We start from the raw sequence: 60,948 nt of genomic DNA, 5'->3' as shown, positions 1-60,948 counted from the left end.
TGTCCCTGCTTCTTCCTCTTATAGCAAATTTCTATAATCAGGGCAAATGTTCACTAGAAGCTATGTGCACAATTCAAGTGTGTAAGATCTTGCATTTTCCTATCTGAAAATATGAGGTCATTATATCCTACATGCTTATGTCTGTCTGTTTCTTTCAGCAGTTCTGTTGTTGCTGACTTTCCTGATAGGCATATTTATTTGTGAAGAGTTATCTACTCTAATTACTGGAAACACAAATGGTTGGGGTGGTGGATGGCCCCGGATGGGAGCTGGAGGCTACAGACTTCCAATTTGTATGCTGAATAGGCTCATTAGATGCCAGGCCATGGTCAAAATAATTCCTAACCAGAATCAAACAAACAAAGTCACTGGATTTGTTAGCAGACCAGGCCACTCAGACTAAAGCAGTACTCTAGTATAGATTAGTATTAGACTACATGTTAGCTGAAGAAGATGAAGTTTGTTGGAAATTAAAATTGGTATTAATGGACAGGTAGTGAAGGAAATTGCCAAAGACATCAGAAAATTGATCCATATCTCATTCCAGACATGGTCCTCACCATTTAATACTTCTTGGTCTGGAGGTAGCTGGTGTAAACAGGTTCTTTGATTCCTGCCAGTAGCTTTAAATGGAGTCATACTATATTCTGTCTGCCTCCCTTGTGTGGCACAGCTTATCACAAGGTCATCACTGGTCAGGATGGTAAAGATTGAACAATCTGGAGGGAGAGGTCCAATCAGACTTGAAATTGTTGGAATTCACGGGAGCTGTTGTATACATGAGAGCCACCTGACAGTGGCTGCTGGAGATCCAACCCAGACCTGCAGAATGGATCTCCTCTTGTGAGATGATGATACAAGGAGGCTGAGAGATCGTTGCTGTTATCTGACTTCTCTCACTGAGAGGCCATTGCGTTGTCTGACCTCCCTCCTCTTCCCTCTGCCTCCATTTTATCTCATTCCCAGTCCACAACACCTGTGTCAGCAAAGTATGCCCTGCAACTCCTTTAGATGCAATGATCCACAACTGTGGAGGCTCTCAGAGAATTGACCTGTCCCCTTACATGAAATATTAAAAGAATGAAGATGAACCACAGTATAAAAAAAGGATAAACCAAGTCCAGAGGGATTGGAGACTGAGGACAAGATGGTTGAGGGAAATGTATCAAGAATGATGTGAGAGGTTTTCAATTGATTGAAGAGGGATTGAATGGTATAAACCGACTGAATCACCTGTCAGCTTGGCTAAAATGACAGGAAACAATAATGACTAATGTTGGAGTGGTTGTGGGAAAACTGGGACACTGATACATTGTTGGTGGAATTGTGAATGGATCCAACCATTCTGGAGAGCAGTTTGGAACTATGTTAAAGAAGTTATCAAACTGTGCATACCCTTTGATCCAGCAGTGATACTACTGGGCTTATACCCCAAAGAGATACTAAAGAAGGGAAAGGGACCTGTATGTGCCAAAATGTTTGTGGCAGCCCTGTTTGTGGTGGCTAGAAACTGGAAAATGAATGGATGCCCATCCATTGGAGAATGGCTGGGTAAATTGTGGTATATGAATATTATGGAATATTATTGTTCTGTAAGAAATGACCAGCAGGATGAATACAGAGAGGCCTGGAGAGACTGACAGGAACTGATAATGAGTGAATTGAGCAGGAACGATACTGTATGAGGATCAATTCTGATGAACGTGGTTCTCTTCAACAATGAGAGGATCCAAATCAGTTCCAATTGATCAGTGATGAAGAGAGTCATCTACACCCAGAGAGAGGATTGTGGGAACTGAGTGTGGAACACAACATAGCATTTTCACTTCGTATAGTTTATTATTTGTTTGCATTTTGTTTTCTTTCTCAGTTTTTTTTCCTTCCTTCTTGATCTGGTTTTTCTTATGTAGCAAGATAACTGTATAAATATGTATACATATATGGGATTTAACATGTATTTTAACATATTCAACATGCATGGGACTACCTGCCAGCTAGGGGAGGGAGTAGGGAGAAGGAGGGGAAAAGTTGGAACAAGTTTTGCAAGGGTCAATGTTGAAAAATTACCCATGCATATGTTTTGTAATAAAAATCTTTAATAAAAAAATAAAAATAAATAAACTGAGTGAAGACCTCTCATAAGAATGTAGCCTCACTCTATACCTTAATTGTTACTTGAGATTTTGCAATAACAAGTTGAGCTATAGCTAAAAGCTGCAATTGTTCCATTATATTAGATGAACAAACATTCCCTCCTGCTTCCCTCCACACCTTTTCATTAGCATTTTGGATTGATATTTAGTTTCTGGATAAATTATAACTCTCCAGCCAATGGGAAAAAAGGTCAGAAGGAGGGGTGGGGACTACTGTGTTAGGGTCTGTGTTATCTTGTGTTTTGCAGTTTGCACTTTGCACTCCTTTACAGAGACCTTGTCTGTTGGGAGTTGCCCTTTCTTGAAAGATTGTAATAAATGTCTTTTTGCTTTTTTCCTTGAGAATCTCTGATTTTAATTTGGGTAAGGGTTGATGTCCCACACTCTTTCCCCCTCCCTTCCTCCCTTTCTTCCTTTGTTGTAGACTGGACTCTCGAGGTCTCTCCTCCCTCCTGGCTTATTTTTCTCCCTTTTTTCTGTCTTTTTTTCTTTTTACAGATGAACTGTATCCTCAAAAACTATCTTCTCTCATGTAGTAAAAACATCCACATGCCCCTTTCCTGCCATCTGCTCTCAATGCCTGGAAGAGGGGACACAAAATTGAGCTCTCACATAAATCTGAGTTAAAGGTTTTCTCTCAGTGGAAGAGAACAAGAATCCCCCAGCCCTGTCCTGGACAAATGACTGAAGTCTCCGAGTCAGAGAAGCTGGTTTCTTTCTGCAGGGCAGGGTGAAGAGGAAGGACCCTTTCGTTTCTGTTCCCAGGCAGATTCCGGGCAAGGGTCTGACCAAAGGAATCACTTAAAGAGAGGTCCCCTCCCCAGCATTTTCCTGCCATCCTTGGCGTGACCAGTAGTTTGATGCTGAATGTCTCCCTTTTCTCCTCCCCAAGTTTCTGCTGGGCCATCGGGGAAGCCTTCGTGGGCTCTGGCCCCGGCCCCAAGGAAGGAGTTGTCAGAGTCCAACCTTGGGCCAGCTGGGCCTCAGGGACAGGCTGGGAGGGTGGCCCAGACCAGACAGGTCCACGGCCACGTGAGGAGCTCAGAACCTTTGGCACATAGCCCATGCCAGGCTCTTAGGCCTTTTCTTCCCTCAGACAGTGGGTGACATTTCTGCTGGCACATAGGAAGGGGTCCTGCTGTTTGCCCTGGGAGCTCCCTACTTAGCCTGCTGGAGCTCCCCATGGTCCCATCTAGAGCTGAGGGGTGGGACGTGGGGGTCACATGACATGGCCTAGGGGACCAATGGTCAATGGATAGGACATGGCTGCCCCGGGAGGAAAGGACTTGCTCTCCAGCGCTGGCTGGATGCCCACGAGGCCCAAGCATTGTGCAGGGGATGGCTGCTCGGGCCTGGGAGGGAGCCAGGCCTCTGTGGCCCCTCCGTCCCTGGGGGGGTCTGTGATGGGAAGACTCGCGCAACCAGGAACAGCAGCCCCGGTACCTGAAGCCCCTCCCTGCCCTGTCGGCCCCTCCCCCTCCCCCAGTGTCCCACGGCCCGGGCTGCCAGTCCCGGGATTCCCACTGGCTCCGCCCCTTCTGCCCCACAGACTTCAGCCTTTCCCCGGCTGCTCCCCTGCTGCTCCTGCCTGTGGCCCGGCCCTTCCCAGAGCCCCGCAGTGGGCTTTCCGCTCCCGGCCCCGCTGCCCAAGGAGGAGCTCTGTGGCGGCTCTGCCCGAGAGACTCCTCCCTCAGACAAGCTTCCCTGGGGACAGACTTTAGCATCTCGGACCCAGCCGCAGACACTGATCCCCTAAAACTGGCCTGGGGTTCTGCTGTCCACACTGAGGCCTTGAGGGCCCTAGAACCCTTCTTCCCTCCCCAAGAAAAAGACTGCAGCCCCACCCTCTTGTGTGTTTGGAGGCTTGTGAGGGGTGGATGAGCTTATACAATCAGAGGAAGAAAGACTCCGAGATTTCAGGGGTGGTAGGAACCTTAGAGATACTGAATCCAGCTTTCTTCTCCTTTTGCATATGAGGAATCTGGGCCACAGAAGGGTTATTTCCCCAGAGCCACACAGCTGTCACCTGTGTGGGGCAGGATTTGAACTCAGGCCTTCTTGAATTCAAATCCATCACTATAACCATTGTACCAGCCCCTTATTAGAATCTTTCTCCTATAGAAAAGCATTTTCCTCTATTCAGAGGGCACAACGGTGCCTTTAGCATTCACAGAGTATTGGGGTGAATGAGTTTCTCAGAGTCCTGACAATGGAGGGGGCTTTGGAGGATGAGAGACGTCCAGACTGTGGCTTCCAAACAGGTGTACCCTAGGCAACCTGGAGGCATCATGAGTGGATTGACTTGAGGAGAGGAGTATCAGGGAAAGGGGGCACATTTCAAGGACAGCTTGAAGCACACCAGAGGGAAACTTCAACAAATGAAAATTTTCTTCTAATCATAGAACAGACTACATTAGAGCTGAAAAGAACCTTGAAATGTATAATATTAGAGAAAGAATGGACTTTAGAGCAGAGAATATCTCAACCGAAAAAGCGGTAAGTATTCAAACGTGGAGTGTTAAACCTGGAAGGGAGATGACAATGTGGACGGATGGAAGAGATCTTAGAACAGAGTGAGTCAGAGCCAGAAACTTGCCTCCAATGCACAATATGTTATTGCTGAGAGAGAAAAAGATAGGAAAGCAAAGCTGGAAAGGACAGTAAAAGTTTGAATGGTAGAACTTGAAAGGATGTTAGAGGTCACTGAGTATAAACTGCTCATTTTATAGATGAGAATAATGAGGCAGTTCCAGCCACAAACAACTGGTGGACCAAAAATGAGATGCCGGGTCCTAAGGGCTACTCTGGGGTTCTTTAAGAAGAATTTTAGTCAGATATCACAAGAGCTTTCTCTAAAAGGGGTGAGGGATAAGGACCAAGAATAGCTGCAGCATTTCCTTGCCTGGACACCTTTCAAGAGAGATTAGCCCTAGTGTTTCTCTCTTAGTTATTTTTGTTTCTCGATTCCATCTTGTCCAAAATTTTCTTTTTTCTTTTTTTTTAACTTCTGGCCAATTGATGACCTTAATAGGGCCCCAGCCTCTGACTAGAAGACTCGGTGGAATTCTGGCATCTTATTGGTGGTCTTCCCAGGAGAATGATACCAGAATGGAGAATCTCCAGTAGTTTCCTGTATTATAATACCAGGAGTTGCCGAACTTCCAAGTCAGGTATGATGACCACTACGGATAGACCAACAGTCAAGTGCCAAGCCTCCACTGAGTCTTCTATTTGTCCACTTGGACTCCATGAAAGTGACCAATTAATTCCTAGTCCTCAATTGAGAACACCAGTTGTGTTCCAAGGCTCCATTAAGACCAACAGAGCCCTAGCCAGCCCATCCACTGGATCCTAGGTCCCCACCTGGGTACTAGAACTCCAGCCAAACCATCCATAAAGTCCCAGACCCCCAAAGAGAACACCAGTCAAGTCCAAGCCCCACTGTGAGACCACCAACTGATTAATAGGATCTCACCAAGTTAACCCACTACATTTTTCCCTCAAACACATCTCTCCCCAATTACCTGTATCCTTTGAGGAAACCTGCATTCTTTTGAAAATGTAACTTTTTTCATTTAAGCAGCATTCATTTTCTCTTCTTCCCACCTATCTCCTTTTCTTCCCTAGCTGCAAAAAAAAAAGAAAAGAAAAAAGAAAGAGAAAAAGAAAATCTTGTAACAAATATGCATAGTCAAGAAAAACAAATTACAGCAGTGATTGTATCCAAAAATCTATGTCTCCTTCTGCATCCCAAATCCATCATTTTTTGGTCAAGAAACATTTTTTATAGGTCCTCTAAAATCATAGATAATTACTGTATCAATCTGTTGAGGACCACACTTAAGTGTGGAACCCAGGCAGTGTCTAAAAAGGTCAGAGGGAACTGTACCATGGGGAGGAGGGAAGGGGGTCAATTCTCCAAAAACCCCGCCCCACCCACCCACCACAGGAATGTTTCATTCTTACAATCTCTTACTCTTTGAAGTAGAGCTAACAGGCCCAAGGAAAGACTGACATAACCCAAAGAGTCAGAAATATCTGTCTAAAGGTCATAAAACAAATTTACTGTCACTGATGTTGTTTGAAAAAGAATGTATGCTTTTTTTTGGACAATAATAACCTTGCCATGCTTAGAAAATATATATTCTGTGAAATAAATTGGAGCTAGAGGCAACCGGCAAAGAAGTAAAAGAATGCAACTGCCTCTCAGTCTCCTTTCATCATCATCATCGTCTCACATGACACGATCTATTCTGTTGGTGTGATCCCAGCAGTCACTAGCAGGTGGCTCCCGTGATATCAATCAAAGTTCTTAAGTCTTTCAATAGCATTTATCTTTATGATATTGTTATTGTCGAGATTGTACTGATTGTCTCACTTCTCTCTCTAACAATTCACGTCTTCTCAGTTTTCTCTGAATTGCTCCTTTTATCATATTCCATTACATTTATATTTGTTCTAGTATTCCATCTTCCACAAAGCTCTTCCTCTTTGAGCTAACTCAGTTTCAATTGATCAAAGATGGACAGAAGCAGCTACACCCAGAGAAAGAACACTGGGAAATGAATATAAACTGCTTGCATTTTTGTTTTTCTTCCCGGGTTATTTCTACCTTCTGAATCCAATTCTCCCTATGCAACCAGAGAACTGTTCGGTTCTGCACACGTATATTGTATCCAGGATATACTGTAACATATCTAACATATATAGGACTGCTTGCTATCTGGGGGAGGGGGTGGAGGAAGGGAGGGGAAAATCGGAACAGAAGCGAGTGCAAGGGATAATGTAAAAAAAATTACCCTGGCATGGGTTCTGTCAATAAAAAGTTATTAAAAAAAAAAAAAAAGCTCTTCCTCTTTCTTCTCCTTCAGTTCCCTTCCACATAATGAGGAAGCCATCCTCCTTACCAAAGGCAAATTCATCTACTTGCACAAGAGACCCCATTGCCTCACATACTCTCCAACATAGTGCCCCTTCAATTTTCCCTCTTCTTTCTCTTAGCTTCAATCTTTCCTTATCTATAGGCTAATTTCCTGTGGCCTACAAACATTCCCATGTCTCTCTCATCCTCAAAAACTCTCACTTGGTCCACCTATTCCTGTTAACTTTTATACCACATTTCTCCTCCTTTTTGTGACTAAACTTCAATGGCCCTTTACAGTGTGTTCCTCAGTTTCCCTTCCCATCACCATCTTCTTAACTCCCTAGTCTGGCATTTGAAATGAACAATTCAATCACAACTGTTCTCTCCAATGTTACTAAAATCTCTTGATTGCCAAATCTAATAGCATTTTCCCAATTCTTATACTTCTTGATATCTGCAGCCTTTGACACTGTTTACTCATGACATTGTTTTCTCCCACTTCTCCTTTGACCTTTCTGACTACCCCTCAGTTTCCTTTTTTGCATGTACATCCAGATCATACTTGCAATTGGATCATTCAAGACTCTGTCTTGAACCCTTTTGTCTTCTTCTATAACTATTTCACTGAATGATCTCAGGCTCCCAGAGATTCAATTACTTTTTTCATGCTGATGATTCTCAAATCTACTTATTTATTCCTAACTTCTCTACTGACTTCTAGTTTCAAATCCCCAATCACCTTTTGGGGATTTCAGACTGAATGATGCATAGATATCTTAAATCCAACATGGCCAAAACTGAAATCATTATCTTTGTCCCCAACCTTCCCTTCTTTTTAATTTCCCTATTTCTGTTTTTAAATTCTATTTTAATTTAGTTTCAATTTCCTAATTCTCTCCTCACTTTCCTCTTCCCCACTTATTGAAAAGGCAAGAAAAACAAAACCCATTATAAAAATGTATAGAGTGAAATATATATCAAGAGAATTCTGGCAAGATGATAGAATGGATCAGAAAAGTCCAAGTTCTCTAGTTTTCCCCATAATGAAGACAAAAGTGTGCCTTGGAGCAAACCAGAGAACATTAAAACAAATAAGAGTTGGGGCAGAACAGTGGTCTTCCTAAGACAATTGGAGATGCAAAGAAAGATATTAGGACTGAAGTTTGGCTCCTTTGAAGTATAAACACCTCCAAGTTAGTTTCCCCAAATAGTAAGCAGTGAGCCTAAGGCTAGCCAGGTTGGGAAGTAGCCTCAGTCCCAGCCCCAGTCGCAAGAATATTTACTTTTCAGGCAATATGGGGAGTCAGGTTTTGAGTCAGGTAAAAATGAGGGAACTTCTGCTGATAAACCCAGATATGCTGCTAAAATGCTACCCTAGGCTAGAAGGAACCAACACACACCCACCACAGGACTAGAGGTGATTATACTAACAAGCCTTTATTTTTAAAAATGACCAGATAAAGGAAAAAGAAAGAAACCAACGATAGAAAATTACTATAGGAATGGAGATCAGGGTTAGTCTTCAGAGGAGGATACTGAAGTAAAAAAAAAAGGCCTTTCTTACTAGTAGGAATACTTAGTAGTATCTTCAAGTTACATCAAATGGTCACCTGCCCAAAAAGAATTCATAGAAGAACTTTTAAAAAACTTTTAAAACCCAAATGAGAGAGATTGAAGAAAAACCATTACACACACACACACACACACACACACACACACACACACACACACACCATACACCACACACACACAATGCAAAAAAACCAAGAAGATTATGTCAAGAAAGTCAACCAATTAGAAAAGAGAACCAGAATCTTTTTTTTTTTTTTTTTGAGATCCAGAATCTTAAGGGAAAAAATGACTCCTTGAAAACTAGAATCAGGCAAGGGGAAGTCAGCAAAGTTATAAGAGACCAAGAAAAAATAAAACAGAATGAAAAATAGAAGAGAATGTGAGACCTCTCATAAGAAAAACAACAGATCTAGAGAACGTATTAAGAAGAAAAACCACAAAATAACTGGACTACCTGAAAGAATCTTAACATAGTAATACAAAAAAGAATATTTATATAACAATACAAGAAATATTAAAGAAAATGCCTGAATTGATAAAATAAGAGGGGAAAGTAGAAACAGAAAGAATCCACAGATTACCACCTGAAAGAGATCCTTCAAGAAAATTCTATAGGAACATCATAGCTAGTAGTAGTGAGAGATGTGAGAATTGAGGTGGGAATCCCCTCTGGTCGGCCCACAGGTCCAACACAAAAGAATTCACAAACCCCGAAATCTGTGGCAAAAAAGGATTTTTATTGTTCACTAAAATGAAGGTTTTCTTAGCGGGCAAAACTCTTCATTAGAAGTTTGGCAAGAGATGGATTGACAAGTCATGATTATATGGAATACATCTTGGCCTGGGGCTGCGAGATGTCTGGGCTAATCAATAAAGGATCATCAGACAGAGATCTCCAACTGAATAAAATAATTTTGAAGGCTTTTTCCCAGAATTTGGGAGTTCCCTGAAGGGAATCTGGACCACCCCCCAAAAGATCAATGGAGGGTGATTTGACTGAGATCTCCAACTGAATGAAGCTACTTAACTTTGTCTGGGAAGGTATGCTTTTTTCCCCAGAGAGGGCCTAAGCCTTTAATCTCCCTTCTTTTACAGATTAAAGGGAACCCAGTTTCACCCCCATCATTGGAACACTATATATCAAAGAGCAAAAGAACTAGGGTTGTGGCCAAAAATATCAAACCCAGAAAAATTTAACATAATCCTGAATGGAAAAAAGGACATTCAATGTATTGTCAGATTTTTAGAGCTTTGTTGCAAAAAGAGCTGAATTTAATTTTTAAAAAATTTAACATATAAGATCTGAGAGAAATGTCAGGTAAATATCAAAGATTAATTTCAAGGGACTTAACTGTTTATGTTTTATATATGTGAAAATGTCAACCATATCTAAGATTATCATTAGTAATTGGATAGTTCAAATGAAATATTGGGGTAGAGCTAAATATGATGTGATTAAAAAGCAAAATCATGTAGAAAAAGGTTAAAAGGAATAATTGGGTTGTACAAATGAGGAGTGAGAGCAAGATCTGACACACAGAAATTATTTGGGGAGGAAGGCTGGTAGTTCCAGAATTCTACTCACATCAGGAATATAGATATAGATATAGATACAGAGAGAGGTATAAAAATCTTCTAAATTTATTAATGAAGAGGTTAGGGTTCCTGATAGTCAGGGAGTTAAATGATGAGGTTAGTGGCAGGTTAGGGGTTCAGGGAATCAAATAAAGCTTTTGGGCTCCCCTAAATTCCCCTAGGATTTGGTGCAAAGTAGGGAGTTGTAAACTCCCTTCTGGTGGCGCAGAGGTCCTTCGTAAAGGAATTTACGAACAGGAAAAGCTAGACTGGTAAAAGAGCTGGCATTGGGAAGTCAGCTTTTGCTATGTGTGAATATATATGCATGCAATGTATAGTATTTATTATGTATGCTTTTGTGAAATGGAAATTTATTGTTTTGTATTTTGAATCTTCTTATGTTCTGCTGTGCACATAACAATTTTTTTCTTTTTCTATTTTGTATGTGTTTTAACTTGATTAATACATTAAAAATGAAAAAGTTAATTTCCCATTAATCATGTTCAAAAAAAAAGAAAAAATGAAGTGTTATGTCACAGTTCTCTTTTATTGTCCTGACTCGGTTTCCTTAATTATCCTGACTCAGTCCTGCCTCAGTTTCCCTGCTTCTAAGTTATACAAAACCTCCCTTCCCTCTTTATCAAAATACTTGATAAGGATAAAAGATCTTATGTTTTAGAATATCAGACCTAACTAAGCAAATGTCAGATATTGTCTTATCAAGATGCCTCTCCCCATGTCCGGGGTGCCTCCCCCTGACTGTCACCCCATTTCTGGAGGCTCACCCCGCCCTGTCAGAGTTCTGTTCCCACTCTCAGCACCCTGACTCCGCCCCTGCCTCAGTCTACCCACTGCCTCTGAGCCACGTGTATATAGGTCATTGAGAACTCTGATTGTTGGCTGGATTCTTGGAGAAGATAGTCTCATTCAGCCCTGGGACCAAACCATGGATCCATTGGTCCCAGTAAATCTCTCCATTTAATAAATTATTAAATACTCTCTAATCTCCATCTTGCTTTTTCTCCAGCATTTCATTTTGGAGGCTTCCATGAAGGTGTTAGAAAATGAACAGGATTAGAGATAAGAGACTTTCAGGTCTCTGCCCTTGGGCCTCAGAATGGCTGGGGGATCTGAATTCTTGGCCTGGAGAGGCCGGCCCTCTGGATTTTTTTTCCAGAGCCTTGAGGAAAGAGAGCAGTTTCCAGCCACAACAGCCTGATGGCAGACACCCTCATTTTGGCCAAAGGAGAGTAAGTCTGAGTACCTTTTGGGGTACTATCTGGTTAGTACCTTTTAGGGTACTATTCTGTTCTGTCTGTATGCTAGCATCCGGATTCCCAGAATTATGAAATGCTGAGGGGCATAAATTCTGGGAGTAGGGTCTTCTGGACACAGGGTCACTACCTGGGTGTCTAAGACACATCTGTGTGTCAGTTGGCACAACTCTGGGCATTCCAGAGTATAAATCTGGGTGTCTTTTTTAAAGACACCATCTGGCTAAAAAAAAAAAAAAAACCCAACTCTGTTTGCATTCTGGGAGGGAGCTGACAACTTCCCTCAGGTCAAGTCTAAAATTTCTAGATAGCCCCTGGTCTGTGTTAAATGTTTTGTTTTATGTCGTAACTGCTCAGTCAACGTCTGTGCTTTATGTGACTTGTTTCTGACTTTGGTTCAGAGCTCTGTTAAATTAAGGCATTTGGGAATTAGTTAAAATTTACTTGTGATTTTAAACTTTTAAAAAATTGGCACTTTAGGGTAGTTTAAATTTAGGGTAGCATGAATGGAGCTACTTTAGATAAGGAGTTTATGCTAATTGCTTTGAACTCAGGCTGGAGAAAACATCTGATTAGAATGATTTTTAAAATTGTGGAAAATAATTTTACTGTTGCCTTGGCAGGCCAGATTTGTTCTGAGTATTCTTTTGGGCAGTTTTAAAATGGCGAGAAATAATTTTACTGTTGTCTATGCAGGCTAGATTTGGTTATCTTTGAATGTTAGATCTTAAGAACTTGTTGGAGTGAAGTTCTGTTAATTTACTTGAAAGGGGTTGGCCAAGTGGAAATTAGGTCAAATCCATTGGGAAGGGTGGCCATGTGAAATTCTCCCCCACCACCAACCCACTAAATGTTGGGTGGAGTAGGGAAGATTAAATTTGCCACCACTGCTCTCTGCTACTTCAGCTACAGAGAACCTAGTTAGCCTAGTGGGCAGGTTAGCTCCCCTTCCCTACTCCCTGTCTCTTTGGAGGTAGAGTGGAGGGAAGGGCAGCGGCGTGGAGTTCCCACACACACACTAACTGTGTTCCAGCCTTTTTCTGCAGAGGCTTGGCTTTGGCAAAAGATTTCAAGAGATAGGCCCGCTTTTAAGTTAATTGATCTATAATTTGGTGAGGCTCTTTCTAAAGGTTTAAAGGATATTTTTCAGATTCTTTTCTGTAGAATTGGGTATTCTGTATAAGTTTAATTGATTGTATTCTGAGGTTATGCCCATAGTTTTTCCTTGTCCTTTTGAAAATGTTTCTGTTAAATATGAAAGCTGACTTGTGAACTTAATGAAACAAATTTATTACTGTTACCAATATGAGGTGATGGTATTTCTAAAAGTTTAATTTTTTAAGAACCTCTTGGATTCTTTTATGTGATATTAAGATGTTCTGCATAGGATATTCTAAGTTTTAATTGGTTGTATTAGGTCATCCTGAACCTCTGAACATTTTTGTCCTTTTGAAAATGTTTTTGTTATGGACAATATGTAATTTGGAATATTAATCTATTTTTTGGGTATTTTTAAAAGCAAACTGATTTGTATGTCTAATATTCACTTATGGGGTCCTCAAACTACGCCGTGGGGCCAGATGCAGCAGCTGAGGACGATTATCCCCCTCCCCCAGGGCTATGAAGTTTCTTTATTTAAAGGCCCACAAAACAAAGATTTTGTTTTGACTCTAGTCCGGCCCTCCAGCAGTCTGAGGGACAGTGAACTGGCCCCCTATTTAAAATGTTTGAGGACCCCTGACTTATGGGAACATCTGCTTGGATATGAAAAAAATGAACTTACTGAGACAAATTCTTACTATCATAAATATAAGGTTATGGTAAATATCTGTTTAGGATTTGTCTGAAATTTGGTTAATAGAATTTGTTATTAGAAGTAAAATTCCTTGGGCTTATAGTTAAGGCTATTTGGGAGTTTTAAAGCTCTACCTTCTGACAGTTAGTGGGACAATTAACTGGAGTAAAAATGAAGTAAAGCTATTTTATCCTGTTTTGCTAAAAGTTACGTTTTAACTGCTATGAGGATCAAATGAGACCGTTGTAAAGTGCTTGGTACAGTGTCTGACACATAATAAGTGTTGTATAAATGTTAGCCACTGTTATTGTTATAAAAACCAAAGAGGCCAAGAAAAATGAGAATTAATAACAGGCCGTTAGTCCTGACTTTGGTGACTTTAGAGAGAGAAGATTGAAAGAAAAGGAACCAAGAGTGTTTGTAGAGGGATTCACTTTGGTAAAAAGAAAAACCACATCTTCATGGGAGAAAGAGATAGAGGAGGAAATGGGGGGAGTGGGGAGGGTAGGAATGTGTGAGTAAAGTAACATGAGGAGGCAGTAAGAAGGAGCTCTCAGCAAATAACCTCATTTTTTTTCAGTGAAATGTGAGAAGAGATCCTTAACAAAACGTGAGGAAGGGTATCATGAGAGACTTAAGGACAGATGAAGAGATTTACAATGGCCGCTTTGGTAAGAGGAAGAACAAATTGATTGGGGAAATGTTAAAACATTGCCTGGCTGCAGTAAGGGTCCAGTTTACATTACATTATATAATGTAAATTTATAGTAGACTCAGATATCATGATTTAGTTTTCATTTTTGCTCGTAAAATACTATTTTGTTGATTCGTTTTATTTTACAACACGTAAATTTCTCCCAGTATCACTTCCCTTCCACTCTCCCAAGCAGCTGTCCCATATGTCCCAAAGCCTATTGATATTGACTGTCTTCTTAATGGTGGAGTTGGAAAGAGAGAAGAGTTCTCTCTTTCCCCAGTCTTCTTCCAGCCTTCTGGAGTCTTCTTCAAACTTAAGAAGCCTCTTCATATCCAGCAGTCACTTCAGGTACTTCTAGCTTCTAGCTTTAAGAGGGAAGGTGGAAGATACCCACTCCATCTCAGAATGCTGAAGAAAAGGACTTTGCGGAGATAGAAGAGGATCTAACAGTCTCCATCATGTCTCCATCCCCAAAGTGCTACACTGGAGACTTTAGGTAACTTCTCTCCAGTGAGAATTAGGACTTTTTCTCTTGAGTGAACTGAATCACTTTACTCTCAATGAGAGAGCTCCTTCACTCTATTATCTGGTATATATCCTCCTAGGTATACATTCTCTGAATTTTATTTCGCTGCTCATTTGAATAAACACATTTTCTTGGCTAAGTGTTATGTGTGTTCATTATGGAACTGGTATTTGGTGGGAAAGTGGTCAAATTTGGGGATATAAAGGATATAAAGCTTGTTTCCCCAATAATGAAACAGTGATTAGAAGTTAACTTGAACCTGAAACACATCCCCTAAGCTAATGACATTTAAGGGAATAAATAGATTCTTTCCATCATTCTCTCCAGCGTTTCTCTTCCTTTTCTGTTAATTCTATTCTTAACTCTGCCAATCTTTCTTTACAGCTACTCTACTATTGATGTGAAACTTATATAATATACATATATACATATACAAAAACATAAATAATTTGTCCATGTTTAAACAGTTTGTCCATGTTAAGTTCCTTAAAAATGATTTTATCGCGGCTCTATTATGTTAAATTTTCTGTTAAATTTGGGTTCCGTTGATAGAAAGTCCTGAAAATCTTTAAGTTCCTTGAATGTCCTTTTTTTTCCTCATCGAAAATTATAATTTTGCTAGAAATATTTTTGGCCACAGGCATCCTTCTTTTGATTAGATGAGATGGATTTTGATAGAATCCTGGATTCTAGGGTTTCCTTTAAATCATAGCTAAAGCCCAATCTTCTATAGCTAGTTTTGCCTTATCCCCCTTAATATTGGTACCTTTCCTCTGAAATTATCTATGATTTATTATATACCGTCTCTGACGGGGGTCCTCAAACTACAGCCTGCAGGCCGGATGCAGCAGCTGAGGACATTTATCCCCCTCCCCCAGGGCTATGAAGTTTATTTAAAGGCCCACAAAACAAAGGTTTTATTTTTACTCTAGTCCGGCCCTCCAACAGTCTGAGGGACAGTGAACTGGCCCCCTATTTAAAAAGTTTGAGGACCTCTGTGTAAGCAGATGACATTTATATGTGTAGCAGGTGGAACTCTGAAAGGATATACTTGAATCTAGGACAGCAGGGTGCTTGTAGTTAAGTGCCTACTGGGTGTGAGATGCTGGTTCTCTAAGAATATACTTGATGTAATGGTAATGATGGGTAATGTGGTGATGTGATGCCCAGTGTGGTGTGGTGATGTAGTAGAGCTAGGGGATTTAAGGGATCCCAGGGACTCAGTCACAGTTCTCAGCCACAGAAGACTTCAGACTCCATCTTGGACCAGCCACGTGGCAACTCTCCTGCCTCCTTCACTTTTCCAACCTAAGACCAAGGACTTTGCCTGATCCCGGGGTCCTCCCGACATTACATACATGTTCATATCTATTTCTCAGAGCACACACACACACATATCTTCTTTGTATACAGGTAGTGATATGTTGTCTCCCACAATAAACTGAGCTCTTTTGCTATTGTTCAGTGGAGCCTGACTTTTCATGACCCATAGCACACCAGTGCTGTTCATGGGGGTTGCTTGGCCAAGATACTGAATTATCTTACCATTTTCTTCTTTAGTGGATTAAGGGTGAAGTGACTTGCCCAGGGTCACACAGCTAATAAGTGTCTAAGGCTGGATAGGAACTCAGTTCTCCCTAATTCAGTGATCAGCATTCTAATCACTGAGCTACTCCTACCTGGTATATTGTAGGCCCTTAATACTTGTTGACTGAGTGGGAAAAAAAACACAAAGCTGACTTCAAAAACTTTAATGGAAGGGAAGGGGGAGGGGCAGGCTGAGTGAGGACCAGGATGTGCAAAGCCCTATATGAAAGTCAGCTGTTATTAAATTGAGTAGCAAGTAGAAAGCCTACTCATCATAAGAAATTTGAAGAGGAAAAATGGGTTCCTTTCTGCTTCCTGTTGTTGTACATTGCTGCCAGATACTCAAAAACCTGCCTGAGTTCAAGGCCTCTGGAAATCATAAAGTAAGGGTTGGAAGACATCTAAAAGCAGGGGGATTTGGAGGCTCAAATGAGATAGAAATGGAAAGTATTTTGCAAACCAGGTAAATGTTTAACAATCAGGTTCTCCATAGATGGGGGGCGAGGGGGGGGGAGAAAAAGAGGGGGAACAGGAAAGGGAGGGCAGGATGAGGAGAATATATGCACAAACTTTTATATTTAATTTGTGACACTGATGCTTTCTTTTGTTCTTTCTTTTCGTTTTGCTGAGACAATTTGTGTTAAGTGACTTGCCCAGGGTCATACAGCTAGGAAGCGTTAAGTGTCTGAGACCAGATTTGAACTCAGGTCCTCCCGACTTCAAGGCTGGTGCTCTATCCACTGCCCCACCTAGCTGCCCCTAACAATGATGTTTCTGAAGTTCAGACATCAAAAGAATAATCAAATCCTGATTTATCAGCTGCCAACTTCTGAGACTTAGAGGCTCCTGCTGAAAATTTAACAATTGGATCTCACAAGCTGAGATCATGGTATGTCAGAGTTGACGGGGTCCTCTAGGATCATGGAAAACCAGAGCTGGGAGCATCCTCAGAGCCTGAACGCCATTGCTGGAAGGATACTTAATACTTCCTAGCTTTGTGACTCTGGACAAGTCACTTAACCCCAATTGCCTTGGCAAAAAAAAGTCAAAAGATAGAGGAAAGCATATAAAAAAGTCCTGGACTGAGGCCCTCACTGTGACTTTTTAGTAATAAGTAAAATCAAAATGCATTTTTCCCTAACCAAGGACCACAAATGAACCCATGTAAGTCCAACAAAGCTTAGCTCCCTGCTATTGTATGAGCACTGCTAGCTGGCTTGGCTCAATCACTGTAAATGATTAAAGAAGGGAATCATTTAATCCATGCAAATGTGAAAGCATAAACAGGCATTGAAGCCTCTTCCCCCTCCAAAAGCCAACCACAGGCCCCAGGATGCTTCCCCTTGCTTGTCCAACAAACACAGGCACAGGGAGGCGGCAGGGGATGGTAAGTTTATTAAAGAAAAAATTTAGTGTCCAGCAAGGCGACTGTAGCTGAATCCAATCACTGGTTGCCATGGTGACTGGTTGTCGCCAAGACTACCTGAAATCCTGAGTTGATGGCATTCAGATTATCTCCTTACAGGCCTCCATTATGAGCCCTAGGTCAGTAGGAAGGAAAGGTTTCTTCCCAGCAATGCCAACTGGAAATACATGTAAGTTACCAAGGGCTATAAAATATCAGGAGATACCCACACAGGTATATGATATGTGTGTGTGTGTGTGTGTGTGTGTGTGTCTGTACACACACACACATAAAGACAAAGAACAAAACAAAGACAGGCATGGAGATTCAGAGTCAGAGAAAGAGAAACAGAGATGCCAATTGCAGAATAGTACATGTAAGACTTATAGAACAAGAAGCTGTTGCTATGAGACACGCACCAGAGAAGGGCACACACATCATACCAGGCACTCTGGTAACCTCACTGATTTCCTCGCGGGGGAGGGGAGAGGGAGAAACTTAGGTCCGACAAGGTCACATTGTTCCCCAGAATCCCACAGGTACTAGGCACTGACTCCATAGAAGCCAAAGTTCTTTTCAGAACACAATTCTGTCTTCCAGAGCAGTTTCTGCCACCAAACCGTGGTTTCCCCAGGGGATATAAGAATTTGACTTCTAAGTCTCCACAAAGAATAGGTATAAGATCTTTAGTGAGCAAAAGGGTTAAAACCAGCTGAAGATGGGAGGGCCTTACTTTTACCGGGTGGAAAATGCAAAGCACAAGGAATTTAGGACGTGGGCACAATGCCTGGCACATACACAGCAGGCACTTCAGAAATGCTTGTTCAATTGGCCGGGCCCATAAGAATCTGACAACTCTCTTCCCCCTCCAGTGGTCCTATCTCCCCAGGGTCCGTCCTCAGTTTGAGGTCTCCCGTCCACCAAGGAGGAAGACTTGGGGTCCCCAGAATCCACCGCTCTCCCTCTGCTGGGGCCACCTTCCCACGGGCTTAGATCTCCACAATGAAGGTCCTCCACCTCTATCTCCTCCCAATAATCCTTTCACTCCCCACCTCCCAGGGCTGTCGGGAAAGCCCTTTGCAAAGCTGGAAGCCTGGAGAGACAAGAGCTGTCGCCATCTCTTACTCTCCTGAGGTCTCTCTGCTGGCACGATGATGCTCGGGAGTGGCTCACTGACCGGGCTCCGGCCCCAGAAGCAAATTAAACAGGCTTCTTGTTTCTTGAGAAACTTCGGGCTTTGTCATTGGAGGGATCCTGACAGAGGAAGCAGGAAGCGGACCCAGGCTGCCCTTTGATGTGGGCAGAAGAGGCGGGATTTCAGGGATCAGTGTGATTTCAGGGGCACAAACAGTGCCGTCCCCTTTTCCCATCCCCAAGTGTCCTGGAAGTTCCACTCATTCACTGGGATGTCATGGGACATGGAGTCAGTATGTAGGCCCCTGCCCCGGTTATTCCCCTGGCTCCTCTTCTTTTCAGGTCGAATCAGAACCTCCCCCTTTTTCAGTGTAGGTGGGGTCACGTCTGGCTCAGTCCCAGCAACCTCAGGGGTCCCTAGGAAGTCTCCTTCCCAGGCAGAAGGGAGCATGCTTCCAGTCCCCCTCCTCATTTCTTTAGAGTATACTAGGTAAAATCAATGTCTGCTGCTTGTCCTAAGGAGGAAGTGGAAGATGTGATGGCAAAATCTCTGGAGCGATATGGATCCCAGGCAAAAACTTATTTGTCAGTTTGTGGGTCTCTGGTGGCAAATAGGAGCCTGGTGGGAATGAGTGTTGTAAGGATTATCATTCCCTTCAATGTTAATTCAACCATATTTTATCTTATCAAGATTCTCTCTGTTTTTTCTTATAGTCTAGGGTATAACTGTTCTACAGTTAGGACATAACTCCCATTTTCTGGAGGGTTTGAAAGCCTGGAGAAGACATTTAATCTGGCCCAACAATCTGGCCCTCAAACCCAGAAATCCTCCTGTATCTTTGGAATGAGCAATATTTCAATAATGAGTCCCGTCTCACCAAGTCAGTCAGATCGTGAGTTAATAAACATTTTTAAATATTTACTATGTGCCAGGTACCATACAAACTAAATGATATCAAAACACACAGACAATTGTGAAAGGAACCACGTTTTTATTTATTGTAGGCTTCTTTTTTGGCTATAAGCTTCATGTAGTAGATATTTCCCATTTTATCTGTTAAGAAAAAAAGAAATAAGAAAAGGGTAAATTCAGAGAAAACTGTGTAGTCTTTATATTCTTTCAGGTTCTTATCCCAACTCCCAATCACCCTAAGAAATTTGGCACTCAGAAGACACCTAGTGGAACACCTGAAGTGGTGGAGTCTTTCTAATGATTCTAATGCTATTAGTTTGACCCCCAATTCCAGTATATTCCCTCAATGTCTTCACCAGCTTTAGTCAGTGTCTCCTTTATATCACTATTTCCTTAATTATCAATTTGACCAGTTAAGACCAATTAGTTTTTACAAAAGAATATTAACTAAGGAGATATAGCAAGGACAGGGAGTAATTAAAAAAAAAACTTTCTAAAATGTAGAACACACTTTCCTCTTTTAACTATCAGAAAACTGGAGAATAGACTCTGTCTAGTTCCTTAACCACTGGAACCCTTCTAGACCTTTTGGAGGTCACAAAATGATAGACATTTTCCAACTTTTCCTCACCTAAGAGTAGGAAAGATCATAAACAATGAGGAAAAGTGACTCTATTGAGGCACTCGGTATTGATGACCGTGTTTGACCGTAGGTGAGAACAGCAAAGGTCTGGTATGGTTGCTTACAACTTTGTTTTGCTTGTCCAGTCATATTTGTTACAAGGCTGGAGGGGGCAAGTGCTTCTATTTCTCTAAGTTGATTAAGGGTGGGTATATTGGCAGAGATTTTCTTTTCTTTTGGGGGGATTTTAATACCCCAAACAGAAGGAAATATAGATAAGAAGGGTAGTTTTTAAATGATGTATAAATTTTATTATAATGTATATATATATGTTTAAAAACAAGTGGTGGAAATTGGAGATGCAGTGCTTTCTCTTTTTGTATTGTGTTTTGTGTATGAAATTTTCTTTTTGTATTTTAAGTTATGAATAAAAAAATTAAAATCTACCCCCCCCCAAAATCATAGCATATCAGAACTAAAAGGAACTTAAAATACAGGATTCAGAGCTGAAGAAGGCCATAAAACCATACTATGCATTAAGTACTCCCATGCACACCTGGCCCATAATCTATAGTAATCCACGCTTAGAATACAGAATGTCTGTGAACCAAGAACACAGTGTCAGAGATCTTAGAAAACAAAATGTCTGTGATGGAAAAGAGCTTAAAAATCATGGAGGCCAAAACTATTTACTTATTTTATGGCATAGGAAATTAAGACTTGGGAGGGGAGGGAGGGAAGGTCATTGCTTGAGCCATCATTTGAGGCAGGATTTGAACTTGCATCATCTGACAATTGAGCTCATACTATTCTGCCTCCTATGAATAAAGCAGAGGATAGCAGCAAGGGTGGGGAGTAGGAAATAATGATGCTAACAAAACATCTCACATCTCCAACTAATTACAAATTATTACAAATAATTACAAATGATAATTTGAATAAAATATAATATATATACAGATTACAAATAATAAAAACTTAAAGGGATGAGGCAAAAAATGTTTCATATAAGGTATAAATATTGCCTGATGAAATGTGAATAAAACATTCTCCATCAACTGCTGATGAATTATGAAACACTCTGAGTGTTATGAATCCTGTGTTCGGATTGATTAGCCAGTTGAATTGAAATGAATATTCTTGCAGCAGTTTTGGCAATCCTGGCTGGGACTGGCTGACCCAACCTTCACAGACCCCAATCTTGAAGAACTTTTCAATGGCACACCTGTGAGTTCACCAATTCAGAAAAATATAGAGAAGGAAAACTGAAAGGGATGATAAAGCTACACTCCAGCACTTTCCTCCAAATTGAGAAAGATAATTTAGTGTTTTCTGAATTTTTGTTCTGTATTATTTTATCTCTGTCTCTTGTTCCTGAATATCTTAGCTAATTTTGGCCGAATTCTCTAGGCCAAGATTAGGATTTTTTTTCCTGATCCTTATGCCCTTTCATCTTATTTCCCACAGGCAAACAAGAAAAAACATTTATCCATCTAATTATGTTTGTCATTAGTGATCACTGCACTGTCTTGCCCATTCTTCCTATTTAAATTCTTTAATTCTGTTAATCAAGTCTGGGGCAGTCAGTGTTATCTCAGACAAAATAATGATGTAGTCTTGACGGAATACTCAAACACTGACTCCCAATCTCAGTGATCAGATGCTGGCATAATTCTGAAATGTTAGTGATCGGTAGCTGATGTAATCCTCAGATATTATTAGTAATGGTCAGTAGTCATTATGGGAACTGATCAATCTGTTCTAGAGCATAATCCTCTTGGGATCCTGTTGGCAAATAGAGGAAAAAACATACCAGGAAGCGCTAGCTGGTCTAAGTGTGTAATTGTTGAGTTTTTCCGACGAAATGGCCACCCTCTACTCATTCTACTGAATTGTACCTTTAATTATGAAGGCTTACAAATTCTAAAGGTTAAACAGAAGTTATTAAAAGAGGTCAAATTCTCCAAACAAATGAGTTATTTGTTTATTTGAGTAGATCCTGAAGTATATAAATTTTACTAGCCAAATTGTGAAAAATTAATAAATCTTTCTCTTGAGGAAAAGAGAAAAATCACCTCCTTATGAGACTTTGTCAAGTGACAAGTAGTAGAATTCTCTGTCACATTTTCCAACAAGTACCCCCACAATGTGTTTCAAACACCCCCTTTTGGAGAATACCAGCGTTGTTATTACTACTATCATTTAAGGCACTGGCAGAAGAAATGCCCCTTTCATCCAGGTACCCAGTCAATTCTAATGTTAAATTCTCGTTCCTTATAAACTACTGAAATGTAATTTCTTCACTCTGATTTTCCAAATTGTAGTTTTAATTTTTTTTATAGATGCCAGAATAACCTAGTGAGTTTTGGGGTACTGTACTCTAGAATTTAAAAAAAAATTTTTCCTTTGTGAACCCTTTCCTGAAGAGTGCCAGATCTATTGTTTTAGAATATAATAATAATATGATTTTGCCAACTAGAGAATGCTAAGAAAGCCTTAAAATAAAAATAAAGAAACAAATGCCTTGGCAGTCTGCAGTTTCTAAACTTATCTGGTACTTAGGAACTACCTAGGAAAATTGACAGCAAGGAAGAAGTTTGTTTACATTAGAAAGCAAAATTTTCATTTTAAGAAAATACTTTTATTTTAACTTTCTGTTTTTCCATGAATGGTATAATACAACGTTATCGTTTAAGTCAATTAGAAGCAAAGTCATCTAAGATGAATTGGAATAGACTATGCATTTGTAAGTTCTTAAGGAACCATTGGAAAAATTTTACCTGACAATAACTACTTGTAAACCTTGAAGTTTCCATTTTGATCAATGAAAAATAAAGATTTTGCAATTAATTGATATTGTAGAGTAAAAAACTTGTGCCAATCTGCCAAAGGGAGATTACAGTGGAGGTAAAAAAAAATTACTTTTGTAGACAAATTAAGATATGATTGGGAAACAAAGACATGAATGAGAAAAGTAGTAATGAATGGAAAGAGTTTAATCAGAGTATAGACGTTTTAAAGAATTTTAATCAAAAGTTGTAGTAAGAAAGAAAGAAAATTAAAGGATTGGAGATTGATTTGATTAAAATTTAATTAAAAGGTATAGAAGAAACATAAAACTGGTGATTTTCTTTTCCCAAGTGACCATATTACAAGATCTTCATCTTTGCCAATTATCAAAATATTTTCAATGGCACACCTTATGTGCATAGGTCAAAAGAAAAGCCAAGAATTAAATAAATTATTACAGAAAAAACTAGGCCTTGTATCTTATTTAGATAAGAAGAGAATAACATTTCCATGCCTATAAAATTTTGAACTCTATTTGGAGAACTTGTTTCCTCCTCAGATAAAGTTAATTTTGAGATTTCTCATGTGTAAACTTTATTTCACCAATTTTGAGATTATTAATGTAAAAACGTATCTGGAATCATATAGCAAGATTTAAAATTGAGTAATTTTCTCAAGAAAGAAGTTATATGGAGTTACCTTAATTGTGTATAGTTAACGTACATTTTGGAGGAAGTTGTAAAAAGCTGAAAAAACAGAATTATATGGATTGAAACATCTGGTTTCTTTCTTTAAAAAAAAAAAATCTGGTTTCTTATTGGTAAAGAGGATCAGTAGACAAGTGAGAGGGAAGAGGAGTAGTTTTGGGACATTCTGTGTAACTTCTCCAAAATCAATTTTAGTTTGAGTTTAGTTTAAGTTCACTTAAGTGAAGTTTAAACTTCACTAAAAAGTACATAAGGGCAAAATAGAGTTACTAATCCTATTTATTTTTAACATACTTTCAGATGAGTTCCAGATAATCTAATATTCTTCCTAGAGCCATGATGTTCATAAGTTTAACTCTATAAGCTTTGCACTGGCTTTTACCATGTGAACTAATTAATGGAAGGCTAATACAATTAAGTTTTTTTCAGGCCCTATTAAAATTGTATTAAATTTTGTCACTGGCAAGTTAAAGGCAAAATTATCTGGAGAATCTCTACAAATAACCTGGAATCTGGAAGTAGCCAAGGAAATACTACAAACCTGTCCTAAAAACAGTAGTGATCATTCCCATTCCAGGTACTATTAACAACTGACAACTCAGTTTAAAACACCAAGATGTTGATCCAGGGATCCAAGTCTCTGAGTTTAAGTAGATAAAACTAGATAATCTATGGATAGGTCAAGGATAGGACTTCCTTTGACAAAGAATTTTCAAGGGAAAAAATGTTTCTCAAAAGCCGACGACTTCATTAAGTAGAAATCTAAACACAAGATGACAGAATAAGAAATCTGTCTAAATAGATATTCAGAGGGGGCAGCCAGATGGTGCAGTGGTTAGAGCACTAGCCCCGAAGTCAGGAGGATCTGATTTCAAATCTGGTCTCAAACACTTAACACTTCCTAGCTGTGTGACCTAGGCAAGTCACTTAATCCTAATTGCCTCAGCAAAAATAAATAAATAGATAGATAGATATTCAGATATACTCCATATTTCTCTTTCTGTCCCCAATAATAGAGCTGTCTTTATTGCCCATTGTTTCTTACAGTATCCCAACATTTTTGGTTTAATTATTATATAATTAAATATTAATTAATTATATTTAATTATTATTATAAATATTTGTTTAAATATTAATTAATATTATGGTTGATTTAATTTAATTATTATTGTTTAATTAATTAGTAAATTAATAATTTGTTTAATTAATCTCACTGATATTTTGTTCAAACTTTTAAAAATCACTTTCTTATATTTTCCTCAAATTTATTATGGTACAATTAACTGATCTTATTGATTGATCTTGATACTTAGTTTTGGGGAAGGGGGGGTAAGTTCTAAATTTTATATGATTTGCTATTTTTTGTTTTGTAACCACTATATCCTTTCTTCGGAATAAGTTGTGCATTGTAAAAGCAGCTGACTTAATCTCACCCTTATATTACTTGTCCCAAAGATAAAAATGGGTTTATCTTGGAACAATAGGGGAGTTATTGACCATGAATTTTGTGGAGAGAATGACTAACTCCACTGTGTTCTATTGTCACCATTTTGCTATATATGACTCCTGCCATATAGTACTAAGACCATCTGCAGCAGATGTTTCCCTTCACTATCTTCTCCTTCTCAGGTATATATATATATTAAAAAAAAGACTTAATTGCTTTGAGGGGGGGAAAAAGATGATTTCAGAGTCCCTATAATCTAGCCCTGATAAGCAGTTCCCTTTGAATTTGTGAAACTAGTAACTGTAGTTTCAGTTTATCTATCTGCTGTAGTGAATAATACATGTTCACTAACAAGCATACTTTCTTTTCTTTGTATGGCCTGGTGTTTTGTAATGAGCAGCCATTTTTTTGTTTCATATAATAGAAATATTGCTTGATGAAATGTGGGCAACACATCCCCCCTCAACTGCTAGTGGAGTATGACATACTCTGGAGTATAACAAAGCCTGTCTTTTGACTAATTGAGCATTAGCTGATTGAACTGGTAAGAAAATTCATCCAACCAACCAAAATTCCAGAGAACTAATGATGAAACATATTATCTACCTCCTGATCAAAATATGAAAGAGTCAAAGGGCAGAACAAGACACATTTTTAACATGAAAATGTTCTTTGTTTAACTGCACGTTTGTAAAAAAAGATTTTGTTTCTCCCCCTTCATTGGGGATAACCGGGATAGGAGGGAGAGAAGGTAGGTTTTTGCTGACTGAAAAAAAAATCGTGTAAATAAAGCATTTATTAAAAGTTTATAATAAAGTTAATTTATATGAATTGGTTAAGATTTGTTGAAGAGAAAGCAAAATGCTTAAAGATTTAAGGGAGAGATAATAATGACAATTTAAACCAACAGTATTAGTAATTAATAAGCCAGTTAATATAGTTATCGCCCCTCTAGCTATCCCTAAGGCTCTAAAGAGGAGATGGAGCAATAGTTTTGCTCTGGGATCCTGCTCCACCAATGCTTAAGTAAGTAAGAAGAGCAGCTCCAGAGTCTCACTACTTATATATCTTTATGAAAACAGTTCAACTTGAGAAAATACTTGAAGAAAAGTTTATTAAAAATATTTACCAATTATATGTAAAAACAATTTTAATATTCTTTTAAAATTTTGAGTTCCAAATTCTCTCTCCTTCCTTCCTCTCTCATTAAGAAGGTAAGAAATTTGATGTAGTTTATATATATGCAGTTGTGCAAAACATATTTCCACATTAGCCATCTTGTGAAAAAAAAAACACAGATCAAAAAATTTTAAAAAAAACAAGAAAAATAAAGTTTTGATCTGCATTCAGACTTGAGCAGTTCTTTCTTAGGAGGAAGAGAGCATTTTTTAATCATAACATCAAGTCATAGGTTTTAAAAGAAAATCAGAATCATAACATTTGATGTCCATCATAGAATTAATGAAAAAGCTATTAAGTGTTTACCATATGCCAGCATGGTACTAATGTCTAATTCAATCATGCAAATATTAGGGTCTTAAGGGATAGAGTCTAGGCTTGGATCAGGCTGGTAAAAGGACCCAGGACAGCTAGAATCAGCCATTAAAGAATAAGGATCTGTGGAGTTCCAAAAAATATCTCCATTTTAAAATATCCGGCTTCCCTATGGACCTATTATGTTGCCTGTTATCCCCTTCCTCACTATAGAGTCATCTTCTAACTCAGAAATATCAGACAGGGAGGGAGAGAAAGCTAAAATCCCAAAGGTCACAGAAATATATCTGACCCAACTACACCTGAGAAAACTGAGGCAATAAGATAAGAAAATACTTCTCCAGTGTTACACTGCCAGATAGATCCCTTGTGTCTAGGAATCCCTAATTCAAATACAAAAAGATACCCTCGGAAAAGAGTTTGGAAACTGCTTTCCTCATCACAATCCCACGGAACTTGTGGTACCAATGTTATTAACCTAATTTTACAAAGAAAATTGAACTTCTGTAGGGTCTACAGCTTATAGTCTGTGGTGAGAGAATGGCCCCTCCTAAGTCCCAATCAACAAACTCTACTCTATCCAATATAACAGGTAATATAAACATTTGTTGGGGCAGGATTGCAGGAAATAACTGCCAATTCTCTTTATTCTTCTGCCCCATGGCCAGTCCCAGTTCCAGGCTTGCAGAACTATCTTGAGGCATCTCCAAGCCTCAAGGCAATAGGCATGACCATGGGTTGATCAACTGTAGTCAGCAGAATATGCATATAGTATTTGTGTGTGCTATTGAAGAATGGGGAATAAGGGTGGCAAGAGTAAAAAGCATCTTTACTAGGAGTCAGAATAGGAGTTTGGTTGCTAAATGAGGCAATGATATCAGCACTCCTGCTGGGGCATCTGGCCAGGAGGTAGAAAGTCTCTGAAACAAGATCAGCCTACCCTGCTGAAATACCTCCTTCCTCCCCCACCCCAAGGGGAAATCATCTGTTAACCTCTAATTCTTGATAGCTGGCATCAGCAAAAACAAGTTCGAGCTCTTTGGCTGAGGAGGGGCTGCCGGCTATCAGAACAGCCCCAGAGATGGAAGCCTGGTGTTAATGTCCATTTTAAAGAATGTAGCTATAGCCCCTCCTTCTAGCCCTTCCCACCTCCCATTGCAGTTCTGAGCCAGTCCCACTTGTGGGAGGCCCCGGTCTTACAAGGTCACAGAGGCTCAAGGCCAGAACAAAGGTGACCAGGCCCCTGAGGCCTATTGGAATTCAAAGAACTCTAAAAATACCCCTGCTTTTGACAGCAAACTCAATATATTTTTAACACTTGTAAAACAATTCCCAAAGGCTTTTATCTACCTATCCTAGATATTTGTCAAACAACACATTTCTCCGGTCACCAATGAGCATAGAAAATAATAGAGCCCTGGTTCCGGAATTAGGGCACAGAGACAGCACATGTGGGAAAAGAGCACAGAGACGTTCCAAGAAGGGATGGCTAACCAGCTTTCCTATCATATCCAGACAGTCAACCACAAATCAGGTGACCAAACAAACTCACACCCTTAAAACCACATCTTTGACACTATCGATCCCATTCCTTGGTCACTGAGTTTTAACCCAGGTACCGAGTGGTGCACACAGTATTCCAAGAGCTAAATGGTTTCTAAGAACCCAAAGTACAATGTGATCATTTGGACATAAGATTTCTATGTCTGTGACAAACACTACTAACAACCCTGAGAGAAAAGAAAAGATGCTTCCTCACTGAGAATTTAAAGGAACAAACAGCAGTCCTAGGCCAAAGCAAACACACTATAAGAACAATGCACTACAACAAGAGAACTGTATGGATCTGCACACATATATTGTATTTAAGCTATACCTTAACATATTTAATGCGTATGTATGAGACTGCTTGCCATCCAGGGGGAGGGGGTGGAGGGAGGGAAGGGAAAAGTCAGAACAGAAGAGAGTGCAAGGGTCAATGTTGTAAAAAATATTACCCATGTATAGGTTGTCAATAAAAAGCTATAATTTAAAAAAAAAAAAAAGGAAGAACAGTGCACTAGGGCAAAGCAAGGCTTGAGAAACAACCACAGGTTCTAAGAGATGCAAAGGTAAAGAGCAAAGAGGATGGAATGCTTACCCGACTCTTTGCTGGTACTCGGTAGTAGCCTCCTGGTAGTCGGTGGAAGCAGAAAACAGCCGGGAAGTATCCAGGGCCAAATACTGCAGGAAATCTTGCAAGTGGTTCTGAAGAACGTAGAGGCTGCTCTCGCTCAGGGGGGTACAGGCCAGCATCGGGCCCATCTGCGGGAAGAGGCGCAACAGGTGGGCACCCCCGTAGATCTGGGATAACATCAAGGTGGGATAGCTGACCATGAGGTCGGCGTACTGGGGTTTTTCAAAATCATAGAGTAGTTGGTCGACCAGCACCACATCGAAATACTTTTGGAGGCCTGCCATCAATTCGTTGACCGTACGCTTCTTGGAGGAGGTGCCATAATTTTGCTGGAAGGCAGCGTACTCCACCAAAATGGAAGCCACGCTCTTTCTGGCAGGAAGAGTGAAGAGCTTTTTCTCGAGAGTCACCAGCAGCCAATCTTCCACCAGAAGAGGTTTCAGGCCTTTGGGGAGTTGAATTTGGACTTCCTCCAATCTGCTCAGGTACTTCTCTTCCGGATCCGCAACCTTGATTCCCTGGCGCCCGCGCTTCAGCTCCCGCCCTCTTTTGCGCTTGCGGGGCCACTGCATCACCGTACCCCACCAGGTGCTGTCATCTTTGACCAGAGTGCCCTTGTCACTGCCCTCGGTGGAGCTGCCTGGGCAATCCTCCAACTGCTCTCTCTTGGCAGCCATTTGGAGGGCCGCGTCGCTATCCTGCACGTGGGTAGCAGAATAGCGAAGCACGCAGCCCTCGGAGACCCATTCGTACTTCCAATCTTCAACGACAAAGACCGAGAGGGGCCCCGATTCCAGGGTGCTACCGCTGAGGCCCTCACGGCCAGTGCTCCCACTGGGGATCCAGAGGGGCATGGCGACTTCTAAGCTGCTGCATTTGCTGGTGCTGCTAGTGGTGCTGTTGCTACTGCTATCGCTGCTGCTGCTGCCGCTAGTGCCAGTGCCGGTACCGGTGCCGGTGCCGGTGCTGCTGCTGCTAGTGCCGGTGCCGGTGCTGCTGCTGCTAGTGCCGGTGACGGTGCTGCTGCTGCTAGTGCCGGTGCTGCTGCTGCTGCTGCCGGTACCGGTACCGAGGCTGGTGCCGGTGCCGGTGCCGGTGTCAGTGCCAGTGATAGTGCTGCTGCTGCTAGTGGTGGTGCCGGTGCTGGTGCCTGTGCCGGTGCTGCTGCTGCTAGTGCCGGTGCCCGTGTCCGTGCCGGTGTCGGTGCCTGTGTCGGTGCTGCTGCTGCTGGTGCCGGTGCCGGTGCTGCTGCTGCTAGTGCCGGTGCCGGTGTTGGTGCCGGTGTCGGTGCCGGTGTCGGTGCTGCTGCTGGTGCCGGTGCTGGTGCCGGTGTCGGTGCCTGTGTCGGTGCTGCTGCTAGTGCCGGTGCCGGTGTCGGTGTTTGTGTCGGTGCTGCTGCTGGTGCCGGTGCCGGTGTCGGTGCTGGTGTCGGTGCTGGTGCCGGTGCCGGTGTCGGTGCCCGTGCCTGTGCCGGTGGTGCTGCTGCTAGTGCCGGTGCCGGTGCCGGGGCCGCTAGTGCCGATGCAGCTGCTGGTGCTGCCGATTCCGCCGCTGTCTTCATAGTCGCCACCTTCTTTGCTACCATCGCCATCATTGCTGCTGCTGCTGCTGCTGCTGCTGGTGCTGCTACTGGTGCTGCTGCAGCAACTATGGCAGCAGCAGCTGCTGCCGGTGCTGCTGCTACTGCTGCTGCTACCGAGGCGGCGGCGGCGGCGGCTCGGACTGCTGCTACTCGAGCTGCTACTGGGGCTTCTGGGCTTAACTATCAGGTCACTCGAGGTCGACTCGGACTCTGGGGCCGGTGGGACGTCCGGGAGGGGGGCATCGGGATTGGCCACTCCACCCGTCGGGGCCTGGTCCTTCTCTCTGCGTCTCGGGTAACGTACCAGGTATTTAACTTGCCTGTTCCTTACAGTAACCTGGACGCATTGGCCCTTGCGTATCTTGGGCCCACGGAAGATCAGCACTGGCTCCCCCTCCAGCGCTGCAGGCAGGTTCTTGACCAGCTTACCTTGGGGTTTGGAATAGGCCATTGGTCAGCGAGGGGAATCCCGGCACCTGCTTCGCTGTGAGCCGAGTGGAGCACGTGGCGGTTATGGGTGGGCCGCGCGCAGGCCGCACCGGCTCCTGCCGAGAAGGCTGGACTGAAGCACGGCGCCTCCCACGTCCTCCGGTCTCTGACTGAAACGCGGGGACCACCCAGGGATAGTGGGAGAGATCCTGGCCAGCGGCCTGGCTTCGGGTCGGACAGATTAACACAAGCCAGCTAGGAGCTCCTAGAAAGGCTGCTGCCTCTCCCGCGCTCCCCAGCAGTATGACTGGCCCGGCCCGCGCAAAGCCACGTTTAGCCCCGGCTCTTATGGAACAATGTAACAAAAGATGCCACCTAACTGCACGTGGCTGGCGCAGGCGCTGTAGGGATAAAGAGCAGGAAGGGACTGAGTTGTGATTATAGCGTCAGCTACGTGGAAGTGGATAAAGTCTGGATCTGAATTCAAGTGTCAGCCCCAGCACGTTTCTATCCCTCCCTGAGCTCAGTTTCCCCATCTGTAAAATTCCCATAAATGACTCATCAGCAAGCGTGAGCAGAAATTACACCAGCGTTTGTGTATGGCGGAGGGGCAGGGCAAAGTTGTCCTAGAAAATATTTATTTTCTTAACACTTTATAGTCCAAAGCCGTCATAACTGCTGGAGAGGCATTTTAAATATTTTCCAGTTAGGATACAAATAGCCGAGTATATTTTAGAGACAGAGACGGATCTTATTTCACAAAGGTGGTACAGTGACTAGAAAACAATATTTTTCTCTCCATCAAAAGTCAGCAAAATGATCAAGTTTCTTTTTGGTTCTATATTTATGGTGGTGGTCAATATTTCATCACAATTTTATTTTAGGATTCAGTATGTAAAAATTAGGCTGAGATTGGGACTTTGGAAACACAAGTTTCCGAACATTTGGCATCACTGGTGTATATTTGGTTTCTGTTTTTATAAATGTTTGGGGGTTTTTTGTATTTTTTGTATCTTCACATCGTGTTTTTGCCCCAAAATCATTAGCAAGCACCGGAATTCTGGGTGCCCACTATGGGGAAATAATGCTACCTAGGCAAATAGAACTTGTGACATCAGTTGCCATGGCTAGCTTTCCCTATGAGCTACCTGCCTGACAGAAAGCACAATGTTAAAGGACCCAGGATAATTACTTTGAATGGTTCTTATACTGCTTTTGAAAAAAATGTTTTTTGTTCATTGTTTTAACCGTCTAGAGGTTATTTTGGAAATATCAGCGCTGTGGTTAATTTTTTTTTTCTAAAAGCAACAAGTTATTCACATAATTATCTAAAAGTTTACAGAGTTCAAACTGTACTGTGCTTTATCTGGTAGAGTTATTTTATTATTCAGGGTTTAAATCTGCAGAGAGGGGACACTTTTCTCTTTAAGGCAGGATAAAAATTTTGAGAATAAACATTTTAATTCTGTAAAGTTATAAAAAAAAAGTTGAGGGAGTAAATTGGATCATTTAAGGGTCCTCCACACTTTTAATCTCTGATCTTTGATCCCAAATTGGTAGGTGTCTGGAGGTAGGCACAGTAAAAAAACTGACTTGTATTTGGAACCAAAGGACCAGGGTTCAAATATGTCTTGATATTTTCCAGCCAGAAGTCCTTGGATAAGTCTCTTTTTGTTTCTGGGTCTGTTGAGTATTCTTTAAAATGGTCATGATCGTTAAAATGGACGGTCCCTAAAATCTCTTCTAGTTCTCACATTTTTTGATCTGAAGCCCCTTTGACACTGGTATTCTGTCCTGTTCTGGGTCCTTCCATTGGCACATCTCTATGAGAGGACAGATCAAGGCTTCTTAAACTTTTTCCACTTGTGGCCCCTTTTTGACCAAGAAAATTTTATGTGGCCCCAGATACATAGTCATTATATATTACATAACATAATGTAATATAATATACATAGGTCAAACATATACTGATAATAAATCATAATTTCACAACCTCCACTGATCATTCAGTTCCCAGTGTGGGATAATGACCTACTTTAAAAAGCTAGGTGATAGGAACAACTGTTTGCAATAAAAAGATCTGATGTCATAAAGATTTTGCTCCTTCCTAGCTGTGCAACTTTTAGGCAAGGCATTCTCTGTCTGAGTCTCTTTTCCTCCCCTGTAAAAAAAAATGCAATGATTATCTTAAGATTCTTCCAACTCTCAATCTTATGGATCTTGCAAATCATCATAGGCAGATAACGCTATACTGGAAGGGAGAACCAATGTTCAACAACCAGCTCTCTAGAAAAAGAAATATAAGCAAGATACTGTTCAACTTAATCTGTTTTATTAACTGTTGGGTTCGGCCCCAACTCCGGAGCGAAGCGGGCCTTATGTGAACCAGCAATGCCCCGTTCACCTGAGTAGCGAAGGCTGTGAGCAGTGATGGGGAGAGCCAGGATGATGTGGGACTCCATTTATTACAAAGACTGCAGGTCCTTTTATTTTCTCAGTACATGCCTCTAGTTCCTATAGCTTAACGTAAACACATCCTAACCTATAGCAGATACATGATTCCCTACAGGAAGCTACACGTAAATACAAAGTGAGCATTCCTTTCCTAATAAGGTATATGGTCATTGTTCTCCCCTCTAAGATCCGGCACGCCTCTCTTGGGAACTGCCACGTTGCTCCTCGGGTGGGACCCCTTTCTCCCAAGGCCATCTTGTTCACCCTTACAAGGCTACCCTCAGTTTACCTGAGCCACACCGTGGGATATCCAAGGCCTCCGGGGCCTTGTATGTAATCACATTTAATTAAATTAAATTAAATTTTAAAAATTAAAATGTAATTAACATTTACACTCTCACTTTCTTTTGTCTAGATAATCAAGAAAACAACAAATCAATAGCTGGTTTGTAGTGTTTGCTAAAGGTGAAATTCTCATGATCTAGTATGAGTCTCACAGAGTCCTTCCCAGAACCTATGGGAAGGGTCTAAAAGAATCTTGACAGACTACAAAATGAGACTGAGTCAAATAAGACAAAAATGAATAGATTCGGGTCCTAGGACCTAGGGAATTACCATATGGTAATGATCATTGTGCTACTGGGAGTCACCTGACAGTGGCTGCTGGAGATCCAACCCAGACCTGCAGAATGGATCTCCTCGTGTGAGAGGATGATACAAGGAGACTGAGAGGCCGTTCCCTCTGCCTCCGATTTATTTCATTCCCAGTCCTCAACACCTGTGTCAGCAAAGACTGCCCTGCAACTCCTTCGGATGCCGTGATCCACAGCTGTGGAGGCTCTCCGAGAACTGGCCTGTCCCTCAACAGATAATCAACAGACTGAAGACGCTAGCGTTAAAGGTCAGGGAAGGCTTACTACAGAAGGGGGGATTTTAGTTTGTTAACTGAATTTTGCTATCTTGGTCTGTGGATGGCTAGTGAGATCAAGTAGCAGTTTAATTCATCGTTTTCAGAGTGAGGAATACAGTTTACAAACTGAAAGTTCTCCTGGACAGGAGAGCATCTCCTGTGGCAGGAAAGGTACAGAATTTATACACAAATCACAAATGGGAAGAGAGAAGAAAGGTGGATTACAATGCAATCAGTTTCAGGGCCTGAGTACTTTCCCATGACAAGTCCATGAAGCCAGGACAATGTGGGTGTTCTCCAGTCCCGTGGGAACAGTTTGTAAGTGATTGTTTCAAATCGTGGGGGAGTCGGACAGGACCAGAGTTCTGTGACAGGAACGTGTTCTACAATCTTTTGATTCACTTCATTTAACATTTGCAGGACAGCATTGTCAAAGATTGATTATTTCAAGTTGTATTGTAAGATTCTGACTCCCAGGCCAGAAGAGGCAGCCCTAAGAAATTTATTAGTATATTCATTACACACACCATCTAGGTAATTATGAAAATCATAATGATCTTTCATTAAGCTGAAACTTCAGGGAAATCAGGAGGCAAAAATAAGGAGGGAACACTTCCCAGGCATGGGGAATCGTCAGTTAAAATGGCCAGAATGAAGGAAAAAAAATATTGTTTGAGGGACAGCAAGGAGGCCAGGGTTACAGGATCAGAGTGACAGTGGTTAAATGGAGGAGGGCAGAGATAAGTATAAGACTGGAAAAGTAGGGGGAGGCAGGTCATGAAGGACTCTGAACACAAAACAGAAGATTTGATGTTTGATTCCAGAGATGATAGGAAGCCACGGGAGTTTACTGAGTAAGGGAATGACATGGCTCACCTGATGCTTTAGGAGGATCATTTTGACAGCTAATAGAGGATAGACTACAGTGGGGAGAAATTTCAGCTGAGAGAGTGGAGGAGAGCTGTAGACAAATTTGTGTGGAATGTAGAAGACCCTTACCCAAAATGACTACTCAGAGATCACTCAGCAGAAAGCAGAAAAGCTGTTTATTAAAACCTCTGGGGATGAGCCGTCCCATCATGAGATAAGAAAGAGAAAGCTCATGGTAGGAGGGCTAGAGAAGAAGTAAAGATTTTCTACAAGAGATTACATCACAAGTAAACGAGCATCGAGAAGAGGAGGGGGAGGCATCTAATTGGTTGTTGCTATTCGGAGAGATTGGAATGAAAGGTTTCTGTTTCCCCAAAATCACCTTATTTCTAGGAAACAGAAAATCAGGCCTTCAGGTTTCAGATAGACAGTGGTCAAGCTAATAGATTAAATATCAATAAATGTCAAATATGGATAAATGCCATAAGCTCAGGTTAAGTAAATATGTTTATAGCTGGTCAAGGCTCAAGTAAATATGGGCCTGCACATATTATACAGGTCAGAGAAGAAACAACAGAAATAATGAAAATAAAATACAGAAAAAGAATTCACACGTTCCTGTAAGTTCTTCACCTTATCTCTCTATTTCGCACAATTTCCCCCTTGTAATATATAAATGATTTTATCATATTTCTATGAAGAACTTACACACTGCTCAAAATCAGTTAACATATCTATATTGTTTATCAAGTTCACCATCAAGATCAATCCCTCTCTAATACATTCCAGCCCTTTTTCTCTGAAGAATCATCATTTTAATAGCATCTTCTGTATGCAATATTTTGATAGGGACTGTTGAACTATTTTGGTTACTAAGGTAACATAGACATAGTGACAACAGGATAATACCACCGATTGCATTAAGTCCATACCATAAAAATTGCTTCTACCAACTTTTGGAAACAGTTATCACAGAACAGATTGGCATTTGGCAAACATAAAAATACAAAGATAAATTAACAATCACATATTCTGAAGTGATCATAGATATTATAAACATATTATAACTCCAACTTAACAGCAAGTTACCAATTTTAACAAATTCCATCCCAAATCTTAAACACACAGTAATAGATGACCAAGTCAGGGTTTAACAGTCATTCATCAACCATTCCCAAGTCTCCCACATCAGTCCAGCAGAGACAGGGGCGATGGTCTCTCATTCAAAAACTACTTGGCTCTCAGTCCAAGCAGGGGGATGGGGATGGTGTGCTGACAATGATCAGTGGGCCGATCCAGGTCCCAAAAGTAGGTCAATATTGCTGTAATGTGACCAAAATCTGGAACAAAAAACCAAATCTAACAGATAAAGATTAGAACAGTCTGGAACTATAACAACATGTGGGGAGGTCAGTATGGATTGGCCAGCAGTTCCTACATGAAGGAACAAGTTTGCTTCACAGGACAGGCAGACGGCTATAGTCCCAATAAATAGCAATTAGGTTTCACAGACTACTGGGCTAATTGTCCTCTCATTATTTAGAAACATTTAAAAAACCTGAATATCCATGGACACAAATATCCAGTAACAGATAGATGAGCAGGGTAAATATTCATTTGCCTAAGTATTTAGGATATAATGATTACATAGAACCAGATTGGAAACAAGCTATGACATATTTGAATTGCATTAACAGCTCTTATTAACTATTGTTCTGATCATAGAAATCAGTCACAGGAGGAAAAAAAACACAGGGACATGACTATAACATAACATAAGCAGTTAAAACTCAACCTTCAGCACATCAGAGAGTGGAGCTTTAAAACTCCCAAATAGCATTAATTACAAGTCCAAGAGATTTTATCTCCAAAGTTTCAGATAAATCCCAAACAGTTATTTACCATGACCTTATATCAGTAACAGTAAGAAATTTATCCCAGAAAATTCACACAATTCTTATATACCCAAGTAGATGTGGAATCTTGAATAAGTTGAATATTATACCAATCATTTTGCTTTTAAAATACCCAATACACAGAAAAATCCCAAACTACATATTGTTCACAACAAAAACGTTTTTAAAAGGAAGAATGCAAAAACTATTATTCTTGGAGTCCCTTTCAGATAATTGGCATCAATGCAGTTAATTAAAACTTCCGATTTTCACATAAAAGAATCTGACAAGTTCTTGAAAACATCAATTAAACTTTTTTGAAATAACCCTTTCAAACTATATATCACATTTCTGATCATATTCTTTAATATTCGTAACCATTATGTATCTAAAGGAACAAATATTCAATCAATTAACATCTTGTAAGAGCAGCCTGTTCCTTTAAATCACAGTTTGCTTTCTTCAGACAAAAGTGGCTGCAGCTTTCCACTGCTGCCCCCCACCCCCTGCAAAAACAGATCCCATCTCACAGTCGCATCTCTGTGACTACTCTTTCCAACCAGTTCCTTGTTTTTCCTCCTGATTTCTTCTTGAAATCATCTGCTCCTACTAATCAATCCTCCTTAAATCACCTTCATTCTCCTGTCCCATCTCTCTTGTCTCTCTCCTCCCAATGCCTACTTGCTCAAACCTTCTCTGAAATACTTCTGACTAGATGCTCTATTTAAACTATTAATTGCTTTTGTAAATCAATCTCTTTTCCCTTGTCTTTAAATCACCTTTTTTAAAACTTTAAACTTCAAGATTCACAATTAATTTTAAACCAAATTTCATAAAACTTATAATATAATTTACAAATTTCCCAATACTTTTAAAAAGCAATATACATTCAAGTAGGGAGATACAAACACGAGCGGGGAACTAAGGTAAGCTACTGGCGTTTTCTTTAATAACCTATATTTCAATTTGAAGTCCAACAAAATAATTTTAAAAAGAAAAGTTTTTCTCACCAGAATATTCAAACAATTCTTAAGATTTTATCCTCTTAATAAATCTAACATGTGCAAGGCAACAGTAAAATTATTTCCCCCCAATTTCAAAATTATAGTACCTCTTTAAAATATAGTAAGTTCCCCAAACTCTTAATCAAATGTTTCAGACAATTACCCAGTTTAGCCCTCTTAAACTTTCTGTTCTCTAATTCCATGGAAGCAAACTTGCCAATAATGCTTTTTCTTTCTTCTCCTGGGACAATTTTTAGAAACATGTAGTTTTCCCACAGATCCAACAGGTCAGAGAGCCCCCTGTGTTCAGCTATTTACCTCTCTTACTCTATTTTTTTATTCCTCCCTTCCAATATCTGCAATTTCTTATTTCCAATCTCAACACACATACCAATTTAAAGTTATTTTAAAATTAACCAGCACTTTAGTTTGTGAAATTTCCTAAAATCTACCTAGATATTCCATTCAACCTTCTTTTCTTTAGTAAGCCAGGAAAGAGTTAAGCACCAATCCTTGCTTTACCTTGAGATTTTTTTCCCCTCTGGCAGGATTCCACAAGCCTGAGTTCTGATAACAGGGCCCCTTGTTTGCAGGAGCTTTTAAAGTGATAGATAGCCCACGGCTCTTCTATTTTCTCAAAACTTTCCAAACTTTCAATCTATGTTTTTGTTTTCCCCTTCTCTCCCCCTTCCTGCAAAGCCGCTGCTAGAGGCAGGGGGAGAGAAAGAGAAAAAAGATTTTCTTTTCTTGAGAAGTAAGAGCAATACCTTGTGAGCCACTCTGAATGAATTCCAATTCCCACAATTCAGCCTAATATTTTTTAACAGAGGCTGAATTCTTATCTCTTACAAGCTTGCTAACTTTTAACACAGAACAAAGGCAATGCAAAGCAGACATACACACAGGCATACACAAAACTCTATTTTCACTTTTTACATACAGATTTAAGCCTGATATACCCAAATAGTCCTGGGATATACATCCTCCCAGTTTTCTTCCCTTTTGTATCTGGGAAATTCATCCCAGTCTTGAATTCCCTAGCTAATGTCCTGATACAAATTCTTGGACTGCTTCTATCCCATTTTACCACCTTGGACCCAGTCCAGTGTTGGCGGAGACCCTTCGTTACCCTCATGCCCCCCCCCCCACAGTCACCGAGAGCTTCCTCAGGAAAAGTCCTTTCCTTGGGGTTTAAAGCAGTCCCAACATAAAAACAAATTTAGGAGGGCTAATCCCTCAGGGTGTCCCTCGACCCAGCCAATAGACCCCCAGACTCCCAAGAGTGCTACCTCAAGTTTACAAGTGTACATATCTTTCAGGCTACAATGCTGGCCCTCAGGACTCTACTTCCTTCAATCTTCATTCTACGTTCCACTGAGTATCCCTGCCTCAGGTTGTTGTCTAAGAGGGGAGGGAGGCTGCTCACCCAGAACCAGAGACCATGGAGAAAACTACTCTGGGGCACCTGTCCCTGTTTGGGGTACACACAGCTATCTCCCCCAAAGACCCCATCCCGGAGAGGGATGTAGAAGATCCTTACCCAAAATGACTACTCAGAGATCACTCAATAGAAGACAGAAAAGTTGTTTATTAAAATCTCCGGAGGATGAGCCGTCCCATTGTGAGATAAGAAAGAGAAAGCTTGAGATAGGAGGCTAAAGAAGTAGTAAAGATACACAGCTTTTATACAAGAGATTATATCACAAGTAACAGAACATTGAGAAGGGGAGGGGGAGGCATCTAATTGATTGTTGCTATCCGGAGAAATTGGAAGGGAAAATTTCTGTTTCCCCCCAAATCACCTTATTTTTAGAAAAACGAAAATCAGGCCTTCAGGCTCCAGATATAAAGCTGGCCAAGGCTCAAGTACATATGGGCCTGCACATATTATACAAGTCATAAAGGAAACACATTAATAATGAAAATAAAATACAGAAAAAGAATTCACATATCCCTGTAAGTTCTTCACCTTATCTCTCTATTCCACACAAATTGAATATTTGTGTGTATATGTGTATATGTATAGATATACATATTATATATGTGTGTGTGTATATATATATATATGTATATATATATATATATGCACATATATATACATATATATATACATATATATATATATATGTTGTCTTTAAGGATAATATAGTTACCTTTTTAAACCAATTCTCTATTTTTACAGTTAGTTTGTCTGAGATGATGATTTCCACACTTGGTTTTTTGAGTTCACCTAATGAATAAAAGTTCTGTTCAAAGCCCTTATTTAATTCTGCATGAATCTTTATGCTTCAAGTGTGTCATCTCATTCATGTTAACAGCATTATTAACTATATATTTCCCTCAATTCTATACTTTTATACATTCCCCCTCTCTCTTGAGAAAAAAGTTGATGATGAGAGAGGTATAGGCTCCAAAAATACAGCTTCTGTTCCAGTATTCTTCTTCTTTTACCCTTGTCCTGTCCTCCATCAGAGGTTTTAACCCTGTCTTGTTTTGCTTATGACTAATTATTTCCTAAAACTATCCTCCTTAATTGCTCACTGTTCACTCCCTGTCCCACTTGATTCTCTGTTGAGCATAATGTATTTCTATGCCAAACTCTGTGTTTGCATGCATGCATGGTTTTGTATATGTGTATATGTATTTTGGCTCAGATGAAAGCAAGGTTCATGTGAAGATCTCTTCTGAGTTTGTATACTCTTCTCACACACTCTGTGAAATAACAAGTTCTTCCATCTTCCTCCCTCTTTCTTCCTAAATCTATCCTTTCCACTTCCCTTTTCTTTTTCTCTTAAACATCATCAAAAGACAACAAAATTGATCCCAAGCCCAATCTTGATTGCTCTCTCCCTGAAGGGGAATGTGGTTTTTTCCCCTGTATTAGAATATCAACGCTTTATCATCACACAATCACTTCCAAAAAGCTCAAACATATTTTCAGCCATTATATTATACCACCAGCCATAATGAACTTTATGAAGTTCCCACAGTGGTTCTTACACTTACACTTATATACAGAATATTTAAACATCTTCCACATGTTTATAAAAGTGAACTCTACTTTGGACATCATAGAGCTTCTCAATCAACTCTTTTCTTACTTATCCTTTGCCCATTTAATGATTTGGGGAATGACTCTTAGCCTTATAAATTTGAATTAGATCCTTATATACATACATGTGGATCCTTTATTGAGAAACTTGTAGCAAACAATTTTTTTCTACTTAACTAGTTTTAACAGCACTGGGTCTTTTTGTACAAAAACTTTTAAACTGTAGGTAATCAAAATTGTTTATCTTATCTCTGTAATCCTTGCTAGGTCTTGGAACTTTTCATTTATTCAAATGCAAAGCTATTTCCTTACGTACTCATTTAAATTGGTCAGTTACTTCTGGGGGCCTCTATTTTTATAACTGGCACAGGCTGGCCCTGTTTCATTTACCTTCCAGCTGAGCTTCTGACTCTTTGGACTTAGCTACCATTATTCAGCTGCCTTCTCACCCTGGAACTTCCTTCAGTGACAGTTCTGAAAATGGAGGCCCCCAATGAAAATCACCAATGGGATGAAGGGGTGTTACAAGGTGAGAAGGCCCCAGACACTAGACCACAATTTTGTTTGCTTCCGTAACTTGTGTACCTAACTATACTCCTGGGGCAGTAACCTGAGGAATGGTTGAAGACGGCATGCACAGATGCTTGAGAGACACATAAGAGGTGTCTTCACCTCTTGAAGGTTGAAGGAACAAATTAGGTACCCTTGTCAAAGGACTTGACACACTAGCTGATGATCAGAGAACCCTTAGGGGCATGATTATGGACTTGGCCCTAAATTATCTGCCTGCATACCAAGAGAGAGCTTGTGACTTCACAAACTCCTCCTGCTGCATGTGATATTCTTTCCCCCAATAAGGTCTGTAAATTCACTCCTGGGATGAGGATCCAGGCTGGTGAGGTTGGTGACCTTTTAACTCAAATTCATTCAATTTCCCCTAGTCTATTGAATAATCTGTTCTGCTGGGCCCTCCTGGCAATTAGGAAACTTGAGTCCAGTGGACTTTTAAGATTCTAGTTCCTGTTTGTCTTTTGTGTGGCAGGAATTAAGGTGCTGTGGTACTACTTGGCCCATAGGACTTTCCAGGCCATTGGACAGATCACAAGATTAGGATAAGTTAGCTTAAGATCTTCCCCTTCTGAAGGACAAAGCTGGGGGCAAAAAAGCTTTACACCCAGTATTTCTGATAAAGGTCTCATTATTAAAATTTATAAAGAGCTGTGTCAAATTTATAAGAATACATGTCATTTCTCAATTGATAAATGATCAAAGGACATGAACAGTCAATTTTCAGGTGATGAAATTAAAGCCATTTATAGTTATATGAAAACATGCTCTAAATAACTATGGATTAGAGAAATGCAAATTAAAACAACTCTGAGGTATCACCTCACATCCCTCAGATTAGCTAAAATGACAGGAAAAAATAATGATAAGTGTTGGAAGGGATGTGGGAAAACTGGAACACTGATGCATTGTTGGTGGACTTGAGAAATTATCCAACCATTCTGGAGAGCAATCTAGAACTATGCCCAAAGGGCTATAAAACTGTGCATACCCTTTGACCCAGCAGTGCCATTACAGAGTCTGTATCCCAAGGAAATCATAAAGGAGGGGAAAGAGCCCATATGTGTAAAAATGTTTGTAGCAGCTCTTTTTGTGGTAGCAAAGAATTGGAAAAGGAGTGGATGCCCATCGGTTGGGGAATGGCTGAACAAGCTGTGGTACATGAAGATAATGGAATATTATTGTTCTACAAAAAATGATGGACAAGCTGATTATAGAAAGGCCTGGAAAGGTTTACATGAATTGACGCTGAGCAAAACAAGCAAAACCAGGAATATAGTTTTCACAATAACAGCAAGAATGTGCAATGATCAGCTATGGAATGCTTGGTTCTTCTCAGTGATTCAGTGAGCCAAAGCAATCCCAATAGACTTTGGACAGAAAATGCCGTCTGCATCCAGAAAAAGAACTAAGATTTTGAATGTAAATCAACACATGCTATGTTCATTTCTTTTTTCTGCATTTTTTTAATCTCTCCCATGGTTTTTCCCTTTTGCTCTGATTTTTCTCTACCAACATGATTTATAAAGCAATGTCTATTAAAAATAAAGATATTACAACACTAAAAAAAAGAAAAAGAAAAAACTAGGGAAAATGAGATTATTTATAATGGGTTATTATGACTCTGAATAAAGATGATTATTGGTTCTGCTTTAAAAAAAAAAAAGATCAGGGGCGACTAGATGACACAGTGGATAGAGCATTGGCCTTGAAATCAGGAGAACCTGAGTTATTGCTTATAGAAACTATGGTTATGAGGTTAGGCCTAATGATTTTGAGATCATCATGACAATGTCCTCTTAAGGGAGGATGTAAGCTTTTAGAACATAGAAAATATGGAAAAATTTTGAAGGTTAGTACAATTGTGTTCTCTAAATAATATTGTATCTGCCACTAGCTAATTTTCCTCCCTTATATGCAACCAAAAAAAAAATTATATTATATTATAAAAGCTTGAAAGAAGCTCAGAGGCACCTCAGTTCAGCCCTATCAGTCTACAAATGAGGAAACAGAAGCTTAGAAAGGTTAAGTTGTTTCCCAGGGTCACATAGATACTAAGCACCAAAGGGATCATTCAAACCCACAGTAGCCACTTCCACAATACAATCCTGCCTTCTGGGGTGAATTTTGCTCCCCAACTGTGATTATATCAGGGGAGATCAGAATTTAGCTTCTGAATCTACACAAAGTAAGAACAAAAGAACTTTAGTTCACATATGAGCAATAAGATTAATAAAATATCAAATATGGGAAAAGTTTTGTTTTTACTTAATGGAAAATATACAAAGGATGGTAAAACACAAAGGCAGCTGCCTTAATTTGTGCCTGTTTGATTGGATGAGTCCAGAATGAGACAAGATGATGCTTCTCTCTCCAGGAGCCTCCTGCCCCAAAATTACCCAGGGTTCTGAGGCCTCCCACCCACAAGAAGAAAGCCTTTGGGATGAGCAGAATATACCCCTTTACCTCTGCTGGGATCCACTTTCCCAAGGACGTAGACATCCAAACTGAAAGCACTCATCTCTCCCCCTCCCAAATAATCCTTGCACTCCCTGTTTTACAAGGCTGTAGGGAGAAAATCCCTTTGAAAAATAAAAGGCCCTTTTCAATATAAAATCATTTGCTTGATTTTAAAAACCCTTTATAATTTGATGTCCTCCTCATTTTCCATTTCTTATCCTTTATTCTCCTTAATATACTATAGGATTCAGTGACATTGGCCCCTATATTTTTTCCTCACTGACCCATCTCCAGACAATTGGCATATTTATTGGCTTTCCCACATACCCAGAAGTCTCTTCATTGTTTTCTGTCTTGTAGCTTCTTTTAAGGCTCAGCCAAAATCTCACTTTCTGCAAGAAACCTTTCAAGGTCCCTCTTAATCTTTGGGTCTTCTCTCTGAGACTGTGTACAATTTTTCTTCTACATCTCATTTGTGCATCATTTTTTTAAAAATTAGGGTGACGTGGTGATATAGCAGATAGAGTGGCAGGCCTAGAATCAGGAAGACTCGTTTTCCTGGGTCTTCTGAAGTCGGGAGGGACTTCATTCAAATCCAGCCTCAGATTGATTACCTCAAAAAGAAAAAGCCTGCAGAGATGAAGGTTATTGCAAGTTTTTACTTGCACTCTCCTTAAGTCTCAGTGTTAGCAAAATCATGCATGGGAGTGATTCTGAAGTACCTAGGTGAGAGAAAAACGGGGCAGCCAAAATAATAAAGTTTTAAGAGCATTTGTTACTGGCCAGGACTGATCCCCCAACACCAAGACAGGAAGGGTCAGTAATGAGTGGCCTCAGGGCCACATATTGAGAGAGAGAGAGAGAGAGAAAGAGAGAGAGAGAGAGAGAGAGAGAGAGAGAGAGAGAGAGAGAGAGAGAGAGAAATCAAAATGTTTCTTGATATATTTGTCATAATAAAAGGAATTTCTATTCTAAACAGGAGGCAAAAGTTATCACTCTAAGGGTGCCATTCCCAGACAGCAATAAGACAGTATTTCTTTAAGTTTGTCAAGTTGTCAGGGTCTTAGGTTTTTCAGGACAGCACATCTGGGGGTGTAAAAATACCATCTGCATTAGGGCGTGAAGAACTAGTAATAACTTCTAACTACAAAGATTCAAGATTATGTTTCTCACAGTCCCATTTGGGGTGCTTTTCCACTTTAATTCATTGATGGGATGCTAACCAAGAAGGGGATGTAGATACTTTTCTGGAAAGAAAGAAAAAAGAAGAAAGGAAGGAAAGAAGGAAGGAAGGAAGGAAGGAAAGAAAGAAAGAAAGAAAGAAGGAAGGAAGGGAGGGAGGGAAAAAGGAAGGGAGGGAGGGGGAGAAGGAAGAAGAGAGGGAAAGAGGGACAAAAAGGGAGAAAGGTAAAGAAGAAGAAACGAAGGAAGGAAGGGGAAAGAAAGGAGAAGAAAAAGGAGGGAAGAAGAAAGTGAGGAAGGAAGAAAGGAAGGAGGGATTAAGGGAATAAAGAAGGAAAGAAAAAAGGAAGGAAGGAAAGAAGGAAAAAGGAAGGAAGGAAAAAAAGAAGGAAGGAAGGAAAAGAAAGGAAGGAAGGAAAGAGGGAAAGAGGGAGGATGGGAGAGAAAGAGAAAGGAAGGAAGGGAGAGAAGAAAGAAGAAAAAGAAAGGAAGGAGAGAGGGAAGAAGAAGAAAGCAAGGAAAGAAGGAGGGAGGGAGGAAGTAAGAAGAAAGGGAAAAAGGAAGGAACGAAAAGAGAAATGAAGGAAGGAAGGAAGGATGAAGGAAGGAACAAGGAAGGAAGGAAAGGAGGAAGAAAGGAATGAAGGAGGAAAGGAAGGAAAGAGGGAGGGAAGAAGAAGGGAGGGAGGAAGGAAGAAAGAAAAGAAGGAAAAAGGAAGGAAAAGGAGGGAGGAAAAGAGGAAGGTAAAAAGGAAGGGAGGAAGAAGAAAAAAGGAACAAAGGAAGGAAGGAAGGAAGAGAAGAAGGAAGATAAAAAAGAAAGGAAGAAAGGAGGGAGGTTGAGGGAAGGAAGGATGGAAAGAGGGAATACGGGAAGGAAGAAAAAAGGGAGGAGGAAGAAAGAAAGGAAAGAAGGAAGGAGAAGGAGGGAGGAAGGGAGAGAAGAAGAGAGAAAGAAAGGAAGGAAGGGAAGAAGAAAGACAGAAGCAAGGAAGGAATGATGGAGGGAAGGAAGGAAAAAGGGAGGGAAGAAGGAAGGAAGAAAGGTAAAAGGAATGGAGGAAGAAGGGAAAAAGAAAGAAACAAAGGAAGGAAGGAAGAGAAGAAAAAAAAAAAAAAGAAACAAAGGAAGGAAGAGAAGAAAGAAAGAAAAAGAAACAAAGGAAGGAAAGAGAGAGGGAAGGAAGGAAAGAAGGAAAAGGGAAAAAGAAAGTAAGAGAAGAAGGAAGGAAAGGAGGAAGAAAGGGAAAGAGAGAAAGGAAGGAAAGAAGAAAGGAAGGAGAGAGGATGAAGGAAGGAAGGATGAAAAAGGAACAAGTGAGGAAAGAAGGGAGGAAGGAGAAAGGAAAGGAAGGGAAGAAGGGAGAGAAGGAAAGAGAGAGGGAAGAGGTGAAAAAGGGTAGTAAGGAAATGAGGGAGGGAGAGAGTGAGGGATGCAATAAGCAAGGAAGGAAGAAGGAAGAAAGGAAGTAATGAAGGGAAGAAAGAAGGAAGGAAAAAAGGAAGAAGGAAGGGGGAGAGGGAAGGAAGGAAGGAGGGAGCAAAGGAAGGAATGATGTGAGGAGGACGAGAAGGAAAAAGAGAGGGAAGAAGGAAGGAAGGAAGGAAGGAAGAGGAAAGGGAAGGAAGAAAGAAGGAAGGAAGGGAGGAAAAAAGAAAGGAGGGAGGGGAGGAAGGAAGAAGAGAGGGAGGGAAGGTGTGAAGGAAGAAAGAAGGAATGATGGGAGGGAGAGAAGCAAGGAAGGAATAGAGGGAGGAAGGAAAGAACTAGGGAGGGAGGAAGGAAAGAACTAGGGAGGGAGGAAGGAAGAAAGAAAGAAAGAAAGAAAAAAGAAAGAAAGAAAGAAAGAAGGAAGGAAGGAAGGAAGGAAGGAGAGAAGACAGAGGAAGGGAAGGAAGGAAGAAGGGAGGGAAAAAGAGAGAGGCAGGAATAGAGAGAGGAAGGAAAGACATGAGTAAGGAATGAAGTAGTGATGGAGGGAAGGAAGGAAGCAGGAAGGGAATGAAGGAATGAGGGAGAGAAGTAAAGAGGGAGGAAAAGAAGAAGAGAAAGAAGGAAAGGAGGGAGGGAGAAACAAGAGGCAAAGAGTGAGAGACGGAGGAAGGAAGGAAGGAAGGAAGGAAGGAAGGAAGGAAGAAGGAAGGAAGGAAGGAAGGAAGGAAGAAAGGAGGGAGGGAGGGAGGGAAGGAGGAAGGAAGGGAGAAAGGGAGGGAGGGAGGGGAGGAAGGGAGGGAGGGAGGGAGGGGAGGAAGGGAGGAAGGGAGGAAGGAAGGGAGGGAGGGGAGGAAAATGAACTAAGCACTTATTAAGCATCTACTAAGTACTTTACAAATATTATCACATTTGAGCCTCACAAGAACCCTGTGAGGTAGATGCTGTTATTTATCCCCATTGTACAAGTGAGGAAACTGAGGCAGATAAAGGTTGAGTGACTTGTCTAGGATCAAGCAGCTAATAAGTATCTGAAGTCATTTTGAGTTTCGTGGTTTCCTTACTTAAACCTTAGCACACTATTCCATGCACCACCTGGTGGCCTCAAGATAGCTTGCGCTGCTCTTTGTTTTTTAAGCAACACTGCCATCTGGTGGTCACCAGGCTTTTGTCCTTTGGATAAATTATGCTAACAACCAAAGCAATATATTCTGATTCCAACTAATCAACAAGTATTTTAAGCACCCACTGTACTCCAGGCCATCTTCTAGGAACTGGGGATTATAAATACAACGAATGAAACAACTTCTACTTACAAAATCCAAGAAATATCACTTAACTCCTTTGAGAAGTTGCTAGATCTGACCCCCAGCCCTCATAAGCCATCTGTGAAATATAAGTACGCCATTGGTGTCAATCAGTGTGGCAAGCGAGGATGATTCAGTGTAGCTGATCCTTACACTGGAAAATGCCATATGAGTCCCATAGCCTACTTCTGAAATAGACGATTCTCACATGTTCTCTGGCCTCCCTTTATTCCTGTAGGCTTCTTGAATCAGGACTGAGCAAACAAACTGCTCATTTCCTAAGAAACTAAGGGCTTTGCCAATAGAGAAATCCTAAATGAAAAGCTTGTCCACAAAGATGACCTTTCACATGGGCAAAATAAACGTATGTCTGTGAAGCCTGATTTGAAGGGTATAAAAAAATATCCTTCCTCTTCCCCATCTCCAAAGTAACCACTGATCTCAAAATTCTATCTATCCATTTCAATGTAGTGGAAAGGTTTGGACTTAGAGTCAACAAACAGCCTCCCCATCAAGTTTCTCTTCTTTCTTCTGATTTTGGAATGAATCAGTGTCTACCACTTTTTTGCAGAATGGAGAAGAGTTTGGGGATAGGTATTCCTTTCAAAGTCTCTGCAGCCCTAAGTGTCTTTAACATAAGGCTAGCCAGAGGAATAAGGTCATCTCTTTTCCCCCACCCACCATATTGCCAACAAAATCATGTGGGCTATTTATATCCCTCTCCCCCTTCCATTTTTAGTTTTAAAGGTTTCTTATTCAGATTTTCAAGACTCCAGATAAGTATATGAATATCATTACAGAGATTATGGAGATTATTGCTATTTTGTTAAGAGCCAGATAAGAACTCAAATATTGTTCCTGTAATTTAACATCCTACACAAGTGGTGACATGGAAGTGGCTTGAAGACCTTGTGTGAGAGAATCCCCCTATTTGCCAAGGCCACTGGTACTTTTGGATGGTTCGAAATGTCAGAAATCCCCAAACCAAGACTTCCCTTCTCTTCTCACTATTAGGAAATATACCCTGTTTTCCTCAGCTAAGGCCCAGCAAGTTAAACTGTGCCCTGAGCTTGGCGTAACAACAATCCTTTGCACTCACCCTCTGCATAATATCAATCACAGCAAAATCCCCGATTAGTGTCACGCTAATCCCAGGAAGTCCCTGAGATCAGATAAGCACATGCAGGAATCTACATTCTGGTCATGAAACTCTGCTATGAATCAAACTTGTCTCACTATTGCCATTACTCCTCATTGTCGTGGCTACAGCTCACTGCTGAGCCATTGCTATATGGATTCAGAGTTGCCCACACTAAAACAGGTCTCTTGATATAAGAGCAAACTCTGGCACATGTGTCTAGCTTCCCCCCTCCAATGGAATAAAGAAAGTTTTTTGCTTATGATTATTGTTAGCGCTTTAGTTTTATTTTATTTTTCAGAGTCAACTGTGGTTGTGATAAACTGTGTGAGCTCTTTGGTATTTTTAGAGTTAACAGTATTTGCATAAGCTTTGTGATTTTTTGGTCATTTATTTTCAAACTTGATATGAAGATTAGCAATGATTTTCGTACCTCCATCTAACATAAATCTTTCTCTCTTAACCCTTGCTACAAATTCTATCCTGTGGGACTAAAGAAAACATATTCATCTCTCTTCCACTACAGAACTTACCCAGTAAGTACCATTGATGAAGGTTGGGAGAGCGGCTCAGAATTGAAAAATTCACAGATGTTCTCATAGCCAAAAGGGATCTAGCAGGGGCTGAGAGTGAAGAGGTCCTACTTAAAAGTCAGAGGTAGGGAGGGAGAGGGGAAGAGCAAAGGCTGGGGTTAGAGAGTTGGGAAGGGTCCTGGGGGGAGATTATATGCTCTAGTGTGCCTGCTCAGGAGGAGGGAAAGCCCCTTAACCATATGTTCCTTAAAACTAAGAAGTGCTCATTAGTTGGTCCAGGTGCAAGATAGCAACCCAGACTTTTGGGTGACAAACCGATATTCCTGACAAGTCTCCCTGTGCAGATTCTCTTTGCACTCCCATGTGGATATCTTCCACACTCTTGTGGTCCCAGACCACCTTAATATTTACTCAGCCCTGAATTTTGTAGGATGTCACCCCGCTAACAAAGCAATAAAGACTTAAGCTTTTCATTGTATAACAGTAAAGAGGCTGTATTAATTTCCACATAATAATAATAGCTGTTTTCTAATTTTGCATCTAACCAATAGGCAAAAAGAAGAGACCTTAAATAATCAAAACACTGGGGAAAAGAGCATTATGGAATATTATTGTTCTGTAAGAAACGACCAGCAGAATGATTTCTGAGAGGCCTGGAAAGACTTACATGAACTGATGCTAAGTGATGTGAGCAGAACCAGGAGATCATTATACACGGCAACAATAAGATTATATGATGATCAATTCTGGTGGACGTGGCTCTCTTCAATAATGAGATGATTCAAGCCAGTTCCAATGGTCTTGTGATGAAGAGAACCATCTGCACCCAGAGAGAGTACTGTGGGGACTGAGTGTGGACCACAACATAGCGATTTTACTCTCTTTGTTGTTGTTTGCCTGAATTTTGTTTTCTTTCTCATTTTTTTCCTTTTATATTATAATTCTGGAGTGTTGCAATAATGTTCCTTGGGATTTTCCTTGTGGGATCTCTTGCTGAAGGAATATAGCTTCTAAGGAAATATAGTAAAGATTTTGGGGGACTTATGTTCTGGCAATCTGATTCCAAAGTCTTCTGGCTTTCCTCCCCTCCCCCCCCCCAACCTAGGAATGCTATTGTTCCGAGCCCACTCCTCAGTTCATTGCTGACTGTCAGATTGATAAGTGATAACTAAATTTCAGCGACCACTCCTCTAGGATACAGAATTCACATGTCAATGATAGAAAGGTGGATAAAGGGTTCTTTTCTCTCTTAGGACTTTGCTAATTTCTTTTGGAATTCAGCCCGCTTTGTAATAGTCTTACAATTACAATAAATGTTGCCCTTTGACAAAGAAATGGGATCAAACCTTCAAATTCTTTTGAGACAACTTGTGACACCTTTTTTCCTTCACAGTAATTAGTGGAATTTTTTTGCTACTACATGTACGAGGGCCCACTCTTCTGTTACCAGGCTCCTATTGCTGCTAGGAGCTGCTCTACTGTCTGCTATTACTGGGGCTCATGACTGTGCCTGTTACTCCCTGGACAAATCCTGTTGGGAAAAAGGGAGGGTTGCTGTACTTCCATTGTTGCCCCCCTTTTCTAATTCTCCTGACACCTTTGCCAGAATAGGACAACTGCTACTAATAGGGCTTGAACTCCTGTACCCTATATTAAGATGCATTTTTACTATAGGCATGAGCACTATTAGGCTGCCATTGCCAGAGTCTGCCTGGCACCCTAGGCAGCAGGTTGCTGTAGTCTTTAACTGACACTGTCCTCCATGGACAATCCTGCATCAACTTGCAATATGTTCAGCGCAAATCCTTGTTGAATAACCTTCCTGTCTTATATCTAAGTAAATCTACAGGTTCCATACTAGAATGAAATGAGCCATGTATAGATAATTCAACTTCTAACAAAGATTTACAAAGAGAAGGAGAACACTAATAGGAGAGTGTATCTATGTACATAATTGTGTGGAGGGAAAAAGAGGAAAATAAAAAGTTATATGATAACTTGGTTTTGTATTTTAAAAAGAATAGCAAAGTATCCATAACAGATTTGCAGTTTCTCATATAGCCCTCTTTTTTCTATTCTATGTTATAGAAATATTTCTTAAATTCAGAATAAAATAAATAAAATTAAAAACAAAACAGAAAAAAATGAATGAGTACATGGTAGGTCATCTCTAGGCCCTCTGCCCACTTTTAATGTCTGATCTGTTGGACCAAGACTTCGAGGCCCCTGGAGGTGGGTCAGTGGTGACAGAACTGTTATGTTTGGAGCTAAAGAGCTTGAGCTCAAGTATAAATCCTGCTCCTTCCTAATTATTTGACCTGAAAAGGAAGTCCCTTTCCATCTCTGGTCCTCAGTTTCATATTCCATAAAATGAGACAATCATCTTAGATGGTCTCTAAGAGTCTCTTTGAGCTCCCATATTCAATTATCCTCGGGATTCTTAAACAATGGCTGGTGGATATTCTGGGACTTTCTTTTTCTGGGTCCCTTCCACATAGGAATAAGCATTAAGTTGGGATGAAATGACCTGAAATCAAATGTGAACCTCCTTTTCTGCCTCTGTAAAATGAATGGTTGGCGTTAGATAATCTCGTAGGCCCTTTCCCACTCTCCATTATATGATAATAAGGTTAATAAGGAGAATTTTTTCTACTTGAGTAAATGCATGTTTCTCTATAGTCATGGAAATGCTATCCTGAGGGGAGGGAATCAGTCTGCCCCAACGTGTGTCGTATGTTCTATCAAGATTATTGGGGAAAAAACTAGAAAGTCATCAGCATACTTCACTGGGAAGTGGGTGACTAAAGCATGTGCAGCATCTTTCACACAATACTGGACCGTGAAAGGGTGTGTTACACAGTCCAAGAGGAATGAATGATGCTTGATCCAAAGAAGCAATAGCAGGTACAAAGGGCCCCTTTTTCATTAATCTACCCATACCCTGACCAGGACATGCACATTCCTCAAAGACTCATTTTAGTGAATAAAGATGGGAGAAATCACTTCTTGGTCAAAGGCACAGTAGTAATGTTGAGATTCAGAAGGAACCCCAAAAGATTGGGGGCCATAGATGGGTATCATGAGGTGTCTCAAAAGAATTTGCAGGTTTCCAGAAATGCAGGGCTGGTTCAATATTAGGAAAACTCTTAGCATAATTGCCTATATCAATAACCAAACTAACAAAAATCATATGATTATGTCAATAGATGCAGAAAAAGCATTTGACAAAATCCAACACCCATTCTGATGATGTGTAGGAATATGAGAGAGATCCACTCTCTGCTCGGAGATACAGTCCAAATACAAAAGAATTCGCAAACCCCAAAGTCTGTGGCAAAAAAAAAAAAGGAAATTTTATTTTTCACTAAGAAGCTTGCTCTGTCTTAGTGGTCAGATTTCTTAAGGAAGAAACTTGCAAAGAATGGGTTTGCAGAAACCTATTTTATGAGCAAATCTTAGGGCAATTTGAATTGATTATCAGACCAGGATCTCCCAATTGAATGAAATTATTTTGAAGGCTTTTTCAGCCTGAATGGGGTATCTGGTTTCCCAAAAAGATCAATGGAGGGGGAGTTGATTTGCCCAAAATTTCCAATTGAATGATGCTGGTCTGAAAAATATGCCTTTTCCCAAACTCTCTAGAGTCTGGGAGACCCCAAATCTCTCTTTATTTGCAGATCAAAGGGGACATGGTTTCAATGATTATTTTACAGATTAAAGGGGACACAATTTTTACAGAGTTCATGCACGTAAATTCCTATTAAAAACACTAAAGAGCATAGGAATAAATGGACTTTTCTTTAAAATGATCAGTAGCATCTATTTAGAATCATCAGCAAGCATCAGATGTAATGGGGACAAATTAGAACCATTCCAGATAAGATCAGAGGTAAAACAAGGTTGCCCACTATCACCATTACTATTCAATATTGTATTAGAAGTGTTAGCTTTAGCAATAATAGAAGAAAAAGTGATTAAAGAAATTAGAGAAGATAATGAAGAAACCAAATTATCATTCTTTGCTGATGATATAAGGGTATACTTAGAGAATCAACTGAGAACTACTAGAAATGATTTACAACTTTACCAAAGTTGCAAGATACAAAATAAAGCTACATAAATCATCAGCATTTTTATATATTACCAACAAAGTACAGCAGCAAGAGATATAAAGAGAAATTTCATGTAAAATAATTGTCAATAGGATAAAATATTTGGGAGTCTATCTGCCAAGGGAAAGTCAGGAACTATATGAGCAAAACTACAAAACACTTTCCACACAAATAAAAGTCAGATCTAACCACTTGAGAAAATATCAAGGGCTCAGGGGTAGGCTCAGCTAATATAATAAAAATGACACTACTACCTAAATTAATATACTTATTTAGTATTGTACCAGTCTGACTCCCAAGAAACTATTTTAATGACCAAAAAAAAAAAAAAAGAAACAACAAAATTTATCTGAAAGAACAAAAGGTCAAGAATTTCAAAGGAATTAATGACAAAAATCAAATGAAGGTGGCCTAGCTGTACCAGATCTAAAACTATATTATAAAGCAGCGGTTTATCAATACCATTTGGTACTGGCTAAGAAACAGACTAGTTGATCAGGGAAATAGGTTAGGTTCACAGGAAAAATAATCAATAACTATAGCAATCTAGTGTTTGACAAACCCAAAGACCCCAGCTTTTGGGATAAGAATTCACTATTTGACAAAAACTGCTGGGGAAATTGGAAATTAGGATGGCAGAAACTAGGCATTGACCCACACTTTAAACTGTATACCCAGATAAAGTCAAGATGGGTTCATGATCTGGGCATAAAGAATGAGATTATAAATAAAGTGGAAGAACATAGGATGGTTTACTTCTCAGATTTGTAGAGAAGGAAGTAATTTGTGGTCAAAGAAGAACTAGAGTACATTATTGAACACAACTAGATAATTTTAAATATGTTAAGTTAAAAAGTTTTTGTACAAATAAAATCAATGCAGACAAGATTAGAAGGGAAGCAATAAACTGTGAAAAAAAGTTTACACTCAAGGATTCTGATAAAGGTCTCATTTCTAAAATATATAGAGAAATGACTCAAATTTTTAAGAATTCAAGCCATTCTCCAATTGATAAATGGTCAAAGGATATGAACAATTTTCAGATGAAGAAATTAATACTATTTTTAGTCATATTGAAGTGGAAAAGCATCCCAGATGGGACCATGAGAAACATAATCTTGAATCTTTGTAGTTAGAAGTTATTACTAGTTCTTCACGCCCTAATGCAGATGGTATTTTTACACCCCCAGATGTGCTGCCCTAAAAACCTAAGACCTTGACAACTTGACAAACTTAAAGAAATACTGTCTTACTGCTGTCTGGGAATGGCACCCTTAGAGTGATAACTTTTGCCTCCTGCTTAGAATAGAAATTCCTTTATTATGACAAATGTATCAAGAAACATTTTGATGTCTCTCTCTTCTTTCCATAAATATGTGGCCCTGAGACCACTCATTATTGACCCCCCCCCCCCGTCTTGGTATTGGGGGATCAGTCCTGGCCAGTAATAAACTTGTTTAAAACTTCATTATTTTGGCTGCCCTGTTTTTCTCTCACCTGGGCATTTCATTTGGAGGCTTCCCAGTGAGATCACCTTTAGCTCTGTTTGACAGCCAGTCCCTTTCCTTGGAGGGCGAAGAGGGTGGCCACCGAGATGATGTTCCTTGGCCTCGGACCTCAGTAACCCACTTTTGTGGACCAGGTGAGGAGACATAAATTTGACTCAATTGGCTTCGAGCATTCTGGGAACCAATTGAATTCTGGGTGAATACTCGGGGATAGTAGGTGGTTACACTGGAAGCAGCAATCCTAACGCCTACTGGCCTCCATAGGACGCTGTCGGAATATCCTGACTGGTTGGTTGTATGTTGTGTTCCGGAATTGTTTGTCTACTGTCTCTTTGCATTTAAGTGTACTTGTGTCTATCTGGTTCTGTGTGCCAGTGGCACAACTCTGGTTCTGAGGCCTTTTGGCACTATCTGGTTCTCTCGGCATTCTCTGTGAAGGCAGAGAAATGCACCAAACAAGGGCTTGGAAGCCTAAAAAGCTCCAATTGGATTCTGGTAAGGAGGCTCTCAAGCTGCAACAACTTCCCTCAGGGCTATTCTAAGGTTTCCAGACAGCCCCTAGTCTATATATGTTAAATGTTTTGTTTAATGTTGTAATTGTGCCCCCTATGTCTGTGTGATTTTTGTTCTATGTTTATGACTTGTCTGTCTGTTGTGTTGATTTAAAGAGCTCTTGTTAAGTTTTAAGAACAATGGCTAAGAAATTTGGCAATTGGTTATTTCAATGTTGCAACTGTGCTTAGTATAAAATTTGCTTGTGATTTTAAACTTTTTAACCTGTTGTACTAATTTGTAAGTGAAAGAACAAAAAACCTTTACTATTTTAAACTGATGGGGAAGCTTTCCCTGAAAAGCAGGTTTCCAAAGCCTGCTAGAGAGGAGTAACGGCAATAAAACCACATCTGCTTAACGCAGCCTAGGAAAAAGAAATTTATGCTAGTGGCCTTGAAACACTCAGGCAGAAGGAAGAAAAATTTTTTAAAAATTATTTTGTTTGCTTCTAAAACATTGGGTAATTTGTTAACATTATAAGTTATGCTTTGCTGGACATGTGGGGTTTTTTAAAATAACTTTTTATTGATAGAACCCATGCCAGGGTAATTTTTTACATCATTATCCCTTGCATTCACTTCTGTTCCAATATTTCCCCTCCCTCCCTCTACCCCCTCCCCCAGATGGCAAGCAGTCCTTTACATATTGAATAGGTTACAGTATATCCTAGACACAATATATGTGTGCAGAACCAAATAGTTTTCTTGTTGCACAGGGAGAATTGAATTCAGAAGGTATAAATAACCCGGGAAGAAAAACAAAAATGCAAGCAGTTTATATTCATTTCCCAGTGTTCTTTCTTTGGGTGTAGCTGCTTCTGTCCATCTTTGATCAATTAAAACTGAATTAGCTCTCTTTATCAAAGAGAACCACTTCCATCAGAATACATCCTCAAACAGTATCGTTGTTGAGGTATATAATGATCTCCTGGTTCTGCTCATTTCACTCAGCATCAGTTCATGTAAGTCTCGCCAGTCCTCTCTGTATTCATCGCGCTGGTCATTCCTTAAGAACAGTAATATTCCATAACATTCATATACCACAATTTACTCAACCATTCTCTAATTGATGGGCATCCATTTATTTTCCAGCTTCTACCACTACAAACAGGGCTGCCACAAACATTTTGGCACATACAGGTTCCTTTCCCTTCTTTAGTATCTCTTTGGGGTATAAGCCCAGTAGAAACACTGCTGGATCAAAGGGTATGCACAGTTTGATAGCTTTTTGAGCATAGTTCCAAATTGCTCTCCAGAATGGCTGGATGTGTTCACAATTCCACCAACAATGTATCAGTGTCCCTGTTTTCCCACATCCTCTCCAACATTCCACATTATCTTTCCCTGTCACTCTAGCCAATCTGACAGGTATGTAGTGGTATCTCACAGTTGTCTTAATTTGCATTTCTCTGATTAACAATGATTTGGAGCATATTTTCATATGTCTATAAATAGTTTCAATTTCTTTGTCTAAGAATTCTCTGTTCATATCCTTTGACCATTTATCAATTGGAGAATGGTTTGATTTCTTATAAATTAGAGTCAATTCTCTATATATTTTAGAAATGAGGCCTTTATCAGAACCTTTGACTGTAAAAATGTTTCCCAGTTTATTGTTTCCCTTCTAATCTTATCTGCATTTGTTTTGTTTGTACAAAAACTTTTCAATTTGATAAAATCAAAATTTTCTATTTTGTGGTCAATAGTGATCTCTAATTCTTCTTTGCTCATAAATTCCTCCCTCTTCCACAGGTCTGAGAGGTAAACTATCCTATGCTCTTCCAATTTATTTATAATCTCATTCTTTATGCCTAGGTCATGAACCCATTTTGACCTCATCTTGGTGTACAGTGTTAAGTGTGGGTCAATGCCTAGTTTCTGCCATACTAATTTCCAATTTTCCCAGCAATTTTTGTCAAATAATGCATTCTTATCCCAGAAACTGGGGTCTTTGGGTTTGTCAAACACTATATTATTAAAGTTATTGGCTGTTTTGTCCTTTGAACCTAACCTATTCCATTGATCAACTAGTCTATTTCTTAGCCAATACCAGATGGTTTTAGTAACTGCTGCTTTAGAATATAATTTTAGATCTGGTATAGCTAGGCCACCCTCATTTGATTTTTTTTTTCATTAATTCCCTTGAAATTCTTGACCTTTTGTTTTTCCATATGAACTTTGTTGTTATTTTTTCTAGTTCATCAAAGTAGTTTTTTGGGAGTCTGATTGGTATAGTGCTAAATAAATAGATTAATTTAGGTAGTATTGTCATCTTTATTATATTTGCTCGGCCAATCCAAAAGCATTTAATATTTTTCCAGTTGGTTAGATCAGACTTAATTTGTGTGGAAAGTGTTTTGTAGTTTTGCTCATAAAGTTTCTGATTTTCCCTTGGCAGATGGATTCCTAAATATTTTATACAATCAGTAGTTACTTTAAATGGAATTTCTTTTTGTAACTCTAACTGTTGGGTTTTGTTAGTGATATATAAGAATGCTGATGTGGGTTTATTTTGTATCCTGCAACTTTGCTGAAGGTGTGAATTGTTTCTAATAACTTTTTAGTAAAGTCTCTGAGATTCTCTAAGTATACCATCATATCATCAGCAAAGAGTGATAATTTGGTTTCCTCATTGCCTATTCTTATTCCTTTAATCTCTTTCTCAACACTTATTGCCAAAGCTAGCATTTCTAATAAAATATTAAATAGTAACGGTGATAGTGGGCAACCTTGTTTTACTCCTGATCTTATTGGGAATGGTTGCAGTTTGTCCCCGTTACATATGATGCTTACTGCTGGTTTTAAATAGATGCTCCTGATTATTTTAAGTAAAAGTCCATTTATTCCTATACTCTCAAGAGTTTTTAAGAGGAATGGATGTTGGATTTTATCAAATGCTTTTTCTGCATCTATTGAGATGATCATATGGTTTTTGTTAATTTGATTATTAATATGGCCAATTATACTGATAGTTTTCCTAATTTTGAACCAGCCCTGCATTCCTGGTATAAAGCCTACTTGATCATGGTGTATTATCCTGGGGATGATTTTCTGTAGTCTTTTTGCTAATATCTTATTTAAGATTTTAGCATCAATATTCATTAGGGAGATTGGTCTATAATTTTCTTTCTCTGTTTTCAACCTACCTGGGTTAGGTATCAGTACCATGTCTGTGTCATAAAAGGAATTTGGTAGGACTCCTTCATTCCCTATTTTTTCAAATAGTTTATAAAGCATTGGGGCTAATTGTTCTTTGAATGTTTGGTAGAATTCACATGTAAATCCATCTGGTCCCGGGGATTTTTTTTAGGGAGTTGATTAATAGCTTGTTCTATTTCTTTTTCTGAAATGGGACTATTTAAGCAATTTACTTCCTCCTCTGATAATCTGGGAAGCCTATATTTTTGGAGGTAGTCATCCATTTCGCTTAGGTTATCAAATTTATTGGCATAAATTTGGGCAAAGTAACCCCTTATTATTTCTTTAATTTCCTCTTCATCAGTGGAAAGTTCTCCTTTTTCATTTTTAAGACTGCTAATTTGATTTCCCTCTCTCCTTTTTCTAATCAGATTTACCAAAGGTTATCGATTTTATTGGTTTTTTCATAAAACCAACTCTTAGTTTTATTTATTAGTTCAATAGTATTTTTACTTTCTATATTATTAATTTCTCCTTTTAATTTTAGAATTTCAAGTTTAGTAATTGATTGGGGGTTTTTAATTTGGTCTTTTTCTAACTTTTTAAGTTGCAGGCCCAATTCATTGATCTTCTCTTTTTCTATTTTATTCAAGTAAGCCTCTAAGGATATAAAATTTCCCCTTATTACTGCTTTGGCTGCATCCCATAAATTTTGATATGATGTCTCATTGTTGTCATTATCTTGAGTGAAATTATTAATTGTGTCTATAATTTGCTGTTTCACCCAATCATTCTTTAAGATGAGATTATTTAGTTTCCAATTACTTTTTGGTCTATTTCTATCTAACTTTTTGTTGAATGTAGTTTTTATTGCATTGTGATCTGAAAAGAAAGCATTTAGTATTTCTGCCTTCCTGCATTTCATTTTGAGGTCTTTATGTCCTAATATATGGTCAATTTTTTTTGTAGGTTCCATGAACTGCTGAGAAGAAAGTGTACTCCTTTCTGTCACCATTCAGTTTTCTCCAGAGATCTATCATACCTAATTTTTCTAATATTCTATTTACCTCTTTAATTTCTTTCTTATTTGTTTTGTGATTTGATTTACCTAAATCTGAGAGTGCAAGATTGAGATCTCCCACTATTATAGTTTTGCTGTCTATTTCTTCTCGCAACTCTCTTCACTTCTCTTTAAGGAAGTTAGATGCTATACCACTTGGTGCATATATGTTTAATACTGATATTGCTTCATTGTCTATAGTACCCTTAAGCAAGATATAGTTTCCTTCCTTATCTCTTTTAATTAGATCAATCTTTGCTTTTGCTTGATCTGAGATAAGGATGGCTACCCCTGCTTTTTTGACTTCACCTGAAGCATAATAGATTCTGCTCTAGCCTTTTACCTTTACTCTGTATGTATCTCCCTGTTTTAAATGTGTTTCCTGTAAACAACAGATTGTAGGGTTCTGACTTTTGATCCAGTCTGCTATCCGCCTCCTCTTTATGGGAGAGTCCATCCCATTCACATTTGCGGTTAAAATAACCAATTCTACATTTTCTGCCATCCTAATATCCCCAGATTATACTTTTCTTTTTCTTGCCCTCCTTCCCTTCTTCCCTATTGGTCCCACTAACATCGTGCAGCTCTCCCTCTTTAGTATCCCTCCCCCTCCCTTTGAATCCCTTCCCCTTTCTTGTACCCTTCCCTTATTACTCTTTTTCCTTCTCCCTTTTCCTCTCCCACTTTTTAATGAAGTGAGAGAAGAATCTCTATAAAACAAAATGTAAATTGTTTCCTCTTTGAGCCAACTCTGATGAGAGTAGGATTCACACAATGTTCCTCCCCCTCTCTAAGTTCCCTCATATATGATAGGTTTCCTTTGCCTCATTGTCACATGTAGTTTCCCTCTTTTTATCTCCCCTCTTCCCTTTTTCTGTCACTATCCCCTTTTCATTTCTACTTCCCTTTTTTATGTTATATTGGTAAAATCAAATTATACATATGGTTTTTATGTATATCCACAACAGAAATACAGTTCTCAAGAGTTCCTCTTACCTTTTTCTACTTCTCTTGATTCCTGTTGTTGGAGATC

General features: G+C 39.8%; 1 protein-coding gene across 1 annotated transcript; it reads right to left on the bottom strand.

Annotated features, from left to right (window-relative positions):
* Window positions 1-19,561: 19,561 nt before the first annotated feature.
* LOC127542656 (serine-rich adhesin for platelets-like) lies at window positions 19,562-31,014 on the bottom strand. The gene is made up of 2 exons (XM_051968407.1): window positions 28,696-31,014; window positions 19,562-19,636 (listed from the first exon to the last, which is right to left on the bottom strand). Exons 1-2 carry the CDS (start codon window positions 30,762-30,764, stop codon window positions 19,633-19,635), a joined length of 2,073 nt encoding a protein of 690 aa, XP_051824367.1. The 5' UTR covers window positions 30,765-31,014; the 3' UTR covers window positions 19,562-19,632.
* Window positions 31,015-60,948: the final 29,934 nt, after the last annotated feature.

Source organism: Antechinus flavipes, chromosome X (genome assembly GCF_016432865.1).
Source record: "Antechinus flavipes isolate AdamAnt ecotype Samford, QLD, Australia chromosome X, AdamAnt_v2, whole genome shotgun sequence".
NCBI classification, from domain to species: Eukaryota; Metazoa; Chordata; class Mammalia; order Dasyuromorphia; family Dasyuridae; genus Antechinus; species Antechinus flavipes.
The sequence above is the reverse complement of the archived record's forward strand: the minus strand, read 5'-3'. Positions and strand labels throughout refer to the sequence as shown.

What these genes read in the sequence shown, in the direction of transcription:
- LOC127542656 (XM_051968407.1), bottom strand. Translation starts at nt 30,764, where the DNA reads ATGGCCTATTCCAAACCCCAAGGTAAGCTGGTCAAGAACCTGCCTGCA.